The sequence below is a fragment of the Furipterus horrens genome, unplaced genomic scaffold, assembly GCF_987537825.1.
Source record: "Furipterus horrens unplaced genomic scaffold, mFurHor1.1.pri manual_scaffold_2, whole genome shotgun sequence".
Classification (NCBI taxonomy): Eukaryota; Metazoa; Chordata; class Mammalia; order Chiroptera; family Furipteridae; genus Furipterus; species Furipterus horrens.
The window spans coordinates 212,549,545-212,621,633 of record NW_028327172.1 but is presented as its reverse complement, the minus strand read 5'-3'; positions in this window follow the sequence as shown (position 1 = coordinate 212,621,633).

Below are 72,089 nucleotides of genomic sequence, written 5' to 3'. Positions count from 1 at the left end.
AATTGAGTGAGCTGAGAAAGAACCCACTATTATGGAGGCACTGAACTGGGGCTGGGTTCTCGTTACTACTGTCGTAAATTGTCCTCCCTCAGGGGCCTTAATATATGTTATATGAGACTTGCCTGGAATGAGTTTGGAACACCTGCCTTCATTATAGGGGCTGAGAGCTCAGCCCTTCTCTGGTTAGCATGGTACCTCTGAGGGTCCGCTCTAGAAGGTAGAGGCAAGGCCATGAGATTGTGCTGGTGCTGACAACACCTACAGCCGGTTGGTGGCATTTGGGAGAAATCTCCACTGGGAACGCCCACCAGCCAATTCTTAGAAATGCTGACCACAGTTCAAGCCTCTAAAAAATTAGAGGACTAACAAAGGCCGCGTGTATGAAAGGATCCCTAGGAATCAGAACTGTGTTTCCGTCAGGGAAGACTTCCAGTCGCAGCTGAACAGTAGAGTAACGCAGGCGGTCTGATGGGCAGGAAAGTGCAGCAAAGGCGGGAAAGACCCTCAGAGTTGGGAAGGAACCAGTAAACGTAATTCCATAGATACGCCAGGTTGTAGGTTTCAGAAGGAAAGGATATTTCCCGTTACCTCTTTCTGGAAGCCTGGGGAAAGCTACCGTAATTTCTGTTCTGGACTGTATTTATTATGAAACTGAGTGGAGCGAAGATTTTAAGATTATATAAGAGAAGGCAATCAGAGCGAAGATTTTAAGATTATATAAGAGAAGGCAATCAGACTGTCTCAAGTCCAAATCTAAATCAGGGAGCAGCTGAAAGAACAAACAAAAGAGGCCCAGCATAATATGTGGCAGACCAATTGATCTGAAGAGGGATGGCTGGAGACACTTAAATACAAAAGTAGGTTTACAGTTGTTCATTTGGAAGACACAGTCCCCCTCTATATCACGGTTCCCTTATCACGGCCTCACTGTATTGCGGGATTGTTTAAAATATTATATGTAATTATTTATCGCGGATTATTCGCTATATCGCGGGATTTTGCAGTCCTGTATGCTGTTAAAGTGATGTAGGTGTAAGAGTGCAGAATAAAGGTAAGGTTCCTACTTCGTGGGGGGTTTGAAACATAATACCTGCGATGCGTGAGGGAACGCTGTACAATAATTAATAAGTACCACAGCACAAACTCTGTGTGTTGCACACTCACAACTGACAGCCCACCTTTGCCCCACCCTGCAATACTGTGAGGTGGGGAATGGAAGCATCAGAACTAGGTTGTGTCTGGGGAGAGAAGAGAGAAAGATCTTACACATCTCTCGTCAGCCTAGAGTGCAGCTGTCTGCCCATGAGTCCTGGGACTGGAGCTCCGTGGGTATGACACCTTCTGCCACACACACTGCCCCCTCCTGACTACATTCTGGACCTCCTGGGAGACACCTCCTGTCAGCCAAGAACTAAGTAGATGATAAAAGCAATGCAGATAGCTATGTTCAACCTAATGGATTCGGCAATATCTCAGTATCACAAGTGGAATGCACACCATTGAGTTGGTTCCCCTTGAGATTCCCATAATTCTGAGAACGTTGGGGATGCATCTGAGTTCATACATGTCCAGAACAAGTGAGTGTGTGCATACAAGTAGAAAATAAAGTGTCCCTAATATGTGTGTGTTGGGAAGAGCCTAATAAATTCAAGAGTGTCTTCCATACATTTGTTTAATAGCAACATTCTAATATGTCTCATGACCCTGAGAGGGGTCACTCAGTCGCTGTTGCTCTGCTCCTCCTTGGTAATCACCGAGGACGTCGAAATATTCTTTGCTTGGCTTTCATGAACTTGGTACGATTCACATCATGGGTGGAATTTCAGGACTTTATTGTATGTAGGAACCATCTTTACTTATTTCATTTTTACTTTATTTTTTTACTGTCCAGCAAGGTGCCATCCTCCCTTGCTTTTTCTATGTGTCTGAGTCCATTTGGAGGCCCAGCTAGAAGCAGGCTTAGTCTTCCGAGCTTATGAGGCAGTTTTCTGCGGAGCAGAAAACCTGTTGTTGACTTCAGCCCTCAACTGCATGGATCTGGAATACATTTTGCTGCTCTAGACATAACATCTCATGTATCCAACATGAGTTTGCATATTTTAACTCTAAGAAAAGACTCTATGGAATAGTCTTTTATATATATTTGCCACACTTAATAAATATTTTAGAATAAAAGGATCAAATTTTGTTCAGAATATAATTTATCTAAATAGATCATTCTTGTTAGTAGGCTACACACAGTTCAAAAGGCTGTGTTTTGTGTATTAACCCATTTAATCTTCACTATAACTGTGATGAGGACGTTGATTGGTCCCATTTACAGATGCGGACACTTAGACAACTAAGAGAAGGAAGTTGCCTAAGACTAAACTGTTTCCTATGTACTCTTTTGGTGTACATGAACCGGGGCAGACAACATTCAACCCTGAGCAAGGTTAGTCCCAGAACTCAAGGCATATTTTCTTTCTGTTTGGAGAAAACAGTTATCTGCAGAGGTCTGTGATTTTTGACATGTCTTGCCAGTCAGTCATTAACATTTAACAGTCCCTTTCTCCAGACTACATTTCTAAGGAGTTTGTATAGTGAATATCCTTGGAAGATAGAACTACTGTTTCTTTACAGAGTAAAAGGCATCTTTGCTTGAAATGTTAGAAAATGAACATAGTGTCTCCATCTGTAACAAAGGTACTCACGCTTTCTCCCATTAGAAAAGAATTGCTTTCCCTAAGCTTGGGATTCCTCTCTTGTCATGATTATAGGAAGTCATCAAGAGGACATGATCTTTTGTTGACCTTCAATGCACACCTTGGTAATCAGAGGCTCCTCGCCCCATGCTCTGTCCTTGGAATGTACATTCAGCCTGCTATTTCCATAGTAGAAGCCGTCTCAAGGACACAGACTTGAGAGGCCAGCGTGTCGCTGTCGAGACCACCTGGACTCAATACAGGATGGACTCTAGTTAACACCTGTGTATAGAACTTACGATTCTGGTGGGCAACACAGAGGTCTGCTCACCTTGCGGTCACCCACACCTCGTGTATAAGTTCCTGAGCTGGTTAACCCTGCCACCTACCAGTCAGGAGTGGTCTGCCTCTTTCTTCGGTCTCTGCTTGCTCTCTGTGTATGGGGCCAGTTTCAAACCATCCCCAAGGTTGTGAACGCACAGAAATACAACTTACTGTATGTGCTGGTATCATCTGGACTCTTCACATCACTTCATAGGAGTGTGTCTCAGGAAAATGTGACAAAAATGCTGATACTTGTGCTTCTGCTGTTGCCATGAGCAGTAAATTCTCCTTCACCTTTTAAAGAGGGGTTTCCTTCTTCTACTGGCATCTTCTATGTGGCTGGCAACTCAGACGTTTCAAAGTTCTCGATCTACTCATGGAAATAATAATTGCAATATCAATAATGCCTTTACTTGACAATATATATTGAGACACAGATTTCAAAAGTGTTTTTATATGTTAGAAGTTGGAAACATCATCAAGTAATGGCTGGGTATGTTGTATTAAAATATTGTATGTGTTAGCTTAGCAAAGGACACTTTTAAAGTCCTTTGCAATTATTTTGTCATCGGCTACTATAGTCCTGATGCCTTGTCTTAATTAATCATTGAGTGGTATTTGCTATGAGGTCACCACATGTTATTTTAGATTGAAAAAGGTGACAAAAGTTTTGTACAAGGGATGTGAAAGAAGCATATTTTAACAATTTTTCAAAAATGACATCAAAAGTCCTTTATTGTAAGTGCCCCCGGCACCCTTATCTCCAGGCACTCTTTAAAGACTACCCTGCACCCTACAGCAAATGGACCAAGGCTTGGGTGCCTGAGACAATAAGTAGGCGAAAGTAACATGAAGAAGTGACCTTATCTACTTTACTGCACTTACTAAAATTTAAGAAGATGATAGCTCAGCCTACTTCTTTCAAATACAAAGGTATTTCTTGTATACATTCAATAAAAAAGCACTATGTAACAAATCATCACTAAATTTTGGAAAATATTGCTTAGGATTAAATAATGTCCTAGAAACCTCATCCAGATCAAATAATGCAATCTACATAGAAGTACTACATTCCCTGGAAACAAGACAAAATTAAACTCATTGTGTAGAAACTTGCTACAACACTCTGGCAATAAAACAAAGTGATACCTTCCATTTGTAGAACTCCTTATAATTTCCAAAATGGATTTGCACGTGTTCATCATTTGCATCTTATGATAGCAATTATACAACCTCACACGATGATTAGAGACCAAAGAGTCACACAACTAATAAACATTGGCATTACCACAAACTCTCAGGATTTCTGCCTCATCCTATTTTTAATATACTCTACTATAATTTATATATTTATTTGTACTTCAAGCACATCATTACAATTATGCTATTTCATTAAACTCTAAATATTTTGCATATATAAAGATCACCATGACTTATACATTGAGGAAGAAGAAAGAGGAGGAAAAAGATGACTGACAATAAGTCAAAAAGATGTTATTTCTCTTCATACCCGAGAACAAGCTGTATGTTTCATATAACTTTCCCCTCTTGTCCTCATCGCCTATTAATATATATTTTCAAATCAACCTCCAAAGTTCGCTGGAACTGACTGCGTCATTACCGTTGTTTTTACTATCCACTGTTTGAACTCTGACTAAACTCCTAACCAGTTACCCTGCCTCTGGCTTCTCCCTTTCCATTCAGACTTTTATTTTCCTGAGAGCATTGCCTTTGTACAACCACGATCATGCCGCTCTTTTACCAGCCTTGTGTTTTCTGCCGGAAAACAGAACAAAACAAAATTCAAGTCCATCTCTGGAGGGAGTGTGGTGTGGTTAGCTGAGACTTAACCAGGGGTTTACAACGCAGTATTATCAGTGTTGTCATCACCGTCTCGAGAAACTGCTCTGGGAATAGTGGGAAGGCAACTATTGATTTTGTAGATGGGAAAACAGGGAAGATTTGTGGCACAGAAAAGTATTGGAACTGGGTCATTAAAGAATAATATGAGTCTTTCAGGTAGAAAAAGAGAAAGCCATGTCAAGGAGAAAGTACCTCCTGCATGAGCCCAGCAGCCTGAAGGGGTGCTGTGTATCCCAAGCACATGATGTCTACATGCGATAAAACAATACAGCCATGTGCTGCTTATCGAAATGTGCTGTCAGGCAATTGAGTTGTGTGAACACGATAGAGCACACTTGGACAAACCTCGTTAGTATCACCTCCCACACACCGAGGCTACCTGCTATGGACTGCGGCTCCTAGGCTCCAAGCCCGTAGAGGACGTGACTGTGCAAAACAGCACAGTGGTAAGTCAAACACGAGAGAAAACAGCGCAGTCGAAAGGCGCCATAAACAGGAGATCTACAAACCTGCTCCTGGCATGATTCAACGCCGTTTTACAACGAACTGTTTTCATGTACGTGGAAAGAGCATATTCTAAAATAACAATAAAGACATAGTATGTTAACTATAAAAACTAGTAACATAGTCATTTTTATTAAGTACCGACAGATACCGTGTCACTCCTGAGTCGGACTGCACAGCCATTCTCGGCGGTGCAGATAGACTCTTAAGAAGCTACACCATCATCTCTCGAGACGGACGGCTGCCGACAACCGTGTACTGAGTATAACTGTATTTGCTGTCATTTGGTATGACAGGCAGGAGAGTATGTTTGTTTACACCAACATCGCCACAGACAAGGGGATAATGTGTCACGCCACACACGATATTACAGTGGTGACGACATCACTAGGAAGTTTTCAGCCCCACTATAATCTTACTACTGTATATGCAGTGTTGTCGACCAAAATGTTGTTATGTGAAACACCACTGTAATAATAGGAAACACTTAGTAATTATTGTCCCAGGTCTGAGCACCTTACATGTATCCATTCAATCCATTCAAGACACAATTCCATTAAGTAGATATCATTACCACCATTTCAGAGGTGGTAAAGTACCCTAAGAGGTTAAATGATCTGAGGTCACTGAGCTGACAAGTGCCAGAGTCACGGCTGGAGCACTTGCAACCTGACTCTAGAATCTTGACCCTTTATTGTAATGTTATAGGGTGGCCTGGGACCTGGTGGTGAAGAATTCTGCACAAATATTTAAGAACTTAATCACAAAAATGAAAACGAGGTTGCTCTTAGCAAGGGCTGTAGATGACAGATGAAAGGAAGACATGCCAAGAGGCGTAAGTCTTATTATAAGGAGTCCACAGAGAAGTGATGAGATGGGACTGATGAGATTCAAGGTGGTGGAACTGGAGCAGGGGGCTGATCTAATAGCTATTTAGAAAATAAAATCATTTTGGCTGCTAATGAATGTGAGTAATGAGAAAGTGGAAAAGTCAAGACCATCTTTCAGGTTCTGGCATGTGTGACAGTAGGGACAGTGACACCATTTCAGCATCAGGAGTAAGAATTCAGCAAGTTAAGTTCTAGGGATGTAAATGCTGAAGGATGAGGGGGACGTTCATGTGGAAATTTCCAGTGTATATCAGGCATGCACTCCCTCCCTTCCTCCTTCCCTCCAGCCATCCCTCTTGTACCCCCCTTTTTTTTGTCTCTTTCTTTTCTTTTCTTTTTTTAAAAATCTTATTTATTTTCAGCAAGGGGGAAGGGAGGGAGTGGGAGAGAGAGAGAGAGAGAGAGAGAGAGAGAGAGAGAGAAACATCGATGTGTGGTTGCCTCTCCCGCGCCCCCAACTGGGGACCTGCCCTACAGCCCAAGCATGTGTCCTGACTGGGACTTGAACCAGTGACCCTTTGATTTGCAGGCTGGTGCTCAAACCACTGAGCCACATCAGCCAGGGCTCACAGCATGATTACAGCAACTTCGCCTGGTTTTCGGAAAACCAGGAAGCTAGGGTGGCAAGCCCTACAGAACTAAAGACAATGAAAGCTTGGCCATTTTGACATTTCTTTATATTCCCTGTGCCTCATTGGCCTCGTTCCTATTTATTCTTCATAAAAACAAAAGACGTAATTTTTGTGAAGATTAAATGAGGTATTACAAGTCGAAAGTGTTTTTGAAACAATAGAAATGATATACAGTCTGGGGAGAAATTTCATTTGCTATAATTTCTCTGAATGATCATCATCAAATCAGTTTTAATATCCTAGGCCTCTTGAAAAACAAATTCTTCGAAATAAGTAAATATGATTTTGTAACCGCATGATCTCCCAGCAAAGGTTTATGGAGTTGGTTACTTGCTGCTTTCTATCGCCCGTTATCCTTTTAGTGTAATTAGCTTCAGAGGGAAAGAGACTGTTTTCTATGAAAACACAGGACGGAATTAAAGAGGCACGGAATAAGAGGAGGGGACTGTGAGTGAGCAGATTCCCTGCTGCTTCCAGAAAAGGCCTCTCTGTTTAACCCAAGTTCATGTCAACACCATTTAAGCTCTAATTGCCGGACCACCTCTGACTTGCTTGGGAATGTCTGGCTGGTGAGCCTAACTGGTGTGAGATTGTTCACATCCAGCCGCAGACCACCCAACCAGTCTTTTACAGCCCCTGCCAGAGGATTAATACGGCCTCTAATTGCTCTCAGCCAGGAATTTAGTTCCCTCAACAGATGGGACAGTCACCAGGTCAACCTGGCCAATCTGTTCTGGGGCCCGAAAGAGCCGTAAGAAGAAGCTGGACCAGATCACAGGCTGAGCCAAGGGCTCTTGAACACGTGACTTAATAGCCCTCGGAGATGATGTTTAAATTCCCGCATGCAATGGGGAAAAATGTATTCCAAATGACTCTTATTTGGCATCTTAAAACAGTGAGTCATTCTCAAGTGGACTTCAGAATTATTTACATATTTTAAAAATAACAAGAAGAAAAATAATGGAGAGAATATTTCTAAATAGCTGAGATAAACCTTCAAAAGGTTGCTAACCAAGGTTCTTTGGCTTATAAACTGCCTTCATTGAGATACTTTTTTATGTCTTCGGTATATATTCCTAAATCTACTCTGATACAAGTCCCCCTTAATTGATCCGATGGCAGAGCTACTTACAGAAAAGGAGGAGACGTCTTCCAGTCCTGCCTATACTAGCTGTGGAAGCATTCAGATCACTCAAAGACTACACCTCTTGTTATGCAAATGAGGGGTAATTGGTACAGTCCCTGGATGCAGTGGTTCTCTTTTACCTAATTTGATCATTGTAATGATGATAAAGCACCTTCAAAACATGCTTAAGATAATTCAAATGTTGGAAATATTAAATGGTGAAGTACAAAATATAACATTGGTCACCTTTAATTTCAAATGTGCAAAAGTGTGTTTGCCCCATGCTAATGAAACTATTTCCATACATGTTAATAGTTATGTGTTCATCAACTTCAGCTAGATTCTCAAACTGTAGTTGGTAGACCAGGTTATCAAGGGAATTGCTTGGAAAACTGGCATTGTTTGCAGTAACAGAAGCAATAATCAGAGACCCCTATCTGAGGTTATTACCAAAGCATATTTTTATAAAAGTACACAGTAAATAATAAAGATGAGCTATGAGTATTAATATTTAGAGAGAAAATAACATATTTTAATGCATAATTTTAAGGAAAGAAAAAAAGAAAAACCAACTGAATGATTTAGTTATAGCTTTACATCTTTGCCAAATTAGACTGATTACATTACAACTCTGATGATTTAACATGATAGAATGAAAGACTTTATTTCATCTATCATTTCTTTCCCTGTAAATAACACTTCAGAATGTATAGACACAACGTTAATCACACTTGATATTGAAGGTAATTTATATTCACATAAGCCTGAGTACACCACAAAGAATTTATCTTTCATCCAGTGGCATGGATCAGACGACAGCCCTGGTCTACAACCTTGAAGGTCCAAAAGTCATCATTTAGATATTCAGTAGGATATGCAGAAGTCACAGAGCATTTTACTGAACTTGCCTCAGTACGAAATCACTTCTCACCACCTGTACACATACTACCTTGGTCCAGGCTATCACTTGAATTATTGCAAAAGGTTCTATTTGTCTTCCTGCTCTCAACTTGGTCTCCTCTAATGCTCACATAGCTGTCAAGTATAACCTTTAAAGACATACATCCAATGATTCTAAGTGGGATTATATAAATTAACTTTTTCACTAAATACAATTAAATATACCAAATAAAACACATTAATCACCATAAAGGCTTGAAAGAGCTAAAATGCAGTGCAAACACTGCCAGGCAGAACTTAGAGAATTATTTGAATTAAGGGAGGTAACCAGACTATGGAAACATCAAATATACACTAAAGGGGCTTATAAATATCTCATATGTGACCTGAAGGGTCTATGTTTTCCTGGAGTTATCAGGACCGAATTCCATGCACGGTGACCATCTTTCCATGTTAAGCTGAGGACAGACCCATCAGGTACACCTGCACAGCTTGCACACTGCACAGCTCCTAGGCGGGAAGAGGGTTTTCTGATGCACCACAGCATAACTTGTACCCCCTGAAACTGTGCTGTATGCACCATGCAGAAACCACAGAAAACAGCTGTACTGGAATTCCAAAAGCTTTCCCCAGAGGATGAAGGTAAACTGAATTAAACATTCCTATTCCTAAGTACAGGATACTATGATGCTGAGCAAAACAGAGGAAGAACAAGGAGATAAAGAGAAGAATCATTATTTCTGAGTAGTTGAGTCCACAGATCATCCTTCATGTGCTTTTCAGGAGCACGTGATACGCCACATCTGGGCAGGTTGGGAAACATCAGGTCATGACCTCAGTCTGTGATGGTCTCCAAATGTTATTGTCCCCAGGCACCTAACTGAAGCACACACAGGGCCTCTGGAGGTGGGAACATTAACCCAAGGCTTCATACAAACTCCAAAAATATTGTTTTAAGAGCCATGACCATCACCAATGGTCGACAGGCACATGAAGAAGAAAACAACACTTAATGCGAGAAACAATGACACCAACTGAACACACAGACTTCAGAAGCTGACAGTGATAGGTATGTATAATAAAACAAGAAGGGCATGGTAGACTGCTAGCATCAATGACCCCAATTGCCCCCCCTTCCTGTATGTATGCATCTTCCCACTTTACACTTCCACTCATATAGGGGAGTTTACTTCTCTGTCCCTGGAGAATGGCCTGGCCTGGTGATTTTGCTTTGGCCAATGGAATGCAATCAAAGTGAAGGTATGAGAGTTTCCAAACAAAACTCAAATACTCTGTGTATGTATATCTGGTTTTCTTCTTGTTTACCATGATCCCCATGAAAGTAAACATTATCAACCCTGCTGGGAAATGAGTCACATGGAGACAACCTGCCACACTGCAGTCAAGGCCATCTTAGATCATTCAAAGATCAACCAGCTGTAACACCACTATGGGGGCAAGCTCACCTTAGACCAGAAAACCCCCCAGACTCAGTGTAGTCTCCACCACCAGCACACACACGGGAGTTAAATGAATACCACTCCAGGAATACATTGCTTGTCTCTAGGTTCTAAATTAGCCCTTCTCAAACTAGGCCCAATTCTTTCAAGCATTTCTCCTGGACAGTGAATGCTTGGACTGTAGAAGGCACACTACGGTGACAAGTGTCACGCAGAGTGTGCAACTTTCCCAGCAGAAGGCCCTGGAGAGGCATTTCAGGAGAAAGCAGCCATTCTTCCGGACTGTGGCTGCCTGGTTGGTCACCAATGCAAGTGTGAAGACATGTCCAGAACATGTAGTCCCAACAGCAACCTCGCAGCCCTGGCCTGGCAGGTGATCATATCATGTAGGGACCTCCCAAAGGGACTTCGGTGCTCCAGACTTGGCCTCCTCAATGATGCCTCTACTCTCTGTCTTAAGAAGCACTTTTCTTTTCTGCTATCTTAAAGGTGTTTTGTAATTTTTTCTAATATGTGTATAGATGTGTATGTTTAATCCACATAGAATATATTTTTGGGTGTAACATGAGCTCATTATGTTATTACCCTATATGGAAAGAACATTTATTCAAACACTATATATTAAATAAAAACTATCTGTCCTTTCTCCATAGACATTTCTAGCAGATTTCAAATTGCTGTAAATGCTTGAGTTCAATTTCCAGCCTCTGTATCTCTCCATGGATCTAACACTTTGAACCATAAAGCTTTAAAAATCTTCCCCTGGCTGCTGTGGCTCAGTGGACTGAGTGTCGGCCTGCAAGCCAAGTGTTGCTGGTTCGACTCCCAGTCAGGGCACATGACTAGGTCGCACGTCAGGTCCCCACTTGGGGGCACGAGTGAGAGGCAACCACACAGTGATGTTTCTCTCCTTCTGTTTCTCCTTTCCCCTTTCTCTAAAAATGAATAAATAAACAAACAAATAAATCAATTTTAAAAAATCTTTGTGTTTGGTAGTAAAAAAATTCTTTCTCTATATTTTTCTCTCCTCCAGAATTATCATAGCAAATTTGAACCTTAGTTTTTAATATCAATTTCAAACTTGCTTGACCACATACTGAGACTTTCATTAGAACTATTTCAAATGTCCTGATTAATATAGAGAGAATGACATCTTTGTAAAATTAAGTATTTCAAAAACATTCCAAGCCGCTCCATTCGAGGGTTAAGTTCGAAAGTGTGTGTGTTTGGCCTGGTTTGGATCCTGTGCCCAGCATGGGGCATAGCAGGCAAGTCCATATGCTTGAGAGATCCACTTGAACCCAATCGTTTTTAGGGGGACTGCACTTCCTCTAGAATTTGTTATAGGAAAAGCCAAGAGTTGTTTCTAAATATCCAATTCTACTATTCTATCATACTTGTTTTCCCTATATGCCAAAGCTTTTTTGTTATTATGGTCTCTTTAATGTGAATTATGACAGCAGAATTTACTAAATTTACCAATGCTGCTATCAGCATTTATTTTTCTAGGATACGAACACATGTCAAATGCTTCAAGTGTGTTTGCTCGTTCAGGCTTGACAGAAGCATTCCACAGGCCCTTTGGTCAGCCAGATATACCAGACATATGTTTGTTAAAGTACTGAACTGGTTCCGTCACACGAAGTAAGTAGCTACTTCCCAAATGTCCTAGCGCCTTTCCTGGTGAGCTATATCAGCAGTGTTTCCCCCCTCAGGACTCTTCAGGCGCCCCCACAATCCAGGTGTAAAAGGAGGTATACCTGGCCCAGGTAGGGCTCCGGTTACCTGAGCCGGTGCTGTAACCAGTATCTTTTCTGGATTGTCAGGGTGCACCTGCTGGGACAGTCACCGATATTTGGAATACCACCCCTGGAAATATGTATTTCGTCCATTTACAAACGAAAAAGTTCAGTTTGAAAAGATAAATGGTATGCTCGTATTCATGCAACTTTTGTGTGTCCAACAGAATTAACCCAACTTTATAGAATAAGATACCACAGACCATTAGATCAAAATTGGAATTAGCTTATGCAAACAAAGCTGTCAGCTCATTGTCTCATTTTCTCTTGAATAATTGCCACCCTGCCCAGGTCACAAACGATATTGGTTCTGAAGTTTTGAGCATTTATTTCTTAGACGTTCCATTCTTCAATATGCTAAGATACACCCAGAAAATGTAATATGCAGTCAAATTATTTATAAATCTTAGCAGCTTTCAGATCCATCTGCTTATTGATGTCCTTTGACTCTGTAAATCATTTTGTCCAACCTAGGAAAAACAGGAGTCATCAGTTATGTGTCAAAATTCCTTTATGTTGCTGTAATTTGTTCCCTGAATGAAATCTATCACCTTTACAGTCAAAGCTGGCTACATGGAGATGAGAAAACAAACATTGCCACAGAATTTAAGAACACCATTGTAGAAAAATAAAAATAAAAAACCCTGAAAACAACACAATATCTAAAAGTATTTGAGAACTTCTGGCCAAGATGGAGGCCTAGACAGACACGCTCTGTCTCCGTTCACAACTAAGAAGGAATACAACTACTGCAAAATGAAAAATAACCAGAAGTTCCAGAAAATAAATGGAAGTCCAATGTATGAAGTTATAAACAAGTGGTGCCTGTCCGGATGGGTAGGAGGGGGTGAAGCTGGGGCGGAGACGTCAAGCTGTGCTGGATGTGGCAGCTGCAGCAATGAGCAGCGGGACCCGGGGGGCAGACACACATATTTGGGGGGAGGAGAGAAGTGCCTGGGAGCTGGCCCCGGCTGCAGACCAGACCCATCAGCTTGTGATTCCAACACCAGGGAAGGCAGACCCCCATTCTCTCGGACTGTGAGGTCCTGAGGGGGTGGGAACAAAGGAGGAGGCTCCCAGTCTCTCAGCGGAGAGTAACAGCAGGAGTCCATCTTGGACCCCGCCCCCACGCGAAGCGCCACAGTGTGGTAAGAAGGGTCACCCGGTTGTGATGAGCACATGGGGCTCCGCCCAATATAGCATAGGAGGTGTGACAGCGCCCCGCCCAAGAAGGAAAGATAAACAAAATGGTCAGAATGGCAGACTTAATGATTGAAATACCAATCACACAGCTAATGAAAAAAACAAATAAAAGCCTGGACCGATGAATAAATAGCAAATTTTTCTGAGGCTCATTTCAGAGCTGTAGTCATTAGGCAGCTTACAGACCTAACAGCAGGGCTGAATCAAGACAGGGAAAGAATGAAGGCTAGTCCTGCTGAAATGAACAAAGATACATACAAGACAAGTGGTGAGGAAGGAAAAGCCATGGATCAAATCAACAAATCAGAACATAGGGAGGGAACAAACAGCCAACCAGTGCAGAAAGAGGAAACAAAAAGTGAGGAATATGAGGAGAGGCTCAGAAACCTCTGGGACAGCTAGAAGCGAATGAACATTCACATTATAGGATTGCCAGAGGGTGAAGAAGAAAAACTAGAAACTGAAAAATTATGTGAAAAAATAATCAAGCAGAACTTTCCTAACTTGGGGAAGGAAACGGGCTTACAGGTCCAGGAAGCACAGAGAGTTCTAAAAAACCTGGACCCAGGGAGAACCACTACAAGACACATTATCATCAAAATGTCAAAATTAAAGATAAAGAAAAAACCTTAAAAGCAGCAAGAGAGAAGAGAAGAATTATGTACAAAGGGGTCCCAATTAGGCTATCAGCTGACTTCTCAAGGGAGACTTTACGGGCAAGAAGGGACTGGCAAGAAATATTCAAAGTAATGAAAATCAAAAACATACAACCATGATTACTCTACCCAGCGAAACTGTTATTCAGGATAGAAGGGCAGAGAAAGAGCTTCCAGGAAAAAGTAAAACTGAAGGAATTTCTTAGATCCAAACCACTGTTATATAAGATGTTAAAGGGACTTGTTTAGAAGAAGGAGGATCAAAACTATGAACATTAAAATGAAAATTGTATCACAACAACCAACAGCAGAAGCTAGGGAACCGAAACAAAGGCAAACTAAGTAGATAATGAGAGTGGGAAAATAATTACAGGTATAGGAAACATATTGGGGGAGGTCAGCAGAGAGGGGAAAGGGGGAAAAGGGAGGGACATGATGCAGGAATTAAGAAGCATAGTAGGAGGGAGTGGAGTGGACAGGAAGGTGTTGAGAAGAACTATATGCACAACCAATGGGCATGGACTAAGGGGTGGAGGGGAGCAGAGGGAAAAGAAATTGGCATAATCAATAATAATATAATAATCAATAATAAAAAAAGATGACTTCTACCTACTTAAAAAAATAAAATAAAATAGAAGTATTTGAAATAATTATTTCTCACCTAATTTAATTCATTGAATGAACATTTAATAAACTTTTTTAGTAATTCAATATGCACAAAGATGATTATTGCAGATAATTTATATAGTCCGCATTAATACAATATAAATGTGTAATAATAAAGCAATTATTTCACCAAAAGTAATATATACATTACATTATATATTTTGTATTTATTTAAAATTATGGTTGTGGAAACAAAGTAGTAACCTGTGAAATTATTTAACTGGCAAATATAAAAATTTGAATACAAAAATATATGTACATTTTTATTGTCAGAAACTTATTTTTTCTGTTTCCTTTCATTTAATATGTTGACCACTCAACCATGGCCAGATTATTTCTATATCCTACCAATATTCAGTTCCATTTGTGTCCTATGGTCCTTTCATTCCATTCAGCATTCTGTATCAATTTAAGTAAAAGATGATATGTGCGAAGTCCTGGCTGGTTTGGCTCAGTGGATTGAGCGTCGGCCTGCGAGCTAAGTGTCGCTGGTTCGATCTTCCAGTCAGGGCACATCAGAGAAGGAAAACTCTGACTCCAAAAAACCTCCGCTGCCTTGCGGCATACCTCTTCAGGGGAAAGGCTAAGGGAGTAAACCCCGACAGAAAATCCGGAGCCGGAGTCCCTAAGGCGGTTTGACGTTGTAGTCAACACCGGCAACTCCTGCGGCGCACCTGAAGCCAAGCTGTATTGACTCCGTCTTTCCCTTGGACCCTTCAGCTGCGAAGAGAGGGGGGGTCTGCTGCATGGGCAACAGCAGACCCTCCATATCACCCTGCCCAGGCTCTGTAGCTTCAGCTTCACTGTAGAGGACACTCCAGCGTCATCGCAAGATGTCGATTCAACACGGGAGGAGACAGATACCGTGTCACTCCCGAGTCGGACTGCACAGCCATTCTCGGCGGTGCAGACAGACTCTTAAGAAGCCACACCATCGTCTCTTGAGACGGACGGCTGCCGACGACAATATGTGCGACCTTTGGAAGCTGAACTTGGTGATGCTCCCTGTCACGTAGGAAGGTAGTGGGTCTACAGCAAAAGAAAATTAAGGCCTATGTAGTGAAACTGAGACTATTTTGTAGCATTTGTGTTTGATAGTCAAACGTGTCCCTAAGTCTTACTTAAGTCTTTGTCCTTATCAAAATTTGTTTATAAAAGTTACATGTGGAGCCCATGAAATAAAACGATAACTTTTATTTTGGAAGCCCAAGGACAGGTGCTGTGGTTAGAGAAGACCGCGTGAGGGTAGAAGTGACTGAAGACAATGCTGGAGAGTGAGTGGGTGGCCATGTTCTAAAAGTCACTGAGGTCACGGTGATCAGCTAAACATAAAAGAATGCTCATCTCTTTTATTTTCATTATAAAAAGTACATTATAAGACAGTCAATGGGGGGGACAATGTTTGTGGCCTTACCAACTTGCATGCTTATACACTTGGAATCAGTGTTGCTCTTTCTGGATAAAGCTTTTCCAGGTATTGGATGATTTTCTTAGGTATTATACCCTTAGTTAAAAACTGCAACACTGCAACTAAGAAAGGAAAGTAGTTCACATTAGAAAGGGTCAGTGGAAGGGTGAGAAGTCATTTATTTCTGGGTAAATGTGAATGATACAGATGATAAAAGTGTTGAAGGACTAAATATGGGGCACAAGATAAAGAGAAGAGTCAAAAAGTAGAAGAATGAAGTTGCCCTTGGCTGAGATGGAACGATCAGAGAAAGAGTTGATTTAGAAAAAACTATAGGAAGAGCAGTTTTATTCACGTTCGTTTTAGAGGCCATTAAACCTATTCACCTGTGCTTATCTACATCCACCCATTTATCTTTCTCCCTGTCAAAGGAAAGAGATGACCTTGTGTTCACAGCTGCAGTTCTACTCTGGATCCTAACGCTGTGCATTTCCAAGAGTCATTAACCCTCCAGCAGACAGTGCCTGTTATATTCTTTCTAACTTTTCTTGTTGGCTTTCTTCTCTGCTTTTTAGACTCTTTTGAAAGTCTTTCTTCTTGTCTCTGTTTTTTTAAATCCACACTACTACAGTCTTCCCTTGATCTTCTTCTCTCATATCTTATGTATTCTTCCTGCGAAGTTTTACCTGCCACCCACCCAACTCAGTACGTCCAGCTAAAACCTGAGTCCTCTGTTCTTGCCATATCTCCACTGAGCTTCTCACAGCTGCACTAGCTCCTCAAACCAAGTACATTCTCCCAAACTGAAAACTTTATTCTCCTCAATAGTCACCCTTAAGGAAATAAACTTATGTTCTTGCTTATCCACCTTACTGAAAGACACCATTCAAAAGTAGTTACTCAAGCCAAAAAAAAAAAAAAAAAAAAAAAAGCCAGGTGTCCTCTCTGACCTAAACTAATTCAATGTCATAATTTGAGGAGGAAGTTGTAAATACATGGGAACACAGAATAACATGATAATTATTTTTAGGTGGAAGCTCCACTCTCAAACCCAAAGAGAGAGTTGGATTCCCTTTTACTGCCATTGAAATAGTAAAAAGACGGATCATCTTTTCTATGTCTGTGTCATTCTTCTTGATGATTAATTATTATTTAATCTAAATACATATTGTATAGACTTGATGTTAGACATCAGAGATAATTCTATGAAATTACATGTATAGACTTCATTCACAGGTGGAGTCAGACTATATATGAATAGACAGTTTCAAGGAGAAAAGAAAAGTAAGATTATTTCAGTACTTTCTACATTTTTCTTATCATACCATCATATAGCAGTAATAAAATAAGAAGGAACATTTTTTATTAAACAAAGGAAATTTAGATGCAGAATGGTTAAGCTAATTGCCCCAAATCACACATTTAGGAAATGAGGAACTTAGGTTAAAATGTCATTTCTCTAAAATTTCTTAATTTCTCCTATTTCAAAATGCCATATGTTTTTGTTCATGATTCTACACTTCTTATCTCAAATTGACTATAAACAGATTAATTTGATGTTATTGTATTATTTAAATTGTTTAAGTAGAGAATGGATAAGTGGAGTTGGCAGTTAATGAGCACTATACTCTGTGTGTCACGTAAGGTATTTTATAAACGTATTCGTCATGGCAGTTTTACTATTGCCTTCATATTTTACAGAAGACATTATAGATGCAAAGATCGTATCTCAGGAATCCTTCTTTGCCAAATGTCAGGAACAAAACTTAAATAATTTAACTATAAAGATAATTCCCTGGCTTAAGCAATTAAAAAGTAGATGCCTCGGGAAGGTGACGAGGTGAATAGTGGAAGGGGCAGGTGTACGGTCAGGCCTGAGGCACAAACAGATTCACGGGGACTGATTCTCTCCCCAATCCCCATGTATTGCTGTGCATCAGCTTTACTCTTTTACACAAGACAGAAATGTCTAAACCTAACAATGAATGGCTTTTGCCATCAAAGAGAGATTAATTTCTTCCCTCTCTTTCCAAAATTTCAGAAAAAGAATTCTACTTGACATGTCTTGGTCATGTGCTCACCCCCTTGGTGAATCACTTGTGTGCCTGGAAAGGGTCACTCCTATTTGAACTTCAAGTGGGAATTGAGGAGAGGAGAGGAGAGCTAGACTATTTCCTTAGAAGACTGATAATTTACAAAAAATTAAACAACCTGGAAATGCTGGGGCTGAGATCTCAGGTCTTTGTAACTTTCAAGATCATATCTCCTTAAACTTAAGCCTATTACTGCCTGTCAGCAAGCATTTTGTTGGGGCAAATTGTAAGAAGAAAATATCCCTATTTTTTCCCACATTTCAGGTAAATTTGTATTTCCCATCTTTTCCTCAATTTTTAATTTAATCATTTATTATTTATTTATTTATTTATTTTCTTAATAGACAGTCTTTTCACATAAATTCGCAAAGCAGAAAGAAAGAAGACGTTGGTCAGATCATGTATTCAGATTTGAGTTTAGAAATATGCTGTCATTATATATATATATCGTCGGCAGCCATTCGTCTCGAGAGACGATGGTGTAGCTTCTTAAGAGTCTATCTGCGCCGCCGAGAATGGCTGTGCAGTCTGACTCGGGAGTGACACGGTATCTGTCTCCTCCCGTGTTGAATCGACATCTTGCGATGACGCTGGAGTGTCCTCTCCAGTGAAGCTGAAGCTACAGAGCCTGGGCAGGGTGATATGGAGGGTCTGCTGTTGCCCATGCAGCAGACCCCCCCTCTCTTCGCAGCTGAAGGGTCCAAGGGAAAGACGGAGTCAATACAGCTTGGCTTCAGGTGCGCCGCAGGAGTTGCCGGTGTTGACTACAACGTCAAACCGCCTTAGGGACTCCGGCTCCGGATTTTCTGTCGGGGTTTACTCCCTTAGCCTTTCCCCTGAAGAGGTATGCTGCAAGGCAGCGGAGGTTTTTTGGAGTCAGAGTTTTCCTTCTCTGATGTGCCCTGACTGGAAGATCGAACCAGCGACACTTAGCTCGCAGGTCGACGCTCAATCCACTGAGCCAAACCAGCCAGATATATATATATATATATATATATATATATATATATATATATACACACACATATATATATATATATATATATATAAGCATTTTCAGTTAAGGAAAAGATCATTTCATCCAAAGAGATAATAGTTTTTAAAGTACCTTACTCTTTTGTTTCCATTAACAATAGACTTTGAAATCTTTATGAAAAAACTAATGTATGACACAGGGAAACATAGTTAGGGATGCTGTTTTCTATTATTTTTATGTTTTTCCCCCTCCAGACACTCGTTCGTTGTTGTCGTTGGCAGCCGTCCGTCTCGAGAGACGATGGCGTAGCTTCCTGAGAGTCTATCTGCACCGCCGAGAATGGCTGTGCAGTCCGATTCGGGAGTGACAATCCCTGCCGCACTTGGTACAGGTGAAGGCAGATGGCTGTTGTTGCTGCTGCTGACGCTGCTTCCGCCTCGATCTTTTCTGGACCGCCTCCTCGTTGCGCGCAGCCTCCGCGCGTGACGTACCTTGTCTGACCGCGAGCCTCCAGGCTAGGCGGTCGTCTGCTTGAACTTCCCATGTGTTGAGATTGATGGAGCATTGTGTCATGTCCTTTTTGCAGATGTCTTTGAACCGCAGTTTTGGGCGCCCTGTCATCCTCTTGCCTTCTGCTAGCTCGCCGTAGAGGAGGTCATTGGGGATACGGCCTGCATCCATTCTTTTGACATGGCCGAGCCACCTGAGGCGTCTCTCGCTAAGAACTGCATGCAAACTGCTCATATTGGCTCGCTTCAGCACCTCGGTGTTGGGGACCTTATCCTGCCAGGCGACATGCAGGACGCGTCGCAGGCACCTCATGTGGAAGCTGTTGAGTTTCCTTTCGTGCCTTGCGTAGGTGGTCCACGTCTCGCTGCCATAGAGGAGAGTGCTGAGTACGCAGGCTTGGTAGATGCGCAGTCTGGTTTTCTCAGTGAGGCTGGAATTGTTCCACGCTCGCCGGTTCAGTCTGGCCATAACTGTGGCTGCCCTGGCGATTCTCCGGTTGACCTCCAAGTCGACTGACAGAGAGCTCGAGATGGTGGACCCGAGGTAAGTGAAGTCGTTGACAACCTCCAGGATGTATCCGTCGATGGTGATGCATGGGGGAGTCCCCGTGCCTTGAGCCATAACGTTCGTCTTCGTCAGGCTGATGGCTAGTCCGAACTCCTTGCATGCGTGGGAAAGGCAAGTGACTAGCTGCTGGAGTCCCTCTTCGGAGTGTGATGTCAAAGCTGCGTCGTCAGCGAAGAGCATCTCACGGATGAGCACCTCTTTGACTTTGGTCTTGGCTCGTAGACGGGCCAGGTTGTAGAGCTTGCCATCGGATCTGGTGTGAATGAAGACACCCTCGCTGCAGTCCTTAAAGGCGTATTGGAGGAGCATGGAGAAGAAGATTCCGAATAGCGTAGGCGCGAGGACGCAGCCCTGCTTTACTCCACTGCTGACTGGGAAGGCCTCAGAGGTTGCGCCGTTGTAGGACACCGTGCTGTGCATGTTGTCGTGAAAGGACATGACCACAGCAAGCAGATGTGGTGGACAGCCAATCTTCCGTAGCAAGCTGAAGAGACCGCTTCGACTGACCAGATCAAACGCCTTCGTGAGGTCAATAAAGGCGAGGTAGAGTGGTTTATGCTGCTCGTGACACTTCTCCTGCAGCTGGCGTAGGGAGAAGATCATGTCCACTGTTGAGCGGCCAGCCCTGAAGCCACACTGGGACTCTGGGTGGACGCGGGAAGCAAGGGTCTGCAGGCGGGCAAGAGCGACCCGGGCGAATACTTTGCCGACGACGCTGAGGAGAGAGATGCCCCGGTAGCTGTTGCAGTCGCTGCGGTCCCCTTTGTTCTTGTACATGGTGATAATGTTGGCGTCTCTCATATCCTGGGGGATGTAACCCTCCTTCCAGCAGAGACAGAGTAGATGGTGGAGCGGCTGTAGCAGGACTGGTTTCCCACTCTTTAGGATTTCTGGAGGGATTCCGTCGCTTGCTGGTGCTTTCCCGCAAGCGAGGCGGTCGATGGCTTTGCCGAGCTCTGCCGCAGTAGGTGGGGTGTCTAGCTCCTCCATGACTGGTAGGTCTGGGATGGCGTTAAGAGCAGTGTCTGTTACGGTGTTCCTCGTCGCGTACAGCTCGAGGTAGTGCTCGGTCCACCGCCGCATTTGCTGTTCCTGGTCAGTGATGACCTCACCTGTCTTGGACTTAAGGGGGGCGATCTTGGAGGGGATTGGGCCTGTTGCCTTCTTGATACCCTCATACATTCCTCGTGCGTTGCCTATATCGGCGGCTTCCTGAATGCTTCTGCACAGGTTTGGCCAATAGGTGTTGGCACAGTGGCGGGCGGTCTTCTGGACTTTGTTCCTGGCAGCCCGTAGAGCTTGAAGTGTACTGGGAGTGGGCGTGACCTTGTAAGCCAGTAGGGCCTTCCTCTTAGCCTCGATCACGGGTTCCATTTCTTCCCAGTGAGCCTCGTACCAGTCAGCGTTCTTCCGCTCTTTCTTCCCGTAAGCAATAATGGCGGAGTTGTATATGGCGTCGCGGAGACGTGGCCAATTGGATTCGATAATGTCATCTGCCGCCATTCCCTCGCCGAGTGCATCTTCCATCCTGTTGATGAATTGCTGGGTCTTAACTGGGTTGCTGGCACAACTGGTGTTGATGCGTGGGCGACCCTTCATCTTGGAGTGGTGCAACCTCTTCGGCGTTATGCGCACCTTGCTTACCACGAGGGCGTGGTCCGTGTCGCAGTCTGCACTGTGGTAGCTGCGGGTGAGGAGGGTGCTGCCAATATCCGTTCTTCTGGTGATGACGAGGTCAAGCTGGTGCCAATGACGGGAGCGGGGGTGCCTCCATGACACCTGATGGATCTCTTTGCACTTGAAGAATGTGTTTGTCACGCACAGGCCGTGGTGACACGAAAGCTCAAGCAGTCGCTGACCATTCTCATTGATCTTTCCTCTCCCAAAGTTTCCGAGGCAGGTGGGCCAGGCCATGTGGTCGGCTCCTACTCTTGCGTTGAGGTCTCCAAGGAGATAAAGAGCGTTACTTCTGGGAATCTTGGATAACGCTTCGTCCAGTGCATGGTAGAACTGTTCTTTCTCTTCGGTGGTGGCGCAGAGGGTTGGGGCGTACGCGCTAAGAATGCTGACAGTGTCTGGAGGGGAGAGGGAGCGGCTCGGCCCCTCCAGACACTGTTACACACATAACTACTTGCTGAAATATTCAAAAGGTTATTATGGATATGTGTGACTAAAACACTATTTAGAAACTGGATTTTATAAACAAAATGTCTGTGCAATGTAATATATTCCATCAAGAACATTCCCATCTTATTGTCTTTCTAATTTACTTATGAGTTGTTCATTTGATCATTTGAGAAAGTAGACTTAAACGAAAAAAAAACTGCCATAGCTTGAAATAATATGTTCACATATCCACTATTATAAACCTAACACAAATTCTGTTATGTGAGACATAATAATTCTGCATCATTTTTAGGTAAATAAATTCAGGATCTGCATGCTTGACATGTTGACCTAATGATGTGATTGAAAAAGACATTCAAGAGTCCCAGAGAGAGAATGTGTCTCATTCTTTAGAGACAAGCACTAATGGAAATCTTGGAGACAGAGTGGAGAAAACATTACCCACAACAGGGAGAGGTAGGATTTCACCACAGGACTTCAAGTCTGGTTTGGGTGTTCTCCCTAAGAGATTATAATACTCTCACCCTTCCCCCACACAGTTCTGGACAGGTTAGCTGTATGGTCTCTGCAGACCACCTGCAGGTAACACTTTCCTAAGTGCTGAACTTGAATCTAGATAAAGCAAAGATCAAATTCCCATGTGCATTGTTCTGACGTCTTGTCTGAGGCTCAGAGAGGGCAACAGGATTTTGTTTTCATCTTGTGGCATAAACACAGAACTAAAATTAAATCTCAGAGTTTCTGATTCAGCTCTCTTAGGCTGAGGGGCAGTTACTGGAAAAGGACTTAAATGGGAGCCATACACATAAAGCCAGCACTCTCAGGAGCTGGAGGAAGTGAGTGTCAAAGTCCCCACTGTAACGATTCAGAAGACAAGAGTTACGAACAATATTTTGTAAGAAAAACGAGCTGATGGATACATAGCAGCTGACTTAGGAGAACAGAATGGGCAACGCTGAGCTTTGCTGCCTCCTGACTTAACTACAACAGACGACATGGAAAACAGAGTAAGGCGGGGGGCTGGAAACAAGGGGCTTTTCTTAAAGTCTCTATAATAGGCACTAAAACCATGGTGCCGGTTTGACACCTGGAAAAGGAAGAGGGGAGAAAGTAGGCCGAGGAGGAAGAGCCTCATACCATAATGCAGGTTTGACAAAGTCTCAGTTAACCCCAGCAGCAATGCTCCAGAAAACAACTCCCCAAAATTTCTGCTGTGGAGAGAAAAGGACAGGCTCTAAAATTCCGTGATGGTTACTCACTTTTCAGGAAAAGTGTGCCCTGCGCCAGTGTGGCAGTGATCACAATGTCACTGCAATCCCAGACGAGTCCAAGTTCCTTCTTTTAGGTGTGCCGTGCCTACCACACATCAGAAGCTCACATGCAATGAAGAAATGTTTTAACACTCTGAGGGGAAGGTATTTCCAAAGCATAATTCTATTCTATGTCAAACTATTAAAAGATGAATGAGTAAAAAATCTCAGAGATTTTAGATATTTAAAAAAAGTTTTAATTTTATATATTCTAGGAAGGTAATCTGGGAAGAAAATCTTTCAAACAAGGGGAAAAACTGAGAAAGCAGAAGTCACATAATCCATGAAATATGGCATTTCGCGTAAGAAAATACTGAAAGAAATTACCATTTAAACAACAGAGCTAAAGAGAAATCATTGAGACTGGGATAAGAAAATATACCTCCCCCCCCAAAAGAAAAATATGAAAGGTCTCACCTTAAGTGTTGTTGATCCCTAATCAAAAGAGCTTCCCACTCTCATTAGATATTTCTGGAGAGAATAATTAAGGATAAATGCATAGAAACCCAAACCAAAAACATCAAGGCAATTTGTAAGATAAGCAAATAAATATAATACACGGAAGGAAATGATCAGTCATAACATGCAACAGGGGAGTGGGTGTGGGAGCGGAGTAGCGCACGGCTTTCAGTGATCCTGAACTCTGACAAATTAAGTGCATATGTTAACGTTTATGAGAATATGACTTACTCAACAACACAAGAGGACAAGGCATAAAGATCAGACCGGGTGCGAGGCCACGGGCATAGGGGGGAAGCAAGGTGGGTCACGCTCTCGGGTAACTGCGATGTGGTTTTGACAATAATGCCACCACACACAGCTCAGCTCGTTTGCAGATGGCAGAACACGTGCATTGATGTCACAAAATGCACTCATGTCGCTCCTCCGATGTGCTGTTTCTTTACCGCCTGTTCTTCACTCCGTACCAAACGCCCTTCGACTCTTCCCTACCTGGCAAACTCTTTCTCATTTCTCATCATGATGCTAAAAAAATCATCCTTTCTGCAAAGTGTCCCTTCTACTCCTCCTGCTCACAGCAGAATTAATTATTCCCCCATTTAATCCACCCATAACGCAGAGCCTGAAGCTTTATCACAGCGTCCCCGCCCTCAGGCGCCATTAGTTACTCACCTGGTTGTCTCCTCTGATGAACCGTTGGCTCCTCCTCCTGGAGTAGGGATATGTTTTATTCATGTTTGTGACCTTGCTTCTTGTTACTGTGTCGGGCACATACAAAGCCTAGCCTTGATGCATATCTGCTAAATTAATTAGGTAGAGCATCACGGCATGTCAGAGAACGGGGTAGGGCAGCGATCATTAGCTTCCTTTGGCAGGTGAGGAAATTGAGTCTCAGAGTTACTGAGCACATCGCCCAAGGTCACAGAGTTAACAGCTGCTAGGTACTTTGGGCCTTTGACAAAGTTCAGCTCTCATACATACATCATTCAGAAGGGGGGTATTTGTTACAAAGATAATCATGATCTTTCTTCCAAGTTCCTGCGTAAACACATTAAGCACAGAATCAAGGTTTACTTAGGCAAGGAGACTGGCCCTAGGTGCCTTTTGGTCTTTTCTTGGTGGTTAAGTAGCATAGTGCCCCATTGTAGACTTGGCCTTGAGAAGCCTTGGGGCACCTCAGAGCTAGTGACTCTCACTTTCCTACTACCAGGTCCCACAGGGCTCACAGCCTAGGACAAGCTCTGCCTGCTTTCAGAGGCCCCAGGCTCAAGACTGACAAGTGAATGGTAATGTGATTCTCTGGCACTGAGTTTTCTGGGAAGGGAAAACCACAAGGGCACAGAGTGGAGAGCGCTAAGGAAAAACAGGTGTCAACATGGAGCACATTATACATTATTATGTGGCAATAGCAGCTTCACTCACAGATGATCTAGGCGCATTGTTCTCTAAGTGCATAAAGTTTATTTACAAACACAGAACTTTAAATAGAGCAAATACTTTGAAAAATACAGTTTCCTAAGAGCAGGTGTGATTGCAGCTGCTCAAGTGCCAGCACTCAATAAATGTTAATGAGATGATTAGACTTAATAAGAGTAGCATAAAAAAGGTTTTTCCCATTACCCACTGAAGCCTGAAACTAGGCAAAATCTCCATGCCAAATACTTTATACCAATTAATTCCAACGGCTTTGTTTTTATTTTTATCAATAGTACTATGTTTTCTCAACAACAGAAACTCAAGCAGTGTCTTCTCAGAAAAGTGTTGCCCAAAGCAAACTTGCTTTGAAGGCATTTCTTCTTCATCTGTCACCCAACGAGTGTGCAGTCTTCGGATCCCATGGATGTTGTCACTCTCCCTTTCTGGACACCATAAAAGTGCTCAGTCTCCTTGTCTTCGTACATTAACCACCCAGGGAGTTCCCAGGACGGGCGACCTGGAGAGGAAAATACCGATGCAGCAAATGATATGGAAAAAGTACCATGTTATTTAGCTGACTTGAAAAATATGTATATCTAATTGAAAAGTCTGTCTCTAAACCATGCTGCGTGTGTATGTGTGTACAGATGCATGTTCATGTGCTGTTGTGCCATTTGTCCACAACTTATTTAAAATACGTACTGCGTAATAATTAGCCACATGTCTGCATGAAGTGTATACCAAGTTAGAATGAAGAAAACAGTCAAGAACTGGAGATAGTAATGTGGAAGTCTTCAACATACACAAAAGAATTAAAATAGTGTGAAGGTAATATACAAATACATTCATAGTATTAAATAGCTAAATTTTATAGGTTTATAATAGCAAAAATGTCCACCTCCCAAACCTCCTCTCCGGTTCTTCCCAATATTTAGTGCCCTCCCCTGATTTAAGAGAACTATATATGTTTGTTGTTCATCCTTTCAGTCCCCTTCCCAAGCATTAATAAATGTACCAACTTACATAATTCATAATACACAAATCAATGTACTTAATCACCTTTATTTAATCTACCATGTTTTCAATATATATTTTTCATACTGAAAGTAACTTTCCATTTGTATTCATTTTTTTCTACTGAACGTAGATAACCATGGCGTTTCATATTATCAAATATTCTGCAAAAATATCATTTTAAGCACTTTGGCATATGGTATACTTAAAGTCCTTGCTGTTATAAAAATGTTAAGAAGATGTTGATGTTGATTTGAAAGAAAATGAGGCTTTGTATATGGAGAGGCAGACTGCTCTTCGTAAAGGATGCACCAATTTCTATTTCCATTAATATTGATAGCTTTATGAGTTGCCACCTCGCTTATATTTTACCATTCACTATCATTATTTTTACATTTTTATCCATTGATAAGTAAAAACACATTTTAATAATACGCCTCATTTTCATTCCCTTCATTAGTGCCAAGGCTGAACATTTTGTGTTAATTTAATACTCACTTGAATTTGTTAAATTTTCTAACGTAAAGTCGCGAGTGTAACTTCCCCATTTTTCTCTAGGTACTTTTAACCCTCTGACCCAGCGCTTCCTACCACAGCCCCAACCCTGCCCAGAGGACCACTGTTCTGCATTTTGTCACTAAAGATCGGTTTGCATCTTCTTACAATTAGGTAAGTCAAATCATACAGAGCTACTCAGAATTATTTTGAGCGTCAGCATGTTGTAGCGCATATCAGTAAGGAATTCGTTGTTTAGTACTGAATGGCTTTCCATTGCACAGAAAACCGAGGGACACTAGTTTAGCCACTCATCAGTTACGAGACATCTTTAGCTGTTGCCAGTGTGAAGCAATTATGAATGAAGTGCTATGAACAGCGTGTGCAAATCTCACTTGACATGTCCTGTTCAATCTTTTTTGACTTTAGCCATTCTCTTGTGTATGTAGTGGCATCCCATTATAATTTTAATTTGTATTTCCTGATGATATTTGGCATCTTTTCATGTGATTATTTGCCATTTATAGATCTATTTAAGATTTTATTTATCTTGAGAGAGAGGGGGAGAAAGAGAGAGAGAGAGGAACATGATGTGAGAGAGAAACATTGATCCGTTGCTCCTTGTACGCGTGACCAGGGACTGAACCACAACCCAGGCATGTGCCCTAACCGGGAATCAAACTTGTGACCTTTCAGTGGCATAGGACAACATCCAACCAACAGAGCCACACCGGTCAAGGCCGTTTATATATCTTTTTAATAAAAAGTATGTTCAAATATTTGCCCACTTTAATGGATTGTTGAGTGGACATTTTACTGATTTTAAGAATTCTTTGTATACTATGAGGAAAAGGTCTTTAACAGATGCATGCTTATCAAATACTCCTTCCCATCTCTGGCTTATTTTCATCTCTTCACAGTGTCTTTTAAAAAGCAGACTTCATAATTTTGATAAGGTCTAATTTATCAATTTGCTCTTTTATGGACTTGCCTAACCCAAGGTCACAAAAGTTTTTTCCTATAAGATTTATAGCTCTATGGTTTGCTTTCAGGTATATGAGGTATTGCATTTAATTTTTGTATGTGACATGAAACACATATTGAAGTTCATGTTACACATATGAGTAGATAACTGTCTTAGCACTGTTTGTTGAAAAACTATACTTTCTCCACTCAATTATCTTTTCATCTTTTTCAAAAGCCAGTTGTACATATATGCATAATTGTGTTTCTTGACTCTTTAGTCTGTTCTACTGAATGATACCATATTGACAACATCACATTATCTTGATTGCTGTAACTTTATAATAAGATTTGAAATAGAGTAGGCCTAGACTTCCAACTTTGATCTGATTTTCTTCCTCAAGGTTGTTTTGATCGTTCTGGGATTTTTGCATTTCCATACATATTTTGGCATTTTTTTGTGTCAATTTGTATCAAAAAATATCTGCTGGTATTTGTATTATGGTTGTGTTGAATCTATGAATCAATCTGGGAAGAATGGACATCTTAACAATATTCAATTACTTTTTTTTTTATCAATGAGCAGTGTATATCTTTCCATTTATTTGAGTCTTCTTTAATTTATTTCAATAATTACGTAATGCTTTTGTGTAAAGTGTTCTGCAAGTATTAATTATGTCAAGCTGATTGATCATATTCTTCAAATATTTGATATACATACTGATTTTCTGTCCACTTGTTCCATCAATAATTGAGAGAAAGGTATTGAAATCTCTGAATATAACTTTGGATTGAACTGTTACATCTCTTTTTAAATTTTATTACTGTTAGCTTTGGGTACATTGAGGCTTTATTATTAGGTACAGAAACACTTGAATTATTACCTAGGATTAGTATTTTCTCTGGTTGCACTAACCCCATTATCATAATGAAATGACCTTGTTTAACCCAGCATTATTCTTTGCCCTAAACTCCTCCTGCAGAGAAAATAATGTAATTTTTATTCTTTCAGTTTTAACTTTTTTCCTTGACACTTAAAGTCTATTTTTGTAGACAGCCTGTAGTTAGTCTGTTCTTTTTTTATTAAAATTGAAATAAAATGAGTTAGTTAAATTGAGATGCTTGTGTTAGACTATTTGTATTAATGAGATCATTGATCTGGTGAGCTTTAAATATATCACTTTACTGCTTTCTATTTATCTCATATTTTCTTTATTCATTTTTTTCTAATTTCTGATTTAATTTTTTTAATGCAATAATTTTTATAATTCAATTTTATTTTTGTTAGCTTATTAACCATACTAACTCTGCTAAGTCATTTTATTTTTTGTTTAGTTTTGTATCTTTAACATATTATTTTCTACCTTCAAGAGTCTTAACAATATAAGAATCTTACAATAATATGCTAAATTCTCCTCAATGTTTGTGGCATTGCTGCTATACAGCTTACCTGCATATATGTTATAAACATCATACTAAAAATGTATTCCTATCTAAGGCAATTATTTTAAGTGATTTAAATAAAAATATTAATGTTTCTATCTATGTTATATTTTTTTGTTTTCTATTTTTATGTAGATTCATATTTTCATCTGGTATCATTTTTCTTCCTCCTAAAAAACTTGCTTTAATATTTTTGTAGTATGGGGCTGCTGGTGCTGAACATTTTCCAGCCATTGTTTCTCTAAAAATAGCTTTATTTTACTTTTATTTTTACAGATATCTTCTCTGGAAAGAATTCTAAGTTGAAAGATATTTTTTGTCTTGCATTGTTTTTAACAAGAAATGATCTATTACCTTTATTGTTGCTCCTGTCTATGTGTCTTTCCTAATTTCCCTTGATAGTTTTAAGATTTTTTATTTATCACTGATTTTTGAGAGATTTGATTATGTTGTGCATGCTTTTCATGTTTTGTGTGTGCCTGGCACCCACCTGAGTTAATTAAGCTTCTTGGATATTCAGATTTATACAGCATAAGTCATCAAATTAAAAAAAAATATTATTACTTTTTCAAATATATATGTACTTTATCTTTCTCTTTTGGGATCCAATCACACCACTTCAGGTTGTTTTCATTTTTTCACGGTTAAAAACCTAAACCTAAACATTTTTAATTGCTTTTAGAGAGAAAGAGATAAAAAGAGAGAGAGAGAGAGAGAAAGCATCAATTCTTGTTTCACTGAATAATGCATTCATTCTTGTATGTGTCCTGACTGGGGATCAAACCCAGCAACCTTGGTGTATCTCTAACTGACTGAGCTACACTGCCAGGGCTCAGCTGGCTTTTTTCAATTGTAGTTTTTTCTTTTCTTCATGCATTTTGTTTCAGCTTCAAGTGCTCTGTTTTCAAGTCCACTATATTTTCTTCTGCAATGAGTATTCTGCTGATAATTTCAGTTTGGGATGTTTTATATATCTTGTGTACCTGTACTTATTTTTTTGAACATATAGAAAACATTCATAGTAACTCTTTTTATATCATTATCTGCAAATACGATTTCCATCTGTGTCACATCTGGAACACTTTTGATTACTTTTTCTTCTCATTATGATTCATATTTTCCTAATTACTTTTATGTCTGGTAATCTTTAAATAAATGCTAAGCATTATGAATTTTATCTTGTGTAGTGATGACTATTGCTGAGTTTTTTTGAAAACACGTGAGCATATTTTTGGACACAATAAGGTTTCTTGTAAACAGTTTGATCATTTTCAATTGTTTTAAAACTTATCATCTATGAACAGAATAGTTCTCATTCCCTATTGAGCCAATTACAATGATCCCTCACTTATCGCGAGTATTACATTCTATACCCACCCATCCACCCCCTCACGACAGGTGAAAATCCGAGAAGTAGGAACCTTACATTTGTTTTAGTATTTATATATATTTTAAGGCTTTATAAACCCTTCCCACACACTTATAAACCATTCCCAGTCCCTTATTAACCTTTCCCACTTCCTTATTAACTTTTTCCACACTTTTATAAACACTACTTATGTTCTTAAACATATTCTACACTCTTAAACCTACATAACTTTAACAACATACGTATACAGTACCGCAAAATCCCGCGATATAGTGAAAAATCCATGATAAATAATTAAATATAATATTTTTAAAATCCCGCAATATAGTGAGGCCGCAATAAGTGAACCATGATAGAGAGAGGGACTGCTGTATTACTCACTACTGAGGCAAGACCTTTTGTGTGAAACCCTCTTTTAAAACTCTAATGTCTCAGGAATCATGAGGTTTTTCTAGTCCAGATAAAGGGAAGAGTTATGTGTTTGGACCTCTAATCTTTTCAGCTGTCTTTCTTTCCCTCAGTCTTGGGTAGTTCTCTCGCATGTATGTTCTCCTCTGCTGATTATGAAGAGCTGTGTTCACATGTTCAGAGTGTTCTCTCTCTGGAACTTTCTCTTTAAGTATTTCATCATGTGAATTCTAGCTGTCAGTGTCCCCCGGGCTTTCAAATCAATCCCCTCAGCTCATAGAAATTGCGAGGGGCATGCATCCCTCTACCCCATCCTGAAAACCCTCAAGGCAAAGAAACTAGGACACAGGGGAGGCTCACTCCTTTGTTTCCAAGTTCTCAGGATCACTGTTCCTTGTTAATCAATGTCCAGTGTCTTGAAAATCATACTCGAAGGGCATCTAGAAGATACATACACACGGTGGCACTTAAAATTCATTAGGAATGTTAATAGGTCAGTATTTTAGGAAGTGAAACAATACGGTTCTCTTTCCCACCAAATTGCTTACAATAATCACTGCACTCACCACATTGAGATTTAGGTATAGAAGCATACCTAGATATTGTTCTATACAACTTCCTACTGAGTTGACCTCAATACATCCTAAAAGGTGTCTTGTGCCTTAAATCACCCCATTAATGGACTTGCTGAGGATAAACACTACAATTTTATATTTCAGCCCAAGGCCTGGGTGTTTTTTTGCAAAGCATACATATTCTGTGAGACTTCAGCCAACCATTCGGACATTCTTAGATGAATCCCACAGAAACCAGATTCTCTACGTGTGTCAAAACACAGACCGTGACTTCTTCCTCCTTACAGGAGGGTTTCTCTCCAGTGTTACTTTTGTTAATATGTTAGTTTTGTTTTCTTAAGTTCAGACATTCAACAACCAGAGGTTAACTCAACAGAAGAAAACAGAACAGGTGCCAAGTACTATTATATCTGTCTGTTTCTGTGATGATTTTCATTTTGGCCTATTCCTTGACCAGCCTAAATTGGAAATCAAATGAGAGATATGCTTTCTGAATGAAGATCGAAGTCCATCCAGGAGACGGAGTGACATTTAAGAGTGTACAAACTGCCTCCACCAGCATAGTGACCTAAGGTAATGTTTGTGGACCGGGACCTCTCATCCCAAAATAAAGTGAGCAGTTTCAGCAATTGTACTGCAATAAATAGCTAGTTTAATCTGAAGAATTTAATGTACTTAATACTGATGTGGAAATTCTTGGTCTTAAAAAGAATGGAAGAGGAGTAAAGAAATAGAGTCTCAATAGTATTTGAGTTTCGATGGTACGGAGAGAAGATAAAATGGGTAATGGCCAAGGAATAGCTAAAAAAGGAAACAATTCTGTGAAGTAATAATAGTGATGAGTAACCATAACAGCATGTCAATATCAAGTGTTGTTTCACAAAACACCTACATATAGTACTAGAAATTATTCTCCACTCTAAAGATGAATATTATTCTCACTGACATTTCATGGACAAGAAACCTGGGTGTGGCTGAGAGAGAGAGAGATGTGAAACAGATTGTTAGGTGTCCTAACCAAGTCACTTTGAGTGAGTTCTTTCCGAACCTCTGTTTCCTCACTGACATACAGGAATGGCGTGTGATTCACGAATGCGTTATAAGTACGGTGTCAGTATGTACGAAAATTCTAAACTACACATTTATGTATAAGATGTTATAAATCACTGTTTAAAAGTGATTATCCATTGTCACTGACCTCAAAAATCTTATGAATCTAAATTTTATGATTTAAGACATTATATAATCTTTACTTAACCACTGTATCTCTTTTACAAGGTAACAGTTAACATTATAATCAACTTCAATCTTCATTATATTTGTATTTTTCAGTTAGCAACATAATTTAACAGAAGTCAAAAATTAAGTTAAAAAACATACACGAGGTCTAGTAAGGAATAAGCATCTCTCCAGAAATTACAGAAAGCAAATATCGAAGCACAGTTCACTATACAAAAGATCCTTAAGATAATAATTAAATAACATGAAAATCAGTATTTGTTGAGTGCTTTCTATATGCCAACCACTAGTCTAAGAGTTGGGCTTCTCTTCTGCAATTTGATATTTACTATAAATATATGAAGTTAAATGCTATTATAACTACTTTGCAGATGAGACCACTGAGGCTTGGTCTACTGAGCAGATGAATCATGACTTGCGTACAAATTTGAGGGACCGCAACAAGCATGTGTTTGTTCAGTAGTCTGTACAACTTTCAATGATCATAACAGTAACAGCAACAGAAAGAATATTGAAAATAATTGTCATATTCACTACACACTAGATATTTTATGTTTTTTCTAAGTATTTGATATCTGCATGCACTACCTAACTCAGGATAGTCACCATGACTCTTCTGCAAGTTAATTGACATTTTTTTCCCATTGTAAATAATGTTACAATAAACAGCTTTGTGTATAACCTCCCCTTCCCTTAATCAATGGGTTATTCCCAAGGGCAGCTTCGGGCACAATGAAATTCTAAGTCAAAGGATACACATAAGAATTTTAATGCATATCGACATATCCCTTCAGCAGTATTTCCTCCCACCACCATTATGAGTCTTCACACAGTTCCTGACAGAAGAGTTTCCTGCTTTGGGTGGTGAGGTTTTGCTCTTTGGGCCGTACGCACACTTATATGCCTACACGCCATCAACTTCTATTTCCATTTTAAGTGGAAAAATTATGGTGATGTTTTCCTCCTTTTGGTTATAGTTCAGGGTAAAGAAAAAGTAAATTGAGGCATATGAGTTATTGATTGGAGGCAGGGTGCCATTTGTCAAAGCAGTCACTGGCCTGAAATATCAGCGACTGTACAAACACAGGTGCCCCATCACAGATTTTCTGCTCATGTTCTATTTTGGAAACACAAAGGCTTATTGATTGCATTTTCAAATTAAAACTCAGCTTGATGGTTGCAAACACACCGTTGCCTATAATACATTTATTTTTGAGACTTGTTTAACTGTAGCAGCTAAGAAAATCAATGTGTGGGGCCGAGCTAGAATGACCTTTAACAAACAAATAACCTTTCATTTTTTTTCCCTCCATTCCTCATGTAATTTTAGTTCTGCTCTTCCATGGTCTCATGACCTCATGGTATTTAGAAAATTCCACAAAAACCGTGGTAAGTAATTTGAGGTAAAGATGACTTGATTGAGACAAAGGGAATAGAAACATGGTACAGGTTGTATAGGTTTTTTATTGTTTAGCAATGTTTTTGAAGTCCCTGTATGGTGGTAACAGTATCATGCAAATGCCCAAACTTATCAAATTGTACAGGGGGTAATCAATGGTTGAGGGCAGAGAACCTATACGAACTGTTAGCTAATATGTCTTGAGGCGTCTTTATGCAGATATGCTTTTCTTTGCTCCCTTGTTCTAGGATGTTGCCTGTGGTGAAGTTAAATATGGGACCTCACAAATAAATGTCAAATAAAAACTGAGGAGCCTCTCAGGTGACATAAAAGTTTATGTACAAAGAGCTCATCAAAGGTGCTTGAGCTCCTTCAAGAAGAAAGACATTCTATATTGGTAATGTTAACAGCTATTTCACATGAGGTATGTGCCTTTCATGCTTCTGAAAACATCTTAATGTCTGTAAGATCCTCATTCATTGGCTGAGTCCCCCTAGGTAAGACTTCTGAGAAGGGAGATAGAAGAGAGAAACATGCCGTGCTGGGGTTTAAGGAAAGCCATGCGTGTCTCAGGGACAGGAATATGTTGGCTGAAAGGGGCATGTCTGGGCCTCACTCATTCTTTTTTTTTCTTTTTTTGTAGCTTCATTGAACTTAAATTGATATATGAAGAGCTGAACATAATTAATATGTATAATTTGATGAGTTTGGCTATATCATCACCACAGTCAAGACAATAAACATAGGCAACGCTTGTCAGAGTTTCTGTGCATCCCTTTGTGTGTGCATCTGTGTGTGTGTGAACACTTCCCATGAGATTTACCCTCCCAACAAACTTTGAAGGGCACAGTACCACACTTTCAATGATAGGAACCAGATTGTACAGCAGATTTCTAGAACTTATTCTTTCTTGGCATCATTTATTCCTGTATTTACTCCACAGGCGCTGAGCACAGGCGATCCGTTGTCCGCGTGCTCAGACTCCAACCGCAGCGGCAGACAGGAACGGGGATAAGAACAACTCACTGAGCCACGTTCCGAGCTGAGCCATGCCCGCCGTGCGGTAGAAAAACCTCGAGAGAAAAGGGACTACAGATAGCAGAGCTGAAAAGGGTCTTCTAGCAAAAGAGACAAGAGTCATTGAACTGAAGATTGAGAACGAGAAAGACACTGGGTTTGCCGAGAAGGAGGAAGGAGCCCCAGCAGAGAGGCCCCAGCGTGCCAGGGGCTTCTTGCTGGTGAACGAGGGCGTGGAGTGCAGGGATGCGGGAAGACTTCTTAGGCCGGTGCGGGACGTGAAGTTTTGTTTCTGCTCCTGGAGTAGAACAACGAATTTAACATTTTTCTTTTATATCTATTTTCAAACAGCAGCCAATCTGAGTTGGACCGCTTAACACCTGAGAACGCTTAAATGATTTGCATTTCACACAAAAGAAACCAATTAAAATGACTTCCGGGACAGGCATGCCTGTCCCCTTCATCCCTCTCCGCTCCCACCTGGCTACCTTGTCATTCGCTCGAAGCCGTCCACAGACCTTCATCACTGTTCCTTGAACGCTAAGTACCCTCCTGCCTCAGGGTCCCTTCTTGATACCTCCCTGGCCAGGAAATCTCATTTCCCCAAATCCTCACCTGCTCACGCCCTTTCTGCAGGTCTTCGCTGAAATAGCTCCCAGCTTTTGCTGACCACTCTGTTTAATACTGTTGAATAATACCTTTAACCCAGAAGCTGCTCCCCCCTTTTTGCCTTTACCTTTCCTCATAGAACTTACTGCTGTCAGAGATATTGCACATTTTACTCATTTACCTGGTAATTTTCTGACCCCTCTGATTAAAATGTAAGTTCGATACAGGCAGACACTTCCAGCCACTGGACTTAGAATGCACGTTGTTTCCATGAGTTTCTGGGGAGCCCCAAACTTCAGTGGTAAACTTGTGTCCTCTGTCTGCCAGCACCGTCCCCTGCCCCCCTGCCCGAGGGTGCTTGGTGACTCTGTCCACTCTGTCTCGCTGTCCTGCCTAGACTGGACGCCTGCTCTACCAATTTTATGTTGGTGCCAAACTCAGTTTGTCAAGGTTACCTTCTCTGCTTGTGCAGTTCCGCCCCACAAGGGAGTAGGGCTTGAAACCAGAGACTTCCTCATGGAATACCAGTCCGCTGTAATGGAATACTAGTCCCCTATAATGGAATACTAGTCCCCTATAATGGAATACTAGTCCGCTGTAATGGAATACTAGTCTGCTGTAATGGAATACTAGTCCACTATAATGGAATACTCATCCACGATAATGGAATACTAGTCCGCTGTAATGGAATACTAGTCTGCTGTAATGGAATACTAGTCCGCTGTAATGGAATACTAGTCCGCTGTAATGGAATACTAGTCCGCTGTAATGGAATACCAGTCTGCTGTAATGGAATACTAGTCCGCTGTAATGGAATACTAGTCCGTTGTAATGGAATACTAGTCCGCTGTAATGGAATACCAGTCTGCTGTAATGGAATACTAGTCCGCTGTAATGGAATACTAGTCCGTTGTAATGGAATACTAGTCCGCTGTAATGGAATACCAGTCTGCTGTAATGGAATACTAGTCCGCTGTAATGGAATACTAGTCCGCTGTAATGGAATACTAGTCCGCTGTAATGGAATACCAGTCCGCTGTAATGGAATACTAGTCCGCTGTAATGGAATACTAGTCCGTTGTAATGGAATACTAGTCCGCTGTAATGGAATACCAGTCTGCTGTAATGGAATACTAGTCCGCTGTAATGGAATACCAGTCCGCTGTAATGGAATACTAGTCCATGATAATGGAATACTAGTCTGCTGTAATGGAATACCAGTCCGCTGTAATGGAATACCAGTCCGCTGTAATGGAATACTAGTCCATGATAATGGAATACTAGTCCACGATAATGAAATTTGTTTTTATTGGGAAGAAAAATAAGTGTGCTGGAAAGCTGAACTTTGATGAGTCAGGCAAAGGAAAGAACAGGAGTGGCAACATTTTATAGCGTGACTAGTGCTGGGCCAAGAGATCAAGAGTCACTGATTCAGTAGCTTTAATCTAAGCTGCATGGGCTAGGAAATGCCACTTTGGTGTCATTAGGACAGAATATAAACTACGTAATTTAACAGCATAACCTTTTCAGGTTCCCACGCTTCTACACATTGATGGAGCTAGCACCAGAATTATGAACCCTGATAAACACATATGTTGGGGCACAACTTCCCAGTCTCCAGCTCTTCTGCAGCATTGGCTCCAACCTCAAATCGCCATTCCTTGTCCTTCATCTGCTCATCACGACCCCTTCCTCAATAAAATCAAGACCACTACCTCACCTAGAACTCTTAGTCCTGGTTTCCAGTAGGAAAAGCAACAGTGTACCCAACAAACGGACATCAGAAAAACACCATTCACCGTCCTGCACACTCTCAGTGTTCATAGCATCATATAAGGAATCAGGTAAAAGTAGCAACTGTTCTTTCACAGAATATTAGCATCTCTTGTCAAGTTATACTTATTAAACAACCTTCTGGAAAACTACAAGAAATACATGAGCTACTGCCTTAAATAGAAGAGCGATTTTCAAACATTAACTCCAGAGAATTACATTAACATGAAAGCCTCGCCTCACTCAATTTGAACATCCTGTTTTCTTTAAAATCAAGCAATCAGAGCGCACATTCTGAAGCTGGCACTAATACAAAAATAGCAAACCCACAGCTCCATTGAGATTAATGTGTTTATTTGTACAACTAAAGGTGTGTGGCCAAATGTCACAGCCTGCACTTGGAATGCCATGGTTTTGTAAAGTAAAATATAAATCTCATTTTTTCAATGACAGCCATTAAAAGAAAGCAAGCATTTTGCTTCCCTCCCCCACCAAAGATTCTTTTGTAAATTTGAGGCGTGAATTATCCCACTGTCCCTTTTCACGTTACTGCTTCAGTTTCCTGCAATGGCTTAGAGCCTGTTTTTCTACGGGGAGCCAGAACTGCTCGGAGTGCTCCCCGGAGTAGGTAAAACTTCCAGCTTTTCAAGAGGCACAGAGTGTTGGTTCAGGTAATGGGACTGCAGACACAAGAGCTTTTTGTTTTTTTTTTTAGGGCCGCTTAATGTGAAATGCTTTGTAAAGAATGCTATTTCTTGTCTCTAATGAAGACCCTTTCTTCCCCAGATGGAGGAAGTGTCCTCCAGAACGCTCAGAGATTTTTTTAATGGTCTGATTTTCTTTTTTTTTTTTTAACTGTACATTTGTTATCAGGTCCTTCAAGTGTAGAGGGAAGAAGAAAGAAGCATGAGGCCATCCTAACTGAAATCTCGCATGATGGGACACAGGAGGGTATACTGGGCAACAGCATGCGCTTTCCAATTACAAAGAGTTGATTATGCTTTTAAAGGAGGAAACTGACATTTGTTCAGTACCTACCATGTGTTCAATACTTTCCAATTTACATTTGTTATTTTTCACAATCCCTGTAAGACGTATACCGCCATTCTCCCCTCACACGAGGGAAAATCATGGAAGCTAAGTGACTTGCTTAGAGTAGCACAGTTTTATAACATGGGAATTCAGAGCAAAAACCCCACAAGCAGAATGCCGGGGTTCAAATTTCAGCTCCATCAGTAGCTGACAGGATGTAAATCTCAGTCTTACAGGCTTCACAGTGAGGTTGATTGACTTTCCCACATAAAAATATCCATAAGTTATAATTTATCACAAAATAAAAATATCAGGCACAGAAATTTTTAAAAATACTTTGATATATAATAGAAACATTGTGATAAATAAGATAGTTTAAAATCTAAAACACACAAATAATACAGATCTTACCATTTGCTACAAGAGGATATTTTGCTAAATGAAATAAGTCAGATAAAGATAAATACCATCTGATTTGACCTACATGTGGGATCTAAAGAACAAAATAAAAAATAAAATAAAATAAATAAAATAAAATAAGCAGAAACAGACTCATAGACACAGAGAACAAACTGACAGTTGCCAGCTGGGAGGGGGTTTCAGGAAATCGGTGGAAAAGATTAAAGGATTCAAAGGTACAAATTGGTAGTCACAGAACAGTGATGGGGTGTAAAGCACAGCAGAAGGAATATAGTCAATGATATTGCAATGCCATGAATAACTTATCGGGAGCATCACTTCATAAATTATGTAAGTTTCTAACCACTCTGCTGTACACCTGGAACTAATATAAAATAATAGTGGATGCCAACTGTAATTTACAAATTAAAAATAAAATAAAATAAAGCCTTAATTCAAAGGAGGGGAAGTGTATGATTAGATGAGTAAATAGAATCACATAAATAATTAATGGATATAACTATTTTTATCCAATTAGTTATAATAAGAATTTTAAAAATTAAACAAGAAGCTATCGTTTTATTCTAATATATTTGCAAAGACTATCAAATTATATTTAGCATTGGAGAAACAGGCCCTTTTGTATGCAAATGTGACAGAGCAACAGTATAACATTTCAGAGAGCAGCCTTCCCCCCAAATTCATAGGGTGGGCTCCTGCTGTATTCAGTCTACCAATTTACACGCCATCCTTACCCAAAACACGCTCACGGACATGCCCAGAATAATGTGCAACCAAATAAAATACCTGGGCACCCATGGGTCACTCCAGCTGACACACAAATTACCAGTTAGAAATATATGGTAGTGCTTATTCTTTCTGCATTTTATATGGTGGTTTATATTGTGGCTAGCTTCTGTTTTTTGTCTTTAAGTTTGTTGTACTTTTCTTCATAAGTGTGTAAACTGCTCTTCATCCTATTCAGTGTGTTAGGTACCATATTCTTAATCTTCACAGTTTTTCCTGGGTATTTTTTATATATTCCACTTACAAAACCATGGTCATGTATTTCCATATTTAAAATATCTATTTAAATAACTGGAGCATATTGTCATAGCTATTGTAATGTTCTTAATTCTATCATCTCTATCATTTCAAGATTTGTTTGCGGGAAAAACTTTTTCTCCAATGGTCGATATCTTCCTTCTTTTTAAAAAATAATCTATTGACTTTTGATTGAGTGCTAGACTATGTGAATGTTATATTATTTAGTGCTAGTCTTTTAAAGAATTTTGGGGTCTTTATGACAAGCAGTTTAGTTACTTCTGTGTTAGTTTAAAATTTCTGAGAATATTTTTAAAGTGAAAAAGAATGACTACTCATTTTACAGAAAGATACCAAGTATTTTTAAATTACAATTTAGTTAAATTATCTTTTTTTCATACACTTTTAAATCAAGATTTTATTTAGTATATTTATTGTATAAATACTACATTCAACAGCAATTTCCTGGAAATGGCTTATTGCAGTCAATTGAAGCTATTTTTATTATAGTTCTTGCCAAAGCTTATAGAAGAATGTAAATGAAGAATTAATTTAATACATGGCAAGCCAATCTTGTTAAATAAATAAACCTTTTACTATCCACACAAGTCCTAGAAAATGAAAATTACTCTCAATGTCTATAACAAAGTGGGTGACTTTTATAATGAAATAAATGTTGAACATTAAAATAAGTCAAAATCAGCATTGGATTCTAAAAGCTGTGAAGATGGTTTTTGGTGAGAAATATGGAGTGAGTTTGAAGTAGAATTTATTCTAAAGTTAGCTTTCCTTTCTTGTCTGTACTGATTGTCCTGTGTAACTAATAAGGTGTTTCCAGAGGAGTCCCAAATAATATTCAACTCTGTGTGATCTCTGAGAATTCTTTGGTTTACAGGTCTTAAGTCATATTTTTTTTTATCAATTTTTCTTATCTGACTCATAGGGTGTCACTCTGTCCATGAGCAGGTTGGTACCCAGCTAGAGTCAAGTAGACAGCTATAGAGATCTGGGGCTGCTTTTCTATACATCTCTCTTCTCTTGGGCTCTCAGCCACACACTGTCCAGCTGTGGTGGCCTCCCTGACTACTTATTACCTCTACCTCTTCTACCCAGCGCAATTGTTGGCCCCGGTTAGCATCCCCTGACTGCACTTCGTTCCGTCTTTAGCTCCAGTCAGAAAGCTGGGTCATCACGGGGCTCGCTCGGTTTGTTTTATTTCACCCAGACATCCGTTTCTATTCTCCCTTGTCCAGCCTGTTAGAACAGTTCTATATGTTGTTCAATCCATTTTAGTTTATATTGCAGAAAGGTTACTTCATCTCTCTCATTCCATTATAGTCCGAAGCAGAACTTAAAACTTCATTCTGTATTCTTTTCTGCCTCAAGTTAGGACCAGCCATGTTGGAGAGAGTGAGAGAGATTAAATGCCCTAAGACACTCAAAATGCTAACAGCATGAAGATGCTCCCAGATTTAATTTTAACTGCCTCCAATAACTTCAGGAAGAAATCAAAGTCCAAAAATTAAAAATTAAATAACTTTGCAAGTTAAACTCCAAAGGAATTAATGCTTAGAATAAAATTCTTCTTGGTGAATTAAAGTTCTAGGAAAGCAAAGTCTAAAATGCACCCATCCCAACTTCTGATTTGGGTCATTTTCAGCAAGACGTTGAGTGGGAATTTCTTTGGTGGCAGCCAGAGCAGTCTTCTCTCTCTCTCTCTCTCTCTCTCTCTCTCTCTCTCTCTCTCTCTCTCTCTCTCTCTCTCTCTCTCTCTTCTCTCTCTCTTTCTTTCTCCCACACCCCCCTCTTCTTCCCTCTTTCATTTCCATGGTAAATTTTATTTTTTGCTCACTTCCTACAGAATCTAAATAGAATTGACAATATTATAGCAGTGACCTTCAGAGAATGTCATCTGAGTTAGTACTGTCTTCATGAAAGGTTTCAAAATGTACAGCAGTGGTAGGCCAAGTCACCAGATATAATATATATATGTGTGTGTGTGTATATATATATACTATAGCTGTGTTTGAAACTGTGTTATCTCTGTTCATCTTCTCTTCCACATCTCCTTTATCCTTGAAAACAACAGCCAGTGTATGAATGTTTCTAGTGCTGTGATGTCCACTCTTTCCTGTTTAGCCATTCTGAGTTTCGGCTCTGTGCCTATCTGCACTGTCTCTTACAATGGAATTTGTCCAATGTTCTTTTTTCTTTCACTAGGAAGGAATTACTATTTAATCTAGAACTAATCTGAAACCAGCTGCCTGGGATGAACCTGCAAATGAGGTCAGATTCAGGTAGAATTTGCAGCATCTGCTTACAAAAGAAAAATATGAACTCTCTGATCCTACTTTTGTGTCTGATGCTTTTGTGTGAGTTAGCAGAGACAGGAGGGATGTTCCTGGATTCCTGGTTGTGCCAGGATGGCAGACAATACTATGACCATTCACAGAAATGATTGTGATTCACATACAAATACTACACTCAACTCAAACTAATTGTGTCCCTACTTAATCTCCCTTTAGTTGGGTTTCCAAAATGTCTATGGTAACTCCCATTAAACATATCGATTGGGGAAGAGAAATGGAGGGCACTTAAGAGTCTAAATAAGTGATGGTCCTAACTAATTGGGGCTGAAATTTGACTGATGCCAACTTTACAATCATAGGACCCTTTGAACACTTTGCTGCAAAGCTTCAGAGAGCTTTGGTGTGTAACTGTACACAGAGGGACCCTGAAGGTTATGCTTCTCCACCTTCACCATAAACCGCCTTATGGAGAAGTGTTTACATCATCTATGGTTAGCACCTGGTCCTGAAAGAATAAAATTTGGAGCCTCTAAGCTAATATTACATGACTATTCGGCACTAACCAACAGAAGTTGGGCCCCGCTCCCTTGACTAGCTCATGGGCAACTCGTATGCCTAACATTTAAAACAGAGAACATTGTTCTCTCCTATAAAATCTACAAGGCTAAGGAGACTCTTACGGTAAAATGCTCGACTTGGCCAGCCCTGCTCAGAAAGGCTGCATTTTCACAGCTTGAGATCAAACCACATAAGTTTGGCTCATCCCTCTGCTGAGGCTCGTTGCGGCCTCACCCGAAGGTGGCTAGGCTCCACCGTGCCAGCACGTGCTGTGGCCACTGTTGAAGGTGGTAGGTGACTGGTCCAAAGCGTTGGTAGCACGTGGTCAGGATTTAACAACTCCCCGTGCTTTCTTTGATTCAGCCTGCAATGCACGGCTTTACTGAGATCTTTCCCTTTGCTAAGGCTACGTGGGCAGTATTCACATACCAGACCATAGTCTCCATGGTTCTGTTGAATAATCAGAACATCTATTCTGTTACTGAGCCCAGTGGCTGCTGCTTTGCTGAGCCCTGGGGCCTGTGCCACTCCTGAGGCTCAATTCTGCACAAAGTATACAAGGCCCAGCCCCTGTTGCATAAGTACTTAGACATGTGGTGGCAATTCTATAAAACATACTGCTTGCCTACGCACAAAATGATCCTAGATAGCAGAGATCAGTTAAGTTAAAATCCCATGTGCTCTGAAGCCTAAGCCGGGTACTTGGGTAGCTACGGTTAAAATCCAATTAAAAAAAAGAAAAACAGGCTTGTATCCTGGTATAAGACTGTATAAACCATGAAGTTGAAAATGCCGTATTCACACCATAGGTCCAACACTAGGCATGCTAAACCCAACAAAATATTTCTTGTGTATTACTTTTGAATCTAAATATCTGATGTATAGATAAAGCTTCATGTTAAGAATACTAATATTGGATCCACTATGCCAAGGTTAGAATCATCATTCTGCCATTTATTAGGTATATGAGTTTGGGCAACATAATGTCCCTTCTCTGTCCTTCAAGTTCCTCATCATTAAAATGAAGATAACACTATGATATGGTAACACTATGTGATAACACATGATAATGCTTTGATATAGCATTGACATAGATATTAAATGAGTTCATATTTGTAAAGCACGTAACAAGTGCTTTGTAAGTGTTTGTTAAGCATACATACATACACTCATACATATATTAATTAATCAGTTACAGCCTATTTCTCAAAGTCCACAGCCTGTACACACCTTAAAATGAACTCAACCTCCAAACTCTGGTTTCTTCGCTGCCATCACCAACACCAGGGAGGGAGAGCCTTCACGTTAAGTTTCCTGCCTAGAACATCTGTCCCAGTCCTTCTGGCTCACACTCTATGTCTTGGGGTTTGAGGAGGTTCAATGGCTGGCACCCCGTTTTCAGTAAAGTAGAGCAAATGAGGGTAAATGCCAACTTTATTGCTGACAAAGCTAATATTAATGAACTTGGCTTATATTTATTGGCCTGCAGGTTTTCCAATAAAGCCTCAAATAATTTAGGCAACTTATCTATGCAGCATGGTCATCTCAAACTAGAAAAGGTCTCTTTACATGTACTTTGTGTGTGTGTGTTCCACTCTGTAAAATTACAAGAAGAAGTAGACAAGAACACATATCCTTGCAGGCACCATGCACCCAAAAATAATGGAAGGAGCTATGGTTTGACTCTATGTCTCCTATTTCTTCCAGCCTCACCAATCAGGAAACTCTTCTCTAATGGAAAAGAAGTGAGGGTATGGGAAGAGATCAGAGTAGTAGACTGCCAAGTAGTCAGTCAGCCATTGTCGGTGAAACACTGGGTCACAAAACACCCACCCTCACTGGCTAAAGGCAACACGCTTATTCTGACCAACATGAAACCCAGATGAGGGTGGTCTAGACAGAGCTCAGTTTGCTGCTCCGCCTACAGGTTTTCTGTGCTGGTTGGGGTGATTCTGCCCAACATGCATTTACTCTGGGGCGCAGGCTGAAGCGGGTAACAGAGACAAAGAAAATTCTCCTCGAGGTTATGGCAGGAGCACAGATGAGAAAGAAAGAGAAAACACGCTCAGGACCTCAAGACCTAGACACAGATCCAGCGCATCGTCACTTCCACATGCTTGCCCTCTGACAAAATCACGTGACAAAGCCCAGCATCACCTGGAGTATATAATCCACCCACAAGGAAGCCATGAGTATGGAAGAAGGCAGAGAAAATGGAAGATTTAGGGCCAGTGATTAAATTCACCTCGTGTCCCCAGTCCAATTATCTGGCAGGCTAAGCAAGATTCCCAGGGTCAGTCTCTGCCTGAAATACGGCTTGCAGCACACACGCCCACTTTAGAGAACCTTGCTCCAAACAAGAAAAATGAGAAAAACAAATAAACAAACACTGGCATCCGCTTGAAATGATTTATAGTGTACGATAGACGCTCAATAGTTTATGATGAATAAAAGCGAATGAACGAATGATAAAGTTGTTTTAATTTTTTATTGTTGACACTATAACAGATGTCTTCCACTTCCCTCCTTCCCTTGTCTCCCTCCACCAAGCCCCATGGCCCACCCCCAACCCTCACCACATAGTTTCCTCTGTCCATGGGCTTAGGTCTTGAGTGTTACTTAAACTCATTGAGTCTCATATTTAAAACACAAATATGAATAATTTGGCTCCTAAAATGATCATAAATAAATAATCTCTTTAGCATTAATTCGAGAGTTTGTGCATTGATTTTTATAAGCGTTTTTCAAAAGCATTGTTATTATTACGTCTCTGGTATGACAGTTTTTGCCTTTGTTTTTTGAGATTTGTTTTTTTGTACTAAATTATTTAAATTTTCACTTTTAAAAATATTCTCTGGAGTTAGGTTACTTTAAGCTTTTTTCCTTACTCCTTAATCTTTCCTTTAAGACACTGCAATTTAATTGTTACAGAGCAAGGTCCCCAAAATTCCCCAGAGCCTAAGGTTTGGGGATGGGGAAAGGGGACAGCTTTTAAGATGTCTTTGCATATCTATGACAGGTAACTAGTGTCTTAGTTATGGAAATGGCTTTGGTTCTTCCAAGGCCCCAAGGAGATGGGAGGGGCTTTGACTATGGAATAGGGATGAAAGAGCGTAGGAGGCTTGCGCACGGTTCTGTGAATGGTCAGAACCGGTTACCCTGCCCACTGCGTCACAGGCCACAGTCAGGGATTTAAAGATAAGGTGGCAGCCATTTGCAGGGAGAAAACCATATGGCGTCAAAAGGGAGGAGGGAGAACCATGTGGCTTTGAAAGGGTGCGGAGCCACAAGGTCTGAAAGAAGGAAAGGGTGGTCATGAGGCCCGGGCTAGTAGAAAGGCCGGCCTGATGCAGCGGCTGCTTTAATCATGCCAACTTCAGCGGACTCCAAAGCCTGGACTTTGAAGTTTTGGACCTTGGGACAGGCAGAAGGGACTCTGTTAGAACCTGGACTTCACCATGATCCAGTACAATACGGTGCATGTTTTGCTGGACTGTTATAAGAAGGCTGATGAAATTGTACCCCAATCTGGAAGGAGAGAGCTGACAGATAAGGAGACAGGGGACTATTGGGCATGCTTTTGGCTTCTAGCCTTTTGAGGAGCAAGGGAAGTGCTGGGTCCCGTGGGAGAACAGGGCTCTGAGCTGAAGTGCTCACAACTCTCCCCAGGTTGGAATATTGTAAATAAAGACCTGTTTTCCTCAGCCTAACTGTTGGGTCTTACACCAAGGTGCCACATGAGTGAACGTCTTTTTGCTCAGTAACATAATGACACAGATTTTATATGAGAATAAGTGGTCAGACACAGAAGACCTTAGAATTCTAGAACACTGCTCTTAAGTAGATGGAGATTGTATTTTGATTTCATGTTACTGAGGTTTATTTTTAAAATAAAAAGATCAAAGGTCTGTTGTAACCTAAAAGGATAAAATCAATATGGTGACAATATAAATGTCAACCGTGGCTGAAAATGGACTTAGAAGTGCCATATTTTCCAACATGTTTGTATATATGTGGTAAAACTACAAAGTAACTTGGAGCCAACCTCAGAATATATGAATACATATGAATGTACAGGACATCAAAATACCTGGCACAGAGACTCAGCGGTTTCCAAAGGTGGATTATTAAGCATATATTGGCCGTTACTACATTCACAAGATCGGGCTGACCCCCACGGGTACATAAAGATCGGCGCACCACACCTCCGTCCACCCGACCCCTTACGGACTGCCTGTTTCAGCCCAGGTGTTGAGCTCCGGTTACCTCGTCTGTGAAAGCAGAGGTCGTTTCTTCCATTTGCTTCTGTTTAGAGAGAAGTCATTAATTAGCAACTTCAATTAGCACAAAATTTCTCACTCTTTCAACTTACATTTGAGGAAGCTGAGAACCTGAATATAAAACATATCTGGCTATCATGAAAATAAGACCCTGGAGGAAGGAGACCAGATGTTTGAGCACAGCCTGGGAGCCTGCCCCGGTTCAAATCCAAACCCTGTCCCTTACGGGGTCTGAGAAAATGGTGCCGTGACATTTTCTCCCTCGTGGAAATGTAAGGAATGGAAAAGAAACCCAAGCTTTTAACAGTGTCTGGCACCCATGCTGTGCTCAATGCCTTTGACTACGACTGGGAAGGAAAACCCTTACTCGCCTTTCTGACCTCAGAGTCCATGCTATTTCCAGATCTGCTCGGGATCTAATGTAGGATGAATACATAAAATTAGATTTTGCATTTAGTTCCACAGTGCCTGACAAGTAGTAGTACTCAACAAACCTGTATTTATTTATTAAACAAACAGATGCAATCCTTAGTCTCAGGAATTTAGCAGGGAAATACGGACGCCTATTCGCACCCACTCTTTAATTTTTGATTTCTTCAAGGCACACGAACATTCATTTTCAGCTTGTGAGCAAAACAGGAAATGCCGCCCTGCTGTTTAAGAGTCTGTCCTCATCTCCTTCAAATTAGAACTTCCTAACCAAATCACACCTCTTGCTCACTAACCTTGGCTTTGATTTTAAACATTTTAAAGCTGGAAGTGATCTAGCAAGTAGGAAATGACTTACCTAACAAGTTAGACAGCCAAGACCCGAATCACTTTAAACCAAGGGTTCTTTCATCAGAACTCTGCACCGGGCGGGAGGAAAGGCACCGGGCTTCAGCACTGCTGGGGCCAAATGCCGTCCTTCCCCTGGAGACAGACGACAGAAGGAGCTGATGGTTTGGGGGAGAAGCAGGCATGAGAAATGTGTGGTTCATTTCCACATGAAAATCTCAAGGTGTTCGTGAGCTCAGGATTTCTCAGCACCAAACGGAAGACAGATTTTCTTAATCTAATAAGAACTAGGATTTAATAAATTCATCAAAAATGATTTATTCATGAGAAGGAGTGATATTTTTGCTGGTGGAAATGAAGCCCTTTCAAGGAGTTTCATGGACAACATTCCATGGACCCACATATGGGAGGCAGGTTTATTGTAGTGGCAAAATCAAAGAACTGTCCCTGAGTTTCCGGTGTCTCATTTCTGCTCAGCTGTGAAAAAAGTCCAAAGGACAAAAGCCATTGTCCAAAAATTCTGTGCCATTGCTTCAGTCCATAGCAAAGCTTAGTTTAGTTCCGTCCCTGTCCCCATATGGCTAGCTTAGCTTCTGTTCCTGGCTGCGCCTCAGTGGGAGCTGCACTGCTGTACCCAGGCTTATGTTTGGAATCTGCAGGCAGCCAGACCCCAGACTGCTCCTAGTGCTGCATGGTTGCTATGGAGAGAGAATGTGCAAATGAAGGAGGTGAGTGTGTGTTAGAGAGGAGGGGATTAGTTTTATTAAGTTTGCATTATATTACCTCTGGCTTAGAAAAGACCAGGCACTCTTTCAAAATAACCAATCAATTTCCAAATCTTTTGTAAGATTCTGCTGGCCCTTCCCCCCTAACCGATACATTTTCTAGATATACTGGAGTTCTGTGCCCCTTATCAAATTAGAGCCCTTTTCCCAGGCTAGATAGACAGACAGGCCTCTATGGTCACCATCTTAGCTCCTACAGTACGTCACTCAGTGCCATCCATCTTGGCTTCTACTGGGCATGTGCCCAGCAGAGGAATTTCTCCTGCTGTTGTTATTCCTTCCTTGGTAATGACCAGTAATGATCCTTCCTGGCCACTTCAGGATTAGGTCCCTACGCAGCAGTCTTCTGAGGAGCCTATGAATGATGCCACTTCCTAGTGAAGCAGGCTCAGTGTCTGACTCAGCTCCTCAGTTAATTAAGCTTCTTATATCTGATTCCCCTTGCTCTTTTCCTTTATTAATATTTAACTACTTACACTAACAATATAACTAACAGACACATAGCTTGCATATGCATTTTTATTAATGCAATTGAAACTATAAATGTGCATAAATTCACCAGTCTTGTGTTGCAGACCCAAGGCATTTTCCTGGAGTCCAGATTCCTGCTTGAGTCCCACTTCCTCTTTCCAATATAAATTCCAGTCTAAGTTTCTTTAAAATGAATCAGAATGTAAAGACACTTCCAAAATAATATGTATATAACATTGAATTAAATTTTAAAACATTTTTCTATAGTCTAATGAATACATAATTTATATTATGTAAGCAATTCTCATTTTATGTCATTCCAAAATATTTAGGTTACTTTTCAAAAAAATGTTTATTCTTAGATATTTGTTCTTGTAGTTATTTTATATTTTGCCAATAGCTCTATTTTTGATTAATAGGTTTGTTCATTTCCTGGAATTCTCCTGGATAAAGTCAAAGACTAAGAGTTTGTTAGCCTGATTTCCAGAAGCTCTGGTTAATCTAACAGGAAATTTTTAGAGAAATTGACACAAAGTACAACAATGTGCCCCTGGTCCACATGATAGGATCTTGGATATACATCTAGACCCTGGCGCCAGAATTACCCCTGGTGGATGCATGTAAGACAGAGCCTAGAAGAAGGCCATTGCTTTTCTCAGGTGACATGCCCATTTATTCTTATGCCGGAGTCAACAACTATCTATCTCTTTTTGGAAACCTTTCATCTGTTATCTGTTGATATGCCCTTTATGGCCCTACTCCTCTCTTGACCACATTGATCTTCTTCTCTCCCTTCAGAAAGTCCAGTGTGATATTTCAACATAGTAACTCTATATGACTTTTCAGTATATTTGCAACTCTACTCATATTTTAAGCAAGTCATTATGTGTATGCATATTCCATTTTTGCATAACACTGAATTGCATAATTAAATAATTATTAAAACAGGTAGACTTGCTATAACAGGTGGGAGATAAATACAACTAAACATTGGTATTGTAGCAGGGAATGAATACTTACAGAAAACTATCCATATTAATCTAAGTAAATGTTAAAGCTTATTATTCTAATCTGTTTTTTTCTCTCAAATCTAAAACATTTTTAAAGTTTATTTTATTGATTATGTTACTACAGCTGTCCCAATTTTTTCCTCTTTGCTCCCCTCTGCCCAGTAACCCCCTTCCCTCCAGCAGTCCCACCCCAACTTAGTTCATGTCCATGGGTCATGCATGTAAGTTCTTTGGCTTCACCCTTTCCTATATTATTCTTAACATCCCTCTGTCTATTTTGTACCTACCAATTATGCTTCTTAGTCCCTGCACCATTTCCCCATTTCTCCCCCTTCCCCCTCTCAGCTGATAACTCTCCAAATGATCTCCATACCTATGATTCTGTTCCTGTTCTTGTTGTTTGCTTTGTTTTTGTTTTTAATTTTTAGATTCTGTTGTTGATAGTTGTGAGTTTGTTGTCCTTTTGTCGCTCATAGTTTTTATTGTCTTCTTTTTCTTAAATGAGTCCCTTTAACATTTCATGTAATAATAGCTTGGTGATGATGAACTCCTTTAGCTTTACTTTGTCTAGGAAGTACTTTATCTGCCCTTCCATTTTAAATGATAGAGTAATCTTGGTTGTAGGTCCTTGCTTTTCATCACTTTGAATACTCCTTGCCAGTCCCTTCTTGCCTACAAAGTTTCTTTTGAGAAATCAGCTAATAGTCTTATGGGAACTCCTTTGTAGGTAACTCTTATTTTCTCTTGCTGCTTTTAAGATTCTCTCTTTATCTTAAATCTTTAGCATTTTAATTATGTGTCTTGGTGTGGTCCTCTTTGGGACTCGCTTATTTGGGACTCTCTGTCCTTCCTGGACTTGTATGTCTGTTTCCTTAGCCAAATTAGGGAAGTTTTCCTTCATTATGTTTTCACATAAATTTTCAATTTCTTGCTCTTCCTCTTCCTTTCTGGCACCCCTATGATTCAGATGTTGGCACATTTAAAGTTGCCCCAGAGGTTTCTAAGCTTCTCATTTTTTTTCAATTCTTCTTTCTTTATTCTGTCTTGGTCGACTGTTTATTTCCTCCTTACGTTCCAAATTGTTGATTTGAAACCTGACTTCCTGCCCTTCACCATTGGTTTTGTGTGGACTTTCCTTCATTTTGCTTAGTATAACCCTCACTTTTTCCATTATGCATTTGCCATACTCAATCGTGTCTATCAAGCCTGTGAGAATCATTATCATTAGTATTTTGAACTCTGCATCTATTAGGTTGGCCATCTCCTCATCGCTTAGTTCTCCCACTGGCACCTTGATCTGCTCCTCCTTTTGGGCCATACTTCTCTGTCTCCTCAACTCAACTTGAAAGGCTTCTGTGTTTGCCTCTGTGGCTTAGTTAGAGCTGTCACACCTACTACATTATAAGGGGATGAGCCTTAGGAATTCGTCAGTATAGGGCAACCTATTTCACCACATTGTGGTGCTATATGCGGGGGAGGGGTCTGAGAGGAAACAATGCCACTGGCCCAGCACTTGCCCCTTTTCCAGGCACTTCTCCCACTTCTCGTATGGGATTGGTGCCCTTCTTGCTGTTGCTCTGGTGTGGTTCCCAGATTGGGTGGGTTTGTGGGTGTTCTAGGACTGAGCATCTAAACAGACTCTTCTGAGAGACTGGCAGTTCCTTCCGCCACCCGAGCCCCCACTGGTTTTCACATTCAGAAGCAATGAGGCTTCATTTTCCCTGGAACTGTGAGCTACATGGTCTGGTCTAGAGCTGGGATCGTTCCTCAGGTGTCCCTCCTAACTTTGATAATGTGTGACTACACTTTCTGCTGGCCAACCACAGCCATGCCTTATTGCCACCACCTTACTGCCACCATCACCACCGCTGCCACACCATGTCCTCTCCATCCCAAGCTCCGCCCCGCCCACCTGTCTGGATGAGTATTATTTCTTTACATCTTTGTTTGTTGGATTTCCATGCAGTTTGATTTTCTGGCGCTTCTGATTGTTTTTACTTTTGAGGTAGTTGTATTTCTCCTTACGGTTGTGGAGGGAGACAAAGCATGTCTACCTACACCTCTGTCTTGGCCAGAAGTCTAAAAGTTACATGTTAAAACTTGCTTTTAGTAGAACTTACTACAATCAGCAGTTTCAATTCCTGTGTGAACCTAAGAAACAGCCTGCCCTCAAGGATACTAAACCCAGAAATTCAACCAGATGGCCAGTTCAAGGATGTCTGACCATGAAAATTCACATCAGAGCCAGCAAGGACACTGCTACATGTCCACAAGCCCTCCCTCTGATCCTTTTGTTCTGCTTTACCTCTCCCCTCCTATAAAAACTTCTGCCTGCACAAAGATGTTAAGAAAGGCTTTGGGACAAGTCTCCTTATCTTCTCAGGTGGCCAGCACTTGAATAAACCTCTTTCCTTTTCACCAGCACCTGTCTCGTGGGTTTGGCTTTCATTGTGTCTGGCAGCCCAATTTTGATTCGGTTACAGTATCAATATCCATATTAAATATTGGGAGCAAAAGATTCTTGGGAACAACAAAGAGAAACCAGTGGTGAAACAAAGGCATGATTAATCTGTGGAGTGAGTCAAGTGGAGGTTTGTTAGATGTTGTATTAACTTCCTGAGACTGCTCTAATCAATTGCCACCAATGGGGTGGCTTAAAAATATTACAGATTCATTTTCTTAGCTTTCTGTAGGCCAAGATTCTGAATTCAAGGGTTCAGTGAGGTCATGGTCCCTAGGGAGGCTCTAGAGGAGAACCTCTCTCTCCTTGCATCTTCCAGCTTCTGGTGTCCACAGACAATCTTTGGCTTCCCTATCTATGGCCCATCATCTCAGTCACTACTTCATCTCACCTCTCATGCTCCTGCCTTCTCTGTGTGCCTCAAATCTCCCTCTACAACTCTCTTATAAAGACATTGTCATCGGATTAGGGTCCTCCTCAATAAACTCACCTCAAAATCTTTGATGTAATTACAACTGCAAAGTCACTTTTTCCGGATAAGGTCATACTCCTAGGATCCAGGGAATTGACGTGGACAAAGCTTTTAGGGGGCTCTCATTCAGCCCACGCTAGACTCTTCTATAAAAAGAACTCATCTCATTGCTTTACTCCTCTGTTGAAAACACTTTAAAGACTTTAACCTTGTCTACTCTGGATGATACGTCATCACCTATGTTTCTGACCTTCTTTCAAATTCTCTTTATCACTCAATGTTCTAGTATCATTGAACTTATTCCTACTCTTCAAACGTCATATTTGTTCCTGCCCCCAGAATGCTTGTCCTCATTCTTCTTTCTCTCTGGAGTGTTCTTTCAAATATTTTCACAGAGTTATCTTCTTCTTAACACACTGGTCTCAGCCTAAGGTCACCTCTAATAAAACCTTCTCTGATGGTTTTGTATCAGTCAGATACCAACAGAAAACAGATGATACACTCGAAACAGTATAATTTGAAATTTTATTTTCAAGAAGATTATATATTTAAAAAGGTATAGGGGAACCACAAGGGCTGTTTCAGGACCCCCCAAAAGCAGTAGTTACTGAAAGTCAGAATGAAGGAAAGTTGTGTGGAAAATAAGGTGTGTCATGATTAAGTAACCTATGCGAGGTGAACTGGTAATTTACCCTTTTCACCTAAAAATCTGTATCCTGTCCACTCAAGAAGTAGTGTTCCTAAAAATTGAAAAATATATATATATAATAAAATAAAAATTATACTGAAGAAATGATAGCATGTATGGAAAGTCCCTTTTTTCTTCTGTTACCGCATTGCTGGTTGAACCAAAGACCTGACCCAATGTTATAATTCTCAGCTTCCTCTATAAAAGGGATTGTACAATATGCTGACACTTTTGAAGCACATGAAAAAAGGATACTGCTTTTACCTCCTGAGCACACCACCGAAAAGCAGACCTCCCAACTCCCGCTTGGGAAATCTGGCCTTCTGGCATTTTGGCATTCTGATAAACCTCTGGGAATTAATGAACAATGACTTAGACTTAGAAGACAGACAATACTAATACTAATTATTAAGTAGCCATAAAGCAGCAGGTGTAGTACAAAAAGGTGAACTAACCAAAACCTCATCCAATCTCACAATTAAAATAAATGAGCACTACAACATGTCTAAAGATATATGATTAATATGACCAGAGGCAGGAAGGAAACCGAAGACAAAGAAGCAGCAATCAATAAATATTTGATTAAGTATGCTAATTTTTTTGCTAAAAATGCTTTAAAAAGAGTATAAATTGCTGACTACTAGCATTTAGGACCAGGAAAAGTTTGTCATTATTTACTTATTTATAAATAACCTAATTATTTCCAAATCATATTTGAAGCAACTCAGAATGCAATAATGTATGAGAGAAATGATTAAACTCTCAGGAGCAATAAATAGAAAGTTAAGAGAAGTGGATTAAAAAAAGGAGGTTTGTTCAGGTTCATCATGGATGGAGAAATTTTAATGAAAAAAATCTAATTAAGAAGTATATTCCATTTATAAGTGTGCTAGTCAGCTTGGGCAGGCATATCAAAATGCCACAGGTCTGGTGGCTTAAACAGAAATTATTTCTCAGGGTCCTGGAGGTGGGAAGTACCAGAGCAAAGTCTTTCTGATGAGAACTCTCTTTCTTACCTGCAGAGGGTCATTTTGTCCTCACATTGCCTTTCCTCTGAACAGGCAGAGAATGAGAGAGACATCTCTCTACCTCTTTTCTTCCAGATCCACAAATCCAGTAGAATTAAGGCCCCATCCTTATGACCTCATGTAACCTTAATGACCTCCTAAGGGCTCTAATTCTAAATACAGTTACACCAAGAGTCAGAACTTTGACATAAAAATCAGAAGACACAATTCAGTTTATAGCAATGCCTGTAACATTTGACTGTGAAATGCATCATCATCTGTTCATCCTGTATTCCTTTAAAACTCAGGTCTGGCTCTGTCTTTTGAAGTCAACTTTGGGCTAGCCTGACCTCTGACTTCCAGGCTCTGGGTTGTGGACCCTTCTAGGGGGCACCCATGACTCCATGGCTTCTCTCGGAGCATTAGCTCTTTGTAGCTCCTTTTCTCATAACTCAGTCCACAAAAGATTATGATGTTCTGGTAGCGTGGTCTGCATCTCTAGTGTCTTGCAGTCACCCACTCAGGAAGTCACTTAGTAATCAAATATGCATTGACTTCCACTGTGTTCCAAGGACAATGGCTTGTGTAAAATCATCACCAAGCCTTCCACATCCCCTGCTCTCATAGTGCTTACCTTTCGGGGAGTGGGGTGGTGCAAATGAATACTAGTAATAAACAATTAAACTTACAGATGAGAAATATTTGCTCAGTAAGATTGATGAAGTCAGTAAGTTAGTGACTATGACAAATAGGAACGGGAGTTGATGTGAAGTGACATTTCAACTTAAGTCTAAAGATGAGGAAGCAAATATCCCTGCCAATTGCTATTTGTTAACCTTCCAAGAAGAGAAAACTGCATGGAGAAGGTCCTAACACAGGCGACAGTTTGGTGCTTTGGAGAAAGAAACTGAAGATCTGGGTGGCTGATCAGTTGCAATCAGCAAAAAGTCAGAGAATGAAGGTGGAGAGAAAACCAAGGGCTGGGTCACAAAAAGCCTGAGACCCTGGATCTGGCGGAGAGCAGGAGCTTAGAAACATGAGCTAAATGAGTGAAAATGTCCAAAGGGTGCATCGAATGTGGCCAAACAAAGGGTGTACCAGCCAAGGACAGAGAAACAGTACGAACCCCAACACCATCGAGGGCCCGGGACACAGGAAGCTGTCAGCAACTATCAGTTGTTTGTCCTTCCTCACCCTGAGCCACACACCCTAGTCTGCCCAGTCCTGCTCTTCACCATTAGACGGTGTGCTTCTCTATTGAACACGTTTGGTAAGGGACAAAAATCATTTGTCATTTTCCTAAGAAAGCACACTATGTCTTAAACAAAACTCAACTAAACATTCTAACACGTAAGTCCGGGTCCATATTATGTGCAAAAGACCTTGCTGTTTCCTGCAAAGATAAGCAAGCCACAGTCCCCATTTTCAAGGAATTAACCACATCCCTTCCTTGGCCAAAATTCTACTTCTAATAAATATGCAAATGTATAGAGTCCAATAAAGTCCTGTTAAGTGGCAACTGCCTGGATGGTCTACAGGGCAATTTGGAGATAAGAGGAAAGAGCAGGTCCCTACCAAACACCCCAGACTGGCTCTCAATGACACAAGGAGCATTCCTTATAAGTGTTAGTTGGAAGAATAATACATGAATTACAAACCCCATCCCTCTGACAGCTGTCAGCCTGTTCTCCATATCTATAAATCTGTTCCTATTGTTTGTTTATTTTGTTCATTAGATTCTACATATTACTCAAATCGTATGGTACTTCTCTGTCCCTGACTAGCTTATTTCACTTAGCATAATACTCTCCAGGTACATTCAAGCTATTGCAAAAGGTAAGAGTGCCTTCTTTTTATGGCCACGTAGTATTCCATTGTGTAAATGTAGCCTAGCATTTTTTTAATCAACTCATGTACTGATGGGTACTTGGGCTGCTTCCAAATATCAGCTATCATAAATAATGATGCAATGAATATGGAGGTGCCTATGTTCTTTTGAATTAGTGTTCATGTTTCTTCAGATATATTCTCAGAAGTGGAATCGCTGAGTCATACAGCAGTTCAATTTTTAATTTTTTGATGAAACTCCATACTGGTTTCCACAGTGGAACATACAATGCAATATACAGGTGATGTATTATAGAATTGTACACCAGAAACTTATATAATTGTATTAATTAATGCCACTCCAATAAATTCAATACAAATTAAAAACAAAATTTCCCCTCTCAGATAGCTTCTCTCCTCACCTGCTACTGTCCAGCCACCTATTCTGGCTGGTTTTGCTTGAAGTTACACCAGATTCAACATTGTAAGGTCTATATGCTATTGTCTGACATATCCCCCCTCCACTCCTTTGTCTTTTCCCAGCTTCTGCTGGGGGACTGTCTCATTCAATGAAGGCTTGTTTCAGGGCACATCTGCCGGTGTCAGATCAGTGTCTATGCCTCATACTTTTGAGCTTGCTTCATAGTTGAGTTAACTTTTATATGATGATGGTGCCCTAGATTGATATAAATTCTTGTCGTCTTCTCTGATTTCACAGGAAGAAGCTTTGGCTATTGGCCATGACTGATTTGATAAGATTGCTTGATTCTGAACTTTAAAACAGCAAGTATTAAAAAGCCTCAATGCTTAGACATATAAACTACGTGTTTAACTTAGCCTTTGATGGCAATGAAGGTAATACCTTGTCCCCAGCCATCGAATCATTGCCGTTCTTCTAAGTTCATTCAGAACCCAAGTAGAGGAGATTGGTCCTCTTTACCTGTGTGTGATCCCTTAACCAAAACAAAATATCAAGAGTATTCTTAGGGATTTTGTCTGTATTTATAGATTATGATTCTTTATTTTCCCATCACTTGTTGCATAAACATGCACATATTATAACACTGTATCTGTTCAGTTGTCACTTAAAAATCTTTCCTAATTTGGTAGAAAAAATAACAAGCAATGTACTTATGAATTTTGTATTACTTGTCAATATTCTACCATGATTTGAATTCTAAGAGTTATTTCTACAATTCAGTGAAAGCTCCAGTTATTTGTGTCTAGTAAAATGGTAGCAACTGGACATTTCAAACAGATATTTTCCAAATGGTGACCTGCACTATCTGCAGCTCATACATATTTTTGCATTACCTGCATTCATATTTCTTCCTTCCCAGTAGACACACTTTGTAAATAATTTATAAACCATGTTTACAATGTTCTGCCAGTTAATAATGCAATAACTAAAGCACAGAAATATTTCTAGTAAGTGGTTTATTGGTGATGGATTATTGTAGATGAACTTGGTGCATGTAAAATGCATATAGAAATCATCTCTAACAAACGAATCTAGGGAAATAAATGTAAATTTGTGTCTTTGGAGATTTTCTGATCTAAGATTTATAGGGAACAACAGAAAAAGATAACTTACAGGCACATCACATTCCCATTGCTAAACCCCATAGAAACGTTTACATCTGATTATTTGCTTGTTACACTATGTCGAACATTTTCTCAGAACAAATAAAGGCAATTTTGTAATTTGATATTTGAAAGAAAATTATCCAATTTTAACCATATAATAACCATAAAAATAACTCAAGACTGAATTAACTCAAAACTGGACTCACAAAATGCACAAACACACAACCATGAAGATAGTTAGATTTTCTCCCCATCTGAACTTTGACCTTATTATTTCATTAAATGAGGCCTCAGATATGAGTGAGTTTTGTATTTTATATGTAGGAACATTGCTTTCCCGTTTGCAATTTCTGACTAGTACATTTTATGTTCAATGATACAGGGATATATGGACACCTTGACAGGATAAGGAGAGGTATCTATGGTAATTACTAGATGGAATGGGGGAGAGAGCAAATAAAGAGTGACAAAAGAAATTTTGACTTTGGGTGGTAAAGACACAATGCAATATGTAGATGATGTATCACAGAATTGCACACGTGAAACCTATATAATCTTATTAACAAATGTCACCCTAAATTAAATTTCAAAAAGAGAGATCTTAATACGTGACAGTCTGTAGTAGATTGTTTACAAAATGGCTGCAAAGATTCCCTTATCTGCATTTATGTCTTATCACAATTTCTGCTCTCCTCTAAAACCTAGGTTAGCTTCATGACTTGCTTTGGGAAGAGCATGCAGTAGGAAGGGAAATGTGCCAGTTTTGAACCTTGTCTTTAGGGGACTTGCATGCAGCTACATTTCCTGCTTTCTCTTGGATTCCTCGTTACCAGCATGCGAAGAACCCAGTCTGGTGTGCCAGAGAACGCAATGTCACAAAGAGCAGAAATGAGCCATTTCACTGAGATGCCCTAGAAAAAGATGAAGCTTATCCCAGCTGCATGAGCATGCCTAACAGAAGAATCGCCCAGCCAAGCCCAGGCCAACATTGCCAATCTGCAGAAGTGTATGCCAAATAGATGGCTGTTTTCTTTAGCCATATGTTTTAAGAGAGTTTGTTACACAGAAGAAGGTAACCAATGGTCTGCATCAACACTGATGAAAAATGTTGCTGCTTGCTAGGCATTATCAACCACTCTGATAACACAGGCGATTCTGTGAAGCTAAAAGTCTAAAATTAGAAATATTGTGTTCTATAATTTTACATTGGTGCCACTGAAAATATAAAATATGCTCTTCTCTGATCACAAGAAAAGAATGGTCTGTTTCCACCTGATCATCTCAGTGGTAGGATTAAGGAAGCAGAGACATACCTTTGCAGCAAAGGGCAAGTATCAATGACTTACGACAACAAGATTATCTTAAGATTTTACTTATATGGGGACTCTAATAAAAACAAAAATAAAACAGAAACAAACTCATAGATACAGAGAGCAGACTGACAACTGTCGGAGGGGACAGGTGCTGTGGGGCTGGATGAATTCGATGAAGGAATTAAACAAACAAAACCTTACAGATGCAGACAACAGTATGGTGATTACCAGAAGCAAAGGGAGTGGGACAGGTAGAAGAGGGTGTAGGGGAGATAAATGATGACAAAAGGAGACAGGATTTGGGGTGGTAAACACACCATACAATATACAGATGGTGTATCATAGAACGGTACACTTGAACCTATATATGTAATAACCAGTGTCACCCCAATAAATTCAATTAAAAATTTTTAAATAAGAAATTAATCATCATAAGGCCATGGCTCATCAATTGATACCAATACAAAAGAGTAGATTTAGAAGTACTTTTGTTACTCAAACCAGGGTGACCATTTAGAAGATTTGATGTGCATGTCAGGGGGTGAGGAACATCGCAAATAGCATCTCACACTTGCTTTGAGAGGCTCTTTCTGCTAGTGGCAAAGGAGAGACATGAGCTACCCTGAAAATAGTGATCAGAGAGTCTAAAAAAGGACTTCCAGTTAGGCCTACTGTGGATCCTGTGGAAGGGAGAAGGATAGAGGGGCCCAATGAGTTCACCCCAGAGGGCAGCCTGGAGGGTCAAGGTGAGCACAAGGATGGGAAGGATAAGGAAAATGATGGGTTGAGAGTTAAGTGTAAGGGACTGAAAACGACTCATTACCTAGACCCAGAAAAGCAGAATTGATAAAAGCTACATGGACATTGCACATGACCAACCCATCCCAAATAAAACACAACATTAAAATAAAAGGAATTAGCTACATAGGGAGAACATTTGGGTCAAATTGAAACTTCAAAAATCATGAAACTTTTTCTTAACTCTCTTCCTTTACCTTATTACTTAGCACAGATAATCAAAAAACATAAAAGCAGTTAAAAAGAGGAACAAACCATAGTCCCTGCCCCCTCCAAGTGCTCCTGGTTTGAGTCAGTCCAAAGCATTAAGAAGAAGGAGTTTAAAAAAAAATAAAAAAACACCTCTAGCCCAAGATGAAGGCATAGACAGACATGCTGTGCATCGCCTGCCATAACTAAGAAGGACTACAACTACCGCAAAACTAGAAACAACCAGAAGTTCTAGAAAATCAAACTGCATGGAAGTCCAACAAACAAAGATATAAAGAAGAAATACTCATCCAGACAGGTAGGAGGGGCGGAGCCAGGGCGGGGAGGATGCAGTGTGGTGGCGGCAGCAGTGGAGGCAGTAGCGGTGGCAGTGGCAGGCCAGCAGGCCAGCAGAAAGCACAGTCACGTATTTTAAAAAGTCAGGAGGGACACCTGGGGAGTGTTCCCAGCTCCTCACTGAACCTCGAAGCTCATGGTCCCAACACCAGGGAAAATCAAGCCTCATTGCTTCTGACTGTGCAGACCAGTGGGGGTTGGGGTGGAGGCAGAAACTGTCAGTCTCTCAGCAGAGTCCGCTTGTTTAAAGGGCCCCCATGGTCCTAGAGCAACCGCGGACCCACCCACTCTGGGAACGACGGCCAGAGCAGAAGGTAGAGGGGCTCCAGTCCCATACAAAAGTGGGAGAAGTGCCTGGAAAAGGGGTGAGTGCAGGGCCATCGGCATTGTTCCCTCTCAGACCCCTCCCCCACATACAGAGCTACAACGTGGTGAAACAGGTCACCCTGTACTGACGAATCCCTAAGGCTCTGCCCCTTACAATGTAACAGGTGAGACAGCTCTACCTGGGACGCGGAGGCAAACAAACACAGGAGCCTGTCAGAATGAGGAGACAGAGAAGTACAGCCCAAAAGGGGAAACAGATCAAGGTTCCAGTGGGAGAACTAAGCGATGAGGAGATAGCCAACCTCACAGATGAGGAGGTAGACAACCTAACAGATGCAGAATTCAAAACACCAGTGATAAAGATGCTCACAAGCTTGACAGATATGCTTGAGTACGGCAAATGCATAAGAAAAGAAGTGAAGGCTATGCTAAGTGAAACTAAGGAAAATCCACACAAAACCAATGGTGAAGGGAAGAAAACTGGGGTTCAAATCAATGACTTGGAACATAAGGAAGAAAAAAACAGTCAACCAGTGCAGAATGAGGAAGTAAGAATTAAGAAAAATGAGGAAAACTTCCCAAATTTTGCGAAGGAGATGGACATACAGATCCGGGAAGCACAGAGGGTCCTGGGCAAGCGGGATCCAGAGGGGACCACACCAGGATGCATCATGACTGACATGTCAAAGGTGAAAGATAAAGAGAGAGTCCTGGGGGCAGCAGGAGGGAGGCGGAGAGTTGCCTACAGGGGGCTGCCTATAGGACTATCAGCTGATTTCTTAGAGGACACTTTGCAGGCAGGAAGGGACTGGCAAGCAGTATTAAGTGTGATGAAAAGCAAGGACCTACAACCAGGATTACTCTATCCAGCAAAGCTATCATTTGGAATGGAAGGGCAGATAAAGTCCTTCCCAGACAAGGCGAAGCTAAAGGGGTTCATCATCACCAAGCTATTATTATATGAAATGTTAAAGGGACTTATTTAAGAAAAAGAAGATCAACACTATGAACACTAAAATGACAACAAGCTCACAACTATCAAGAAATGAATCTAAGAAATAAAAACAAAATCCAACTAAGCAAACCAGAATAGGAAGAGAATCATAGGTATAGGGATCATTTGGAGGGTTATCAGCTGGGAGGGAGAAGAGGAGAGGGGGAGAAATGGGGAAATGGTGCAGGGACTAAGAAGCATAATCAGTTGGTACAAAATAGACAGGGGGAAGTTAAGAATAACATAGGAAAGGGTGAAGCCAAAGAACTTACATGCACGACCCATGGACATGAACTAAGGGGGGTGGGATTGCTGGAGGGAAAGAGGGTACTGGGCAGAAGGGAGCAAAGGGGAAAATATTGAACTACTGTAACAACATAATTAATAAAATATACTTTAAAAAAGGAGCTTCTAAAATTGGCTGCTATTATTATTACATGGGACTGCTTTTAAATATTTTGGAAAATGGACTATTTTCTGTTACTTGAAAGTAACTAGAGAACTAACTTTTTCCTTTAATATTATCCAAGGTTGGGTAAAATCAACTCAAGTAAAATACTTTGGAACAACATTAGCAAGGAAGAACAAAGCATAGAACCAACTCCAGTGTATGAAATAAATAAATTGTATTTGTACATATGTTGATTTTAAGTTCTAATTCACTCTAGAAAATCCATATTTAATAACAGTAATGAAATATGTTAAAAATGTTTCTATTTAACCAAAAAGCTGATAATCTATTATATGTCTAAGTGTTAGAAATGAAAAAAATAAAAAATACACTAGCTAGTTGGTGTATTATTTCTTTGCCATGAACTCAAAGGCATCTGGTAACAAACTAATATTGCTTCTTTCCGATGCTGCAATATTTGTATGCTAAGAGTACATTCCATTTGGGCCTCACTTTTTCTTGGTAATTTTTTTTACCCATTTCTTTTTTATCCATTATTCGATCAGCGGCTATTCATTGTTCACCTCCTTTTCAAAACCATATCACTGGTGCTAGATATAAAAGGTGACAGTCACAGCTCCAGCCCCCAACTAAAAGTTTGTAACATGGTAAGGAGAACAAAAGAACAGACAAATGCATCCAGGTAAGTGAATGAGGTGAGTACCTAGCACTTGGAGGCATGAAGGAGGCTGCCTGCCTAGGTGAAGATGGACTGGGAAGAGGGGACTATTCTGAGCCAAGTATTTAAGAATGAACAGAAATGATCTAGGCAGAGAGCCAGGAAAAGGAAGTCCTACCAGAGAACTTTGGGTGTCAAGACATAAAAACAGGAAACCAGCATGGTGCATTCAGGAAATGCCAAACGTCTCAGAGCATCTGGATCCAGGATATAAATGATAAGGATAAAGAAATCAGAGCTAAATCTTCAGTAGTCCGTTCTGAAGGCAGCGAGGAGTCTAGAAGTGGGTAGATGGTCAACTGAACCTCAAAGGTACTCCCTGTGGAGGGGCCTCATGGGCCACACTCTAAACCCTGGGGAGAAAGGGTTCTGCAGATCTTCCTCCTTCACCAAGGCATGGGCTGTCAAGGCAACATCACGGGTGTCTAGTCCTTGGCATGTAATCAGTCATTTTGCTGAAAAGAATAGAAGGAAGTAGCTTCAAGATGAACAATCATCTGTGCTTTTTCATTTCCCTCTATTCTTTTACCAGTGCTCTGGGGACACTTTTTTTAAGGCAGGAGAACACATTTAGTGGAAAGGGAGGAAAAAGAGACTAATTGAAAAGGAGATGAAAGAAACAGCAGAGAATATCAGCCTAAGATTCAGATAAAAAAGAACTAGGACTTGGAAAAGACAAGAAAAATAAACTTGAAAGAAGTAAGAGAGAGTAACTGAAATTGGCCTAATACTAAGCATAGCATTTGGGGCCAGGTGCTTAGCAGAGAGAAAAAAATTTTTAAACAATCAAAAGAAAGATTAATAAAAGAATATAAATACAATGGTGATAAAGGGTAGCACTTGATTATTATACATTATTAATTCGCACAGCATTATTTAATAGTTGGCCAATAGCACTGGTAGCACCTTGATACTGTCTTGGTGGATGTTATAGCCATAACATAAATGGGAAATTGGAGAATTTATTTTTTTCCTTGTACCTGCAAAGGTCAAATGAACACCAAGGTGAATAAATGCTGTTTGCTGGTATGCAAATGGTCGGTGCTGATATGGAAAGCCCTGCTTCCTAACGCTCTTTTTAGAGTTCCACACGAAGACTTCTCAGCAAATGTGTGCTGTGGAAAGTGAAGTGATGAACAGGGAGCCATAAAGTAAATCAACGGAAGCCGTGTGAACAGAACCCCAGACTCGTGGCTTGTATTTTCAATCATGGCTCTCCGAAGTTGTTTTCACGGGCAGAAAAAGCAGTCAAATCTCTTGAGGGAGACTTCTTCCTGCTTCGGTATGACTCAGTATTTAAGTCCAGGGTAGGATTTCTCAACCATGGCACGGCTGACCTCAGGGACTAGAAAAGGCTTTGTTTGCAGAGAAGGGATCCTGAGCATTTTAGAATGTTTAACAGCATCTTTGATCTCTGCCTTGCTAGATACCAAACAAATATTCTCTGAGGGGTAAGATCGCCCCCTATTAAAAACCAGTGGTCTAGTGGCAATGGCAATAGACCGGGCAACAGTAGACCACACATTCCATACTGAACTGTGACCTGAGGCAAGCCACTGTGTGCTTCACACAATTTTTTTATCTGTCTAATGACAAAGATTCCTGCATTGACCAAACTCTGCTCAGGCTCCCCTGAACTCTTCTTCAATCAGCTTGACTTTTGGCCCTTCAAGTTTCTCTTTGCATTGTCCCACTTTAACAAGAATCCTGATTTGTCAGTTTAACTAGAACCCCCACCTTCAATATCTGATCACTCTCATATCTAATCAGGTTTCTCATCTCCATCATCGCTCAGGTGATAGCTGATCATCCTGGCCTGCGTTCAGCAAGAATCCCATTAGGTTGGTTTAGCCAAAACGCCACTTACTGCTGATGCTTCCTTTTACTAATGTTCTGTCCACTGACCCACACCCTACTCCTTGGCCGCGGTGATCCCCACGTGCCCAGGCTCTCTTCAGGGTTGAGTCCCATCTTTCTCCCTCACTGCGAGATCCCATCCAGAGGTTCCCATAACTATTGTGATGGTCCCTCCCTTAAATCCACTTGAACCAAGTGGTCCTTCCTGTGTTTCAACAACTGCCATTGAACAATCTTTCTTTGACACTGCTTTTCTGCATGACCAAGAGGCTTGAAGTAAGAGTCTTACCAAAAGAAGAAATAATAAGAGGATTGTGGAAAAGGCAAGTCTGGAAAGCTGTCTGTCTAAAGCAGTCCTTGATGTGGGGAGTTTAGTGAAGTCCAGAATAGCCTGTATGACTAAAAGTGGTAGCTGGGGGATGGATGGTGGTCATTATCGGGAGCAAAGAACCAAGTGTGTATGGAAGTTGAAGAATGAGGAGCAAGACTGATGGTGGTGGGGTGAGGAGCAGAACGGCACCAGGGTCCAGGAAAGAAGAATGAAGAGTGGATATGACTGTAGCAGAACGAAGCCCGGAGGACTGGACATGTGGTTGGGGCAGCAGCTTCCGCGCGGGACCTTATGCATGTTGCAAGAGTTGCCATGGCACCCAGAGGGAGAGGCAGGTCACATGACACTCACCCACAGTGTCTCAGATGTCACCCTTGCGTTTCATGTTTCATTTAGAGAAGTGTATATTAAGGTTGTTCCTGGAACCCCGATGTTCTTTCTTGGGTTCACCTGCCTCTGCACACTGGCACAATGAAATGGACAAGCAAGAATTTGCAGGATACAAATCAAACACTGTTTACTATTGAACGGGCCGTTACAGGGACTGGCAGCTTGTGCTCTAAACAAACTGAGTCCTGGATGGTAAGTAAGACACAGATTATATAGGGCAAACTCACAAGGCACCGTGGGCTAGGCGGTGGGGGTCTTGCTAGGAGGTGATTGGTTGGAGGTGAGGGAAGGGTAATAAATCATTTCTATAAGTATTGGGGACAGCTATGAGGTCTACTCAGGGGTCTCTCTGTCTCGTCTCATGGGAAGGTAGCCAGGGTATTGTTCCACATTAAGGCTCAGAGATTAAAATATCAATAAGGTCAGTGTAACTATTGTCTTTGCCTGGACAGTGTGACCATGAGTCAGGTCTGGGCTGCTGTCTTCTGCTGCCTCAGGGGTTGCTGATTATCTGGGGGAAAGGCTAGGTCTCTGAGGGTATGTGTGTTTGTGTGTGTGTGTGTGTGTGTGTGTGTGTGTGTGTGCAGAGAGAGAGAGAGAGAGAGAGAGAGAAAGAGAGAGGGAGAGAGATGACTTCTAGAGCTAGGATTTAAAACTACATTTAGTCAAAGTCATAACAGAGCTTTTGGTTTCAAACTTAAGCCTATTGGCCTGGGTACTTTATTATCTCAGACTGTTTATTTAATATTACCAATATTTGTTTGCCTTACTTGCAAATATTGAGGCATTACCTTCTGAGTAACCTAATGTATCTGAAGTGAGCTACAGAAGAGCCTGAATCCTGGTAAGTTCTTCATTAAGGCTTCATGACCTCCTTCCTTGGGAATCACAAGGATAAATAAAAGATAATACTTTCAGTAAATAAGAGGGTGGGATACTAGAAAGAAAGACATTAAATGCTTTCAGTGGGCAAGAAAAATAAGATTCAGAGAAAGAAAAATAAGTTACCTAATATTCGTATAAATAATTAAGTGAGCTGAAAGTCCCGCCTAGAGAGGTGACCCCCAAGTCTGTGTTTCTTCATTCACATCATACCTCTTCTTTGCAACCTTTACCCTGGTGAAATCAAGTGGGTCAGTCTTTGTAAAGGATAAGTACACTATAAATTATGACATTATTATGATATCAAAATCAGGAAGAGAAAAACACACCTGATAGTTGGGAACAATGTTGATATTCCAAATAGATCATATCTCAGAAATTTGGAGGACATTCTCACCACCCCATTTGCCTGTGGGCATACAGAACAATTCCAAAAACATAAAATGGAACAGGTATCAAATATCTGGAAAGCTTCCAAATTTTGCACAGAGATGGCAAGCATTTTTAACGGCAGATTCTCATTCCAACGTTGCTAACTGAAGAATGTGGACAATATTCCATTGGATGAAAATATCTACAATACTGATTTTCTGTATTTAAAATGTGCAGGGTAATTTCTGAATCCATTATACTTTCACAAGTATCCAAGCCCAAGCCAACAACTCCTTCTAATAAACAAAACAATTGCCCATTTCCAATGACTGAGAGAATCCACTTCCATGGACAAACTAAGTTGTCCTATGAGGTGATAATAAGGAAAAATAAATAAATAGAAAAATTTTCATCGTCGCTATAGTAATGCTCCATTTCCTGAAAACTTTTTTTCTCTTTACCCAAAAGAATGTTTTACAAGAGATCATCGGGGAGCCCTTTTTGCATTACAATATTTGAAGAAAGGAAGAAGCTCATATATCATAAGCCAACGTTCAGTCTTCTCTCCCATTATCTTCCTTGGGAAAGAGGGAAATTGAATGAATCAGCGGTTGCTTCAAATCGAGCGACTTCAAATTGTCATACCCTAGTCTTTGACATTTTATCAGTGCCAGGCATGGGTGGAAAGCGGTCCTTAATAGGATGGGGTTTAGAATAAGAATGCCCAGCCTTGTCGTTACTGCCGGCACAATGGAAGGGCTCGCTGAAGTCAGCCGTCCGGGCCGTGGGGGGGCTGGGAGTTAATTACATCCCCTTAGACAATGAGTCGGGATTGGTGCCTCCGGTTATCTCCGTGCACAGTTGGCCCTGCTTTTCTGTTGTTGTTGTGTAATGTCCCATTAATCACAGCTCCACTGGTCCCCTGCCATGTGATTCATCATCCTTTCCCCCTGAAAGGACTTCCATTCTCCGGGACTCAAGATAAACCACTAATTTGAAGTGGCGGTGGCCAACCTTGCCATTCACGATGGCGTAGCTTGAATGAGGAGGGTCAGTGGAGAGAGACACGTGCAGAGCCTAGGAGTTTCAGTCGACTCAAATGACCCCCCCTGTGATGGGGTTCAGGCACCGGAGCGGAGATCAAGTGTGACAATTACCAGATGAACTCTCAAAATGGAGCTGGAAGTGTATTTGCTTTTGGAACTTATCCAAACACCATGTATTGGGGGGCGGGGGGGCTGACAAAGTGAAGTACGTGCACAGAGAGCGAAGTGTGGTGGGAAGAACACTGGGCTAAGCGTGGGGAAAATGTGTTTTAACTTTTTATTTAGAAGAAAACATCCACATGACCTTGAAAAACTCATTTCATTATTCTGAGTCACATTTTCTTAATTAGAAATTTAACAAAGGAAGAACTTGGAGCAGATAACAGATCTATATACTTTTTTTATTTTCTTGGATTGATTTATTGGGTTTGAGAATTGGCATAGGGAAGCTATCTTTTGATGAAATATCAACAAAGGTATCATATGAATTATTTTAAAATGTTTCTAAAGATTAAAATTATTATTTAAGGAAGGCATAGAGTTCTGCTGTGAGTTATATAGGTCTCTCCCCTTATTTAGATTGAATTTTAACATTCAGCAAGCTGAGTCCTGCAGGAGAAGGTGGTAGCTCTCTGCAAATCAATGTTTATTTTCTTTTCATCTCCTGTTAATGCTAACTTTGCCAAGCCACTTCAAATCCCTTTTAACTCTCTAGTTAATTATTTTACAAACCTTAGCAGCCTAAGGAAGAAACTGCTTATATAATTCCCTCCAAGACATTTATTGAGTTTGAGTTAAAAAAAAACTGATTATATAACAGAACAAGCCAATCCCCCCCCCAAAAAAAAAAGTTTTCCAGAGACTTGGACAATTGATAAAAATTTTAGAATTGTGGGCCAGTCATCAGTTTATCAAATTAATATTGTAACATAAATATAGTACATAGATATTACTTTTATTGTATTCTCACTCTTGAATTGAGAAACTATAGAAATGTCACACCTCTGATTCCATTCAATGTGCTGGTCTAATTCATTTATCTATTATATTATAATCCGCCTTGCATTTTCGCTATGTTTTCTTATCTGATACCCTGTGAACTTCTTAAAGACAGGGTCTGCATATCACACATTTGAAAACTCAGTTCTAGCATAAGCCCTAGACAGAGCCCTCGATAAATGTTCTTAGCAAAAATGCTGCAGTTTCCAGGGCAGTGTAGATCAAGGAGTGTATATTTATTGCCTTGCCCTCAATTGCCATTTGTTGACTTTAGGTAAATAACAGCCACAATCATATCTTATCTAAAATGTGTTTTGGATCATGTACATAATTAATGATTTTATAGTATTTGTGAAAAGCAGCTGCTTCCCCCTCCCTTTTATACGTGAGAAAATGGAGACTTTGGTTTAATTATGTGCATGAACTCATATACCCACTAGACAGTGGGGTCGAGACTCACAGCGAGGTTGTTGGTCCCCAATGCCAATGCACTTTTCCTTATTAGAGCTTGCAAAAGCACATGAATTGGTAAACTTATGAGTACCTAAAATCATGGACTTTACCTACATGCGGCTCTGGGGAAATCATGTGGCAAGTCTCTCTCTTATAGCCAGTATGTCAGATAACATAAGTTTTTCAATTTGACCAATTTTGAGATGAAGGGGAACATGAGAAAGATTTAATCCAAACAAGAATGGGCTGCATGTGGCATTTATAAGCCAATCTGTACCTTCATAAAGATCAGTGCTGCTCAACCAGTGGCAATTTGGTGCCTCACCAGATGTTTGGCAACATCTGGAGGCATTTTTTAGTTATCACAACTGCGGGGATGCTTCTGAATCTCGTGTGTAAAGACTAATGATGTTGCCTAACATCCTATAAGACACGGGCCAGCCCCACACACTGGTGAGTCATCTGACCCAAAATGTTAGATGGTGCCAAGGTTGAGAAACCCTGATATAATCAGATAACGATGAAGTACAAATGTAATTGGAAAAAAATGCAGTTTATATTAGAAATAACAAAAAAATCTATATACTGACAGCAAAATATAACATATATGCAAAAGTTTCCCTAAAGTGATAGCTATGTTTTTCTGTTTTAGCATTATAAAAAAAAAAACAAAAAACTACCATCCCCCAAATAGGCAATGGTTGATTGAATATATGTATTATATAATACAGAGCTAATGATAACTATCAAATAATACTTTTCAAGAATATTAAATGATCTATGCAAAGTTGAATAATGTGGTAGAGGGAGAGTAAATTAATGTATATGCTATAAAGTAAGTTTTGTTAAATGAGCTATAAATGTACATATAAATATAAATTTAAATTAAAGCATACATATAATGTCTGGTTATTAAGAGAAGGAAAATGAGATGAAAATAAGAAAAATGTAACTGAACATTATGGGTTTTTTCATATATATATTTTTGGTACCTTACAAATATTGATAATATGAATACAATTTTACAAGTATTTTAATGTAACTTAGTACTATAAAAAATAATAATAAATCATCTTAATCACCCAATGTATTTCTTATTCTTTTATTGTTTAAATCTCTGAAAATATTCATGTCATCAACCTTACATAATTCAGACTGTGTTCCACTTAATGGCCCATCTTTGAATAATCTTATATTTCTAGTGTGCTGTTCTGTCTACTGCCACCCCAGTTCTAAAAGTTTTATGCGCCTTCTACATTTTATGAAGAAATATTTCCTTAAGGGAGTTATTGCTCACACTCTGAGAAATGCCTTTCAATGGTGAACTCACCCGGAGGGAATAAATACACAATAAAAGAGTAAGAATTCGTTCTGTACGCAGGCCACCAACTCGTGACCACATCAACCACTTTAATCTGTCTACTTTGCACTGCTAGAAAATCATTTCATTGAGAAACGGCAGTGCTTTTTCCATCCTTCTTTCCAAAAATAATTAGTGTGTGACTGATATGTGACCAGCACTGCTAGCTGTTGGTAACAAAACTGAGTAAGACTTCCTTTCTGCCCTCAAAGAGAGACAAGCACACGGACAGGGATGATACGTCCTGGTGAATGCTAGGACACAGGGCTGTCCAAGCATCTTGATACAGAGCACAGGTTCCTAAACAGACTGCATTCAGTAATACTTTAATAACTTTATGGTATCAGGTAAGTAATAGAAATATTAAGGGTATCACTTTGTGAAATATATAAATGTTCGCCACTACGCTGTATACCTGGAACTAATATAAAATAATATTGAATGTCAACTGTAATCGAACAATTACGAAGAGAAAAACAAAAACAAAAAAGAGGAAAAGGAGTGGGCATCCCCCGGTGCCACACGGGGGCAGAACAGAGGAAGCAGTGCACCCCACATGCAGGCAATAAAGGTGCACGTTCTGTTCAATGTTAGTGGAAAGGATTGCTGAGGCTATTTTTCTGTTTTAATAGCATATATGCAAGATTCAAATTGGTCCGTATTTAATATGCATCCTTTAATAAATGTTATATTCCTCATAGAAGTTA